The sequence below is a fragment of the Aedes albopictus genome, chromosome 2, assembly GCF_035046485.1.
Source record: "Aedes albopictus strain Foshan chromosome 2, AalbF5, whole genome shotgun sequence".
NCBI lineage: Eukaryota > Metazoa > Arthropoda > Insecta > Diptera > Culicidae > Aedes > Aedes albopictus.
The window spans coordinates 167,362,138-167,434,226 of record NC_085137.1 but is presented as its reverse complement, the minus strand read 5'-3'; the positions used below and the strand labels follow the sequence as shown (position 1 = coordinate 167,434,226).

At 38.2% G+C, this 72,089-nt stretch overlaps 1 protein-coding gene across 1 annotated transcript; it reads left to right on the top strand.

Annotated features, from left to right (window-relative positions):
• The first annotated feature begins 29,686 nt into the window (after positions 1–29,686).
• Positions 29,687–60,399, top strand: LOC115258668 (proton-coupled zinc antiporter SLC30A8). The gene is made up of 6 exons (XM_029858987.2): positions 29,687–30,417; positions 43,598–43,708; positions 51,242–51,404; positions 51,468–52,363; positions 59,876–60,116; positions 60,185–60,399. The coding sequence occupies exons 1-6, from the start codon at positions 30,304–30,306 to the stop codon at positions 60,289–60,291; spliced, it is 1,632 nt and encodes a 543-aa protein (XP_029714847.1). The 5' UTR covers positions 29,687–30,303; the 3' UTR covers positions 60,292–60,399.
• Positions 60,400–72,089: the final 11,690 nt, after the last annotated feature.

Genomic DNA, 72,089 nt, shown 5'->3' with positions numbered 1-72,089 from the left:
TTCGTTGTAGATATAGCTGCTACCTTCCCACCGACCGAGCAACTACCATGCCACGTTCAAAAATCTAACTTTAATTGCGAATTAAATATTCTAGCGATGAGACGTGATGTCTATCTAGCCACCCAAACAAGCAACGAGACTGCGGCTAGCATGCGCGGTGGATACGATTCATGTGGGAAAATGGGAAGAATCATTGTAAATATCATCTTGAAAGATCATCGTCACACTGATGCTTTCTCTCTGTATGATCTTGAAGCGGTGCCGGGCTGCGACCGGTCCTCTCTATTAAAAGTTTATACATAATTTCATAAGAATAATAGATTTGTTCTTTCATAAACGTTATTACGGTTGGTTTGAACCTAGCGAAAACTGTGTTGAAATGTGCCAGCGGATGGGCTTGGTAGATGGACGGAACGTGGACGGAACGAGAGCCGTGGATGCCGAACCGTGTCCGATAGGTGGCTTATGCTGGGCCACTCTTCATATGTTGACAGTGACTGGTTGGCTCGGAGCCAAATACTCATTAGTGCATTTTCCTGCGGGATGAATTCCATGAAAATGTCACCGTCTCACAGCACTAGCACTAGTGGAGGTACCGTGCCGGGGCTTGTAAAAACAAATTCTTACAAGACGAGCGATTGTTCACGTTCGAGTTCGTCGCTATTTCGGGAACCCGTGTGATAAATCCAATTCCGATGCGACTCATTATGTATGTATCATATAATGGGCGGGGTGCCACACTAGTCGAGGTTGCGTGCAGTCCGAGATAAGCTTCCAAGTACCTAACAATGCTCATTACAATTACAGCTAGCGATTGTGTGTGGTCCATTCGATTACAGGTGGTTCCCTCGATGTCTTTCACGATTTTCTTCTGTAACTTGATTATTTTAGTTATTCCATTTGAATTAAACCAACAGGTAGGAGGTAACTTGCTAGGCAGTCCAGTCGCAACTCGGAAATGTCCGACCATGCCCCGGATCGGATCTCCGCACAATCCGGGTTGAGCCCATTTGCGTTTGCGTGATGGTATAATTACGGCAGCAGCGTGATGGGCGTCTTTGGATCTATGCATAATTTCTGCTGCTGCTGCTGCTGCTGCTCTAGCCAATCGTTAATCGTGCGTGGTTGAGTCTGAGGGCGGTTAGACTGGCTTATACGATGCAAATGCGATCATGCTTTACATGCATTTTATCTGAAGTTTAGTTATTCATTTCCAAGGGTGGGTCAGCCTTTTACTGAGTCCGTGCACTGGATCATCAAGTGCAACTGAAGGAGTCTTTTTGCATGTGTGTCATTATGATCGTTTTCAGAACTGTTACTGTTGTGATAGAATGTGATTAGCTCGTTGAAACTGGCGAGCTATTCAGAATCAATATTATGCATAGGAAAATGTAATGACGGTAACTATGGCATCGGTGGCTAAAGGGCGTTTACAGGGGGAAAGCAAAGGGAGGTTACAGGGGCTTTTTAAGGAGATCCCAATTAGTTTCAGGAGAGGGTACCAGGGTATTTTTGAGGTGTTTCAGATGGTCATAGTGGGTTTCAGAGGGGTATATATAAAAAATGCTCTGAGCTATCAGAGTTTATAAAAAAAAACAATTTTATTTCACTTAATTGATAGATTACAATAAATATCACTCACTTCACACTCAGAACTGACTCAAAACTTCTACCGCTAAACCTTTTATTATCTAAACCTATCGACTCAGCAAAACGGTCCCGGCCAAAGTCTGCGTCGATGTCTTCCGATCCGTCGTCGTCCACGTTGGTTGGGCGCGCGTTGCCACCTCGATTGGATAATTGGCTAGGTCATCACTTCCACGTTGCATCGATCGATGGGCCGATCGATGGTGTCTTCTGATTGGCTGGCATGTGGGCAAGTCTGTTCCTAACGCCTCCCCCCTCAAGTATCAAGCGTCCTCGTTTGATGTTTCAGGAGCTCGAATCTTGGCTCTGGGATGAGTTTCAGCCGCTTCTTCTCAGGATCCTTTCTTCTGTTTGGGTATTGGAACCACTGGTTGCTTCTACTTCTCCTAGATTCTTTGCTCTAAGTAGCAGAGCGTCGACGTGGTTCTCCTTGGTATCCTTGTTGTGGGTTTTCTTGTAAAGAAAAGCAATGACGAAACAAAGAAATGTTAAAACCAGGAGGGCTAGGCCTCCAAATGTTACCCTCTTGTGTGTGCTGTTAAGAGAAAGTTGAATCTCGCTGAGTTCTTCCAAGTTTTGAATTCGCAGCATGAAGTTTTCTTCTTCGTTGTACGTGTAGTTTACCTTCTGAAGAGGTTTGCTGTAAATTGGGATCAAGTAGTTTTCTTGGCTTATGACATCAATTTTACCGGAGAATGTGAAATTGCGTGCTCTGATTGTACAATTCCCGATCTCTATTATAGTTGGTTCGGTAATTATTCTTGAATCCCCGCATGAATCATTCACCTCGATGTTTTCCGCAGTGTCAATAAGGATTACGCCGTCTATGACCTCTTTGACTTGGAATCTTTGTTTTGTACTTACGAGTGGGCACTTTGGTGTTTGATGTGTTAAGATATTGTAGATGCACTCGTCTTCAATAAGCTTGTTACCTTCGCAAATATCGCATTTTGTCGTTTGAGCGTAGATCAGATTGCCGTGTTTTGCCACCAGGTTTATGTCGGTTTCTATCCTCGAATCGTTGACCTTTAACGTGTGAAGCTCCAGCAGGTCGTAGTGGTGTTCGTCTAGTACTGGGGTCTTCACGAGTACCATCGCTTGTCCGCCGCTGATACCGATAGTTGCTGAGCAATACTGAAAGATTTCGTCAAAATAGTTAAGGGGGATGTTTTGCTTCCTAAGTTTCCCTGCGATAGCCTGCTTGTCATGTAACGAAAGAATATTCTTGTTTATGAGGCCTAATCTGGAGAACTCGATTTGTTCTTCTATGGATTCCAATATATGAATTATTTTGTCTGCATTCCAAATGAGATTAATGAACTCTAAGTCGGATCTAAGGTTTTGTACTGTGTTAAATTCTCTAGAGATTGTCGTACTAATTTTCCTTAATGAATCTGCAATGTTATTAAGTTTGCTTTTGTAAAGCTCGTTAATTTGGATTTGCTTGATTTGGTTTTGTACTAACTTATTCTCCTGATCCTGCAATATTCCTAATCCTTCGTGTATGATCTCCAGATCCTCGTTATCGGGATTACCCGCAATAAATTTAATTGCTGTTCCAAGGACATTCATCAGTGCTCTCTTTGTTCTACGTGGGATTAAACTAGAAAGTTTTTCCTTAGCTATCGTTAACTTCTCCTGAAGGGTTTGCTCTAAATGTTCAACGGTTTTATATGAGTGTGTGATCTTTTCTATGTATTTGATGTTATCTTCAAGGGATACCAAATTAATCTTGTGTAGCGTCCTTTCATATCCTGTCCTTATCCGCACTGTTTTTATTTTTATGGCGACCATGCCATTATTGTTCGATATTTCCTTGTATGTGGTCGCATTTACCAGGTGGATGAGAATTAGTCTGGAAAGGAATATTTTTTTTTTATTTGTTTAATGTTTTATAATGTTATGGTTTTTAAGATTTTATGTTTTTATTTTTTGATCCGGTTTTTGTGTATTTTAATGTCGTTACTATCTATGTATGTAAGCTCATTATTAGTTTTAACTGTTGAAATTTTATACGGGTCTTGATCTTTATTTAGTCTTTGACCGTTTTTAATAAATAGTTTATCATTTTGGTTTAGAGGTTTGGGGCTTTCATTATCCGAAAACTTTTTCTCGTGATTTATTTTTCTCTTATTAAGCTCGACTTTGACGGCCGATTGAATTTTATGAAAATGTTCTGCTATTTCTTCTTGGTTGGTAGAATTAGATGAATTGAAAACTACTTCCCGTGGTTTTTGATTAATTGCAGAATGAAAAGTATTATTGTAAATGTCCACCAAAACGTTCATTATTTCATTAATGCTTAGATCTTTGAATTTTGAATGAAGAGTCCGATAGAGTTCGATCAATGTAGAATGAAATCTCTCTACGATTCCATTAGAGCAAGAATTACTCGCGTGGTGGATCTCGATGTTTAAATTGTTAAGAAAACCGATAAAATCGATGGATTTAAAGGAAGGTTCTTGATCACAAACTATAGTTTTCGGTCTACCGAATTGCCTGATGTGTTCTGTAATTGCGTGCTTCATATCGACTATGGTCCTCGTTTGAAGCGCAATAATGTTTGCGAATTTTGAAAATGAATCAACTATAGTAAGCCATTTTTGTCCCTTCATGAAAAATACATCAATATGGATTCTATCGAAAACAGTGTCGCCAAAAGTACTTTTTTGTATTAGTTGTGGGGGCTTGCGATCGTATTTACTACGTTTGCAAGTGTCACAAGCGTTTATAAAAATTTTGAGCTTTCTGTCGAGCTCTGGAAAAAAGTATTTTTGGAGAATCTGTCGTTTATTTTCTTTCAATCCTCGATGACCATACTCGTGGGTCTTTGCGATTAAATCATCCTGGTCGTTGCCCCATCTGACGTCTTCTAAAAGTGTCTCTGAAATGAAAACTTTGAATATTCTATTAGCAGAGAAATGATTTTTGTAAGTTTCCTGTATAAGTTGTAAGAGAGAAACAGGGGCTTTGATACAATTGATTCCTTTGGGATTTAGGCATCTTTTAAATACGTTTACTATGTCGACTTCGGTATATTCTGGTTGAGTTATGAGGTATCTGTTATATTTTGGGAAAACAGCTTCGTGCGAATCGATGGTAATGTTGTCTATTCTGAATATTAACTGGGTTTTAAAGAAATTTATTGGCCTTTCTGTGCAATTAATGAAATAATCATCGCTAGTATCAGCAGAATGAATAGTCTCCAAATCCTCATCGTCATCAGCTGTATTAACATTTAATTCGTCCTTTGCTTGTATCCTCGATAAAGCGTCCGCTACGACATTTTGCTTTCCGGGTTTATAGACGATCTCGTAGTCGAATTCGCTCAACTCCAACTTCCATCTAACGATTTTATCGTTAGAGTTAGTTAGTGAATAAATCAAAGGTTTATGGTCTGTTACAAGTTTAAATCTTCGACCATATAGATAGGATTTAAAATGTTTCACTGCCCAAACTATCGCTAAGAGTTCTTTCTCCGTGGTGCTATATCTTTCTTCTGTTACATTTAGCGTTCTTGATGCGAATGCTACTGGCCGATCTTTGCCTGGTGTACCTTGAGAAAGTACCGCTCCAATGGCGTAATCGCTCGCATCGGTCGTTAAAATAAACTCTTTTTCATAATCTGGGTAGATGAGTATCGGATCTCTTACGAGTATCTCCTTACATTTTTTGAAACATTCCTCCATTTCTGGAGTGATTTCAAATTCAACGTCTTTTCGGAGTAATTTTGTTAAAGGTTTCACTAGTTTAGCGAAATCTTTGATAAATCTCCTATAGTAGCCTAAGGTTCCAAGAAACTGTCTGATTTCTTTAACATTCTTAGGTACTGGCCATGCCCTTATAATCTTGATCTTGTCTTCATTTGGTAACACTCCGTCTTTGGTGACAGTGTGACCTAAAAATTGTACTTCATTTCTAAAGAATTCGCACTTATCAAGCTGAATCTTTAGTCCGGCTTCCTTTAACCGTTTCATAATCAAGTCAAGATGCATTTGATGTTCCTGTAGAGAAGTGGAAAATATAATAATATCGTCCATATAGACGAAACAGCAGACTCCGATTAAATCTCTGAGCATACAATCCATTACGCGTTGGAATGTTGCCGGAGCGTTCTTTAGTCCGAAAGGCATTCTGGTGAATTCGTATTTGCCTGAATTCACAGAAAATGCGGTTTTTTCAGTGTCTTCTTCGCAAAGTTGTATCTGATGGAAACCAGATACCAGATCAATTGTGGAGAAATAACGGGCTCTACCTAATTTGTCCAATATATCGGTTATATCGGGTATTGGGTATTTATCATTAATGGTTTTTTCGTTTAGTTTTCTGTAATCGATAACCAATCGAAATTTCTTTTTTCCGGAGGCGTCTGCCTTTTTCGGTACAACCCATACGGGTGCGGTGTATGGAGAAATTGATTCTTTGATTATACCATCGTTCAACATTTTTTTCACTTGTTTTTGAATTTCCTGTTCAAAAATTTGTGGATATCTGTAAGATTTTACGTGGATCGGCAAATTATCGGTAGTTCTAATTTTGTGTTTTATTTTGTGCGTAAACGTAAGTTTTTCGTTTTCGTCGTAAAGAATTTCTAGGTTTTTACGGATTACCTGTTCGAGAGCTTTTTTCTCTTCGTCGTTCATATGCTCATTCCTAAGGCGGTAATCGATGTGCTTCTGAGAAAACTCGATGTTCGGTTTCTCTGCAATTTCACATTTATCCGGCCTGATATCAATTTGGTTCATATTTATCTCAAGAGGTATTTTTGAGTGGTTTTGAATTGCTACCGTCGCCTTTCCATTTAAACTTCTGTAGATTCCCGGTAAAATTGAAAATTTACCGAAATTCCTTTCATCTGTGATTGTAAAATCTCCATCCTTTGAAGTTTTTAAAGTCAAATATTGAAATTCTTGTTCTGTTGTATTGATCTTTAGGTCGTTGAGGAATTTTTGTTTCAATTTAAATTCCTTTCTTCCGACTTTCAAGGTGTTTTTTGAAATATTCAGTTGAGCCTTTAGGTCTCTCAAGGATTCATATCCAATCAGACCATCGAAAAATTCATGGAATTTAAAAACGTAAAACTTCAGTTTCTTTTTAATCTGGAATGGATCAAATGAAACCGAATGTGTAATTTCATGAGCCCCTTTAATATTTGCCACCTTTACGCCTTTAACGACGTCGCAGTACTCTAGATTTACGCGGTCAGCAGAAATGTAATTCTTATTCGCGCCAGTGTCGATTAGGAATTTCAACTCGCCTTTAGTGGTGACGAAGGTAATGTACGGCAGGAAGTTGTTGTTATTTATTTGTTTGGATCGTCGCTTAGACCCTGGAGAAAATTTAGCTCCTCACCAATGAAGTAATCGTCCTCATCGGATTCCAAAGTGGTGTCGACGACCGGTGGGGTATCAAATTCTGGTTCGTCTGACTCTGGTTTACTGTCGTTAGTATGTGTTAGTGCCGTTAGTATGTGCGTTGATTTGCATTTTTGAACGGGACGTTCTCATTGAGACGTCGTTGTCGATCAGCTGTTTTGATGTATGATTTTTAAATTGTCCAGAGTGACTGGAGGCTTGGTTGCTGTTTGGATTATTAGATTGTGGTTTATTATATTGATTCGGATAGCCTGAAGGGCGTTTGGAAAAATGTTGTGGGGTATTAGGTTTTTGTTCCATTTTCTGTCTATAAGCAGCGTTGGAATATTGCATGGTTATGTTATAGGCTTCTTCCAAAGATTCGGGCCGATAACTTCTGACGTGCATGGATAACTTTTCCCCTAGACCGTCAATGAATCTCGTGAGAGTCATGAGGCCGATTAATTTATTTATCGCTTTCGTACTGGATTTATAGTCTTCCATTACCGAAGCGGTTGATTTAATTGCCGTATCTATGCTTTTGATTGTGTTATAGTATTCCGTTATCGTTTTGTTCCCCTGGCTGATGTAAAATAATGATTGGAAATGTAAGGCCAGATCTCTTCTGTCCCCGTAAGCATTCAATAACACATCTTTTATGTCCTCCCAAGTGTTTGGGTTACCCGCTGCTATTAGGATTTCCTTTGCATTGCCGATAATTTTGGATTTGATTGCACGAATTATCTGGGAATACGTAGGAGTATTTTTATGTTTTTCAAAAAGATTTAACGTGTCTTCCACGTCCTCAAGCCATGCTTGGGTTTCTTTTTTGTTGCCACTAAATGGGCTTAAAATTTTTATTGGATCAGGCGTTTGGTATGCCAAAAATGGATCCTCTGCTTTCGTTTGCAATCTCGCTATGGTGTCGAATAGCGATTGCTGGTTGTCCGTAAGCTGTTGAATGTGAGCGATAAGCTCCTCTTTCGTAAGCTCGTTGGCCATTGTTATGTTTCTATTCACGTTGAATAGCACGGCTCGTTTAGATTTCGCGTGTGTGTTAATTTTTGTAGTGGGTAATGAGATTTGAGCTCGATATTCGCTCTCGCTGCAAATATGATTTCAATACACCTTGTGAGCAGTTGGTTGCTCAAATAGAGAACACTAGAGCAGAAATTATTTGAGTTCGATATTCGCTCTTACTTCAAACAAATTCCGTTAATGCACTTTTTTTCTTAATGCACATCAAAATAAAAATTATTTGGGTTCAATATTCGCTCTCCCCACAAATAGAATTTTCACTAATGCACTTTTTGTTTCACTTTGTAATAGTAGTAGTTAAATTGGTACTTACAAGATGATTCGTTTCATCAGGGAGTCCGAGTTAAGTTGGGATACGGGTTCCAAATGGCGGGAACAATCCTCCTATAGCCTCGAATCCTGGATATCCGCTCCACGATAGCTAATGCTGGACTACAGGTGCCCTCGGTTGTGCGTAGAACTGCTCCTCTTTAGAAACTTGATGGGCCGATCGATGGTGTCTTCTGATTGGCTGGCATGTGGGCAAGTCTGTTCCTAACGTATATATATAGTTCTCTGGGCCGTTTGAGGGGGTATTCAGAGGCCTGCAAGGAGGTCCGATGGGTTTTCAGGTGCGTTTCAGGAGGTCTCACAAAGGCTTCCAAGTAGCCTTAGGGGACCTTCAAGGGTCTCGGGGGGTTCCATGGGAGATCCAGAGGGTCTTAAGGCGCTCCAAGAGTGTCCCAGGGGGTTTCAGAGGTACGAGGAGGTCTCAGGAGCCTTTAAGGTGGTCTCAGGGTCCTATCAGGCAATTTCAGGCTATTCAGGTTTTCAGGGGGCTTCATGGGGATTCTGGGGGACCTCAGGAATACTTCAACGGATCCCTGGGGATTTCAAGGGACTTCCGAGGCCTCAAGGGGCGTTTCAAAGGGCTCAGGGGCATTTCGGAGGGTTTCGGGAGATCCAGGAGTTCTTAGAGGCGTTTCAAGGGGGGTTCGGGGATTTCACATGGTACCAGAAAATCTCAGGGGCGTTTGCAGGGGGAGGGGCTACGAGAATGTCCCAAAGGCGTTTAAGGGAGTCTCGGGGGGTTTCATCCAAGGTTTCATCTCAGGGGCACTTCAGGAGGCCTCAAGAGCGTTTCAGAGGTTCTTAGGGAGTTCCACACAGCAAAAAGATTATTTTGCTATCACATCATTTTCGCTGCACATTAGTCGCGTCGTAAAAGTGACACACTAATTACATCCTTTCCACGCTGCAAATCAGCCGCTGCGGCTTGAAAGTGGGTCTAGCAATCGCTAGAACCGAACCAGCAGACAAGTCATATAAATGTAAAATGTTGGAACAAGTTCGTACACTGATTCTTTGATTGTGAGGTCTGCTTTTTATCTTTTGGATATTTTACCGAGTTAGGAGGCAGATGATTAATATCATACTGCTTCTACGTATCTGCTGGAACGAGTTTGTTGACACTTTCAGATGACAACCAGAGTGTACATGGTGAGTGTGATACTTATTGGAAAACGATGCACAGTGGTCCACGAACCAGATTTAAGAAAAAAGATGCATCCAACGCCTTCAAATGAGTTTTTATACAAATATGGTCTTCTACAAAGTTGTCTCTAATGTGCATGAAAATTAGGGTGGTTGATATTTTCAAAAAGAAATTGGAAACCAAACTTTTTTATTTGCAACAATAACTGTATACATTCTTCGGGAAAGTTGTAGATCTATCAATTTTGAGCAAGTTGGCTGAAGACACTTTTTATGTAGCTTTAAAATTGACCGATCTAGAGGTATTTTTTCTGAATAAGCTCAGGGTGGTTCAAGAAAAACCGGTTTTCTGGCGTTAACTTTTTTAGTTTCGATTTTTCATCAAAGTCGCCCTAGAAACACTTTGTAGAGCATTTGAAGACGCGTCGCTTCGTGCGCTGAAATGGTCGTTTTTGCTTAAAAAATCATAGTTTTTTGAAAAGGTGTTATGACGGGTTGGGGCAAATATAAAAAAATATCTTTTGCCCGCATTCAAAAAAAGAAATGTTGTTATAAAACATATAAAAAATAAGAGGGGTGTTATTTTTGTAACTCATGTGAAAAATACTTGAAAAGTGCCGATTTTTTTCTAGAAAATCATCAATATCTTTTGAACGTTCGCAATCTGGCCAAGTTCGCAGGGGTTGACGGTATTAAAGTGAAGGAGTTTCATTTTGATTATTGTAATGTAGTGTTCTTTAGTGAAACATATCACCTTTTTAACACTTTAATGCGCCTCCAACGGTTCATCACGAACCGGCTGCTGCAGATGGAGTATGGTTGATCATATGCATCAGACATGCTCGATAAACACGGAAGAACCGCCAGGGCTCAGTAGAGTCTATTCCCAAGCAATAGTTCCAAGTCGTTGGATTTGAGAAGGTTTTGATGATCGTTACAAATCCTAATAAAAGTATTATAGGATTTGTGACAGGTTTTGGAACCTTTTACAGTCAGCTGATTTTAAAATGTTGTTTGGGCTCTATTTCCCACGTTTCTCGGTTGATTTTGATTCGTAAATTATTAATGTCATAGTCACCTTTTCAAATTTTTACAATGGCAGTTGGTCATATTTTCTTTAAATAAAGCAATTAAAATCGACCGAAGAATTAATAGTGGGAAGGAGATTTGCAGCACTTAATTGTGCTGATAGATTCGAAGCTAACGTGCGAACACTTAAACGCATTGTTGACGTCAATGCGTTCGACGTGACATTTTGGAAAAAAAACTGACTTCTTTTTATTAACTGAACAACGTTACTTGTGTATGACTAGGTTGACATTTCTAGGCTACGCTTAAAAAATGACATGGTTTATGTAGGGCCGATAGGACAATTGGACAAATTTGAATATTTTTCATAGTATTTGTAGGAGGATGAATACATAATAGTTGACATGCAATCTTTACTATTTTAAAATTTTATTTAAATCAACTGACCAACTTGACGTATTTTTGTTTATCTCTTAGATGGTATTATGACACAAACAGAAAAATATCAGAAGTTCAGTTACATGTTACATGGATCCACTATAGTTTAACATACAGGGTTCGATTAATTCGATGAAAAAAACACACGACAACTGACTTAACGAGAAGAAAAACATATTGAACCATACCACAAAATCAAACAAGAAGACAAACACGAACAGAGTGACCATAACACTATACAGGCAAATCCTGACTGACTGACCAATTGAAAACTTTCCAACCTTCTACCGTAACTTTCTGAGTCAGTAGGCAACAGAGTCTTAATGGATATCATTTTCCGCGTACGGCTGGCAAACTGCTTCTGAAAGATTACGTTCTCTTTTCTATTTTCGGGTCTAGTGTAGAGGTTTCAACTCTATTTAGAGTGCAGCTAGAAACCTAGCAAAAATATATATATATATATATATATATATATATATATATATATATCTTTTGAACGTAATGACGTAGCAACATTCTTTTTGGAAGCTGTAAAAGTGGTTCTTAGGCGACTTTGACGAGAAATTTAAAACAAAAAAGATGAAGCAATAAAACGATTTGTTCTAGTGTCACCCTATGAAAACTATGGGAAAATGCTCCAAATTTGGTCAAAACTGTTTAAACGCTTTATCTTGTTTGCTTCAAATTTCTCATCAAAGTTGTCTAAGAACCATTTTTAGAGCTCAAAAAAACGTACATTTTCGTGCGCTGAGAATGTTACTACGTCGTTCCGTTCAAAAGATATTGATGATTTTCTTGAAAAAATAGGAACTTTTTAAGTATTTTTTGCTTGAGTCATAAAAATAACACCCCTCCAATTTTTTATATGTTTTATAACAACATTTCTTCTTTGGAATGCGAGCAAAAGATATTTTTTATTTTTGCCCCAATCGGTCATATCGCCTTTTTAAAAAATTAAGATTTTTCAGGGAAAACACCTGTAACTATTGAACCAAAAGAAATAAAGACCATTTCAGCGCACGAAACGACGCGTCTTCGAATGCTCTACAAGTGTTTCTTGGGCGATTTTGATAAAAAATCGAAACTGAAAAGTTAACGCCAGAAAACCGGTTTTTCTTGAACCACCCTAACCTTATTCAGAAAAATACCTCTACATCGGTCAATTTTAAAGTTACATAAAAAGTGTCTTCAGACAACTTGCTCAAAATTAATATATCTTTAAATTTCCCGAAGAATGTATCCAGTTATTCTTGCAAATAAAAAAGTTTGGTTTCCAATTTCTATGAAAATATGGACCACCCCAATTTTCATGTATATTGAAAGCAGGGCCTTATTTTTAGGAACAATTTTGTAGAAGACCATATTAATCTAAAAATCATTTGAAGACGCTGAATGCATCTTTCCTCGTAAATCAGGCCAAACATTTCAATAGGTCCTATCTGCATTTGAGAGGCTCTCTTTGTTCACTTTCTCTTTCAATTATTGCAATGTAATGTTAACTTTTCAACTATTTGTGCAGTAAAAATCAAAAGACGATTGTTTTGACCATCATTCACTGCAAGGAGACAATCACAATACAAATAAAGAGCTGAGATATTAACGAAAGAGAGGGAAACCAAAGAGAGCCTCTCTTCTGCAGATACGACCTTTAGACATGTTTGACCTGAAATCTGTTTCGTGGACCATTGTGCGAAGTAATCAAGAGAATTTACGTTCGAAAAATAATACTTCGCCAGAAATTACGCGCCTGGATATTACAAAATTATTTTCTGTGCAAGGAACTACCAGAGGGTCTCAGGAGCGTTTTAAAGATTCTCAGAGGCGTTTCAGAGGGTTTCAGGCGAATAAGTGATTCCAGGGGTGTTTCAAAGGGGTTTCATGGGGTTTTAATGGGCACCATGGGGTCCCAGGGATGTTTCAGTTAGTTTTAGAGACTACCAGGAGATCTTTGGGGCGCTTCAAGGGAGTCCCAGAGGGTTTCATCGGGTACCATGAGGGCGTTCAAGGTGATCTCAGGGTCATCTACGTCGAAACTACGTGGGGAAACGCGAGCAACAACGGAAGAAAGAACGATAGACGTCGAAACCGAAAACGAACCTAACTGAATGGGTGTCGAATAGGATGTAAGATCAATTGGGTGGTCTGGGAAAAAAATTAAGTATATTTGTGATAGACCAAGCTGACCAAGGTCACATTCAGCATCAGCACGTTTTGAGTGTATTATGTAAATGTTTCATATGTGTAAACCTAACTAAGAAAATTGTTTCAATAAATGTTTTAGGCGCCTCCTGAATGCTGAAAAGATGTAGGCCGAATCGCGTAACGCGGTTTATGCTGTTTTATTGCGTCACCGAAAAGAGCCAATCCACTGAAAGCAGTAAAACCATGAGGACTCAGTGCGTTTAAAGGGTCTCAGGGAACACCAGGAAATCTCAGGGGCGTTTTAGGGTATCTCTGGATGGGGGGGCTCCTGAGGGCCTCAGGAACGCTTCAAAGGCAATCTAAGCACGGTTTGTTTTTAAAATTAGTTTCTGAATAAAATCGCGTTAAATATACTTTTCATAGATTTGCTTTATTTAGTTCTTATTTTTACTCGAAATTTTAACCTAAGGGTAACTTTTAAATTGGTTGATTCAAATCTTTTAGCATGCTTTTGTAAATATTTTTGTCATCTGAAGATGTTGTGAATATCGCTTTAAAAAATTTCTCGAAAATGTTATACACTCGATTCTCGGTTAGTACGTTTTTTTTTTTGTACAGCCACAATTATTTTGCCAAACTCTTATTTTCGCACGATTTGTTGGCAACCAAACTTTAATATTTTTGATTAATATTTAGGACTGTTCTCTATATCTCAAAATATATTTAAGTGTCTTCACATTTTTGAAAAATCATTGAAAATCAGTTAAAAATTGAAAAACAAACAAAATAAATTATAAAAGTAATGGCATCTTTTTGTTTCACTTGCAGATGCAATAATAAGGTGTTTAGGACACCTTTAAATCTCATTTTTTAGTCTCCAACTTAGAGGTTTCTCTAGATCACAAAGAACATACAAATTCAAATTTGAAACAACTTTTGACCCGCACCCTAATATCAATGTTTTGATTTCCTTCATTATTAATTGGTAATTACTGAGGATCGTTGATACAATCATAATATGTCATCAACTATAAATTGGTTTCACGTGTTCCGACGAACGAAGGATATCAAGTCAATGGCACCAGCCAACGGTTGAATTCAAACGAATATGATGCATTTATTATTAGGAAAACAAAATACAATGCGCCTCCATCGAATAAAGCTCAAAGCTTAGTCCCTGAAACGAATGAATGAATGAATAAACGAAAAGATAAAGCGGGCGAAAAGCGTGTACAGAGCTTTGCGCTTCCACTGTGCTGCCATCTACCTATTCAACCGAAGAGCGTAACATACCGTTACGCGTTATCTTGATGGCGTTATGCAATGTAACACGTGAAAATATTTTCAATCAAAATGGAGTAACATATACCTACTACTCTTTATGGTGTAGTGTGATGAATCGGCAAAGTTAAATAAACGTCCACGCGGATGTTTATATGTCTCAGGTTTATATCATAACAATCAAACAGGCTATGCACTTTGTGTGGCCTGCTTAATCGTGCAACTAAGCACAACAGAATAAACCATACGCCACCGAGCGTTGGTCGGTTGCCACGAAAAGCAAATTGAATAAATCATTCTGGTTCCGAGCCCAACAACTAACGGGTGTACACTTTACTCTGAAGAGAACTCCAAATTAGTACATGGCTACCTAAGACAGGTTTTGCCTTCTCCGCAGCAAAAGTGTGAAAGTGATACAGTTCGGTAAAGTGTATTCCAATCACATTTGAACAAATGGGTTGGTTTTCAAGTGACGAGATCGTCACTACGAATCAAATGGGACCCAGTGAAGAACACCATCAAACACAAGCGGTTGCGCTTTGCATTTTAACAGTTATCGCGGGTGCGTACGTGCTAATAAAACTACTACTGAAGTTGCACAAATCACACACGGAACGGCTGGCAGAAAGAGCCGCTCGACGAGCCGCTGCCCATCCAATCTAACAGTTATAAGGAAGTGTCGAACTTTACTGTACTGTGTGGAGTAGTTGAAATAAATAATAACATTTTTATTGGAAACATTAAGTGCAAGTGACTAAGTAACTATACAATGACGGAACACAAGATAAACAGTTTAGTGTTCACATTGTGTTACACACAAATGTACGAAGTGAAAACCAAGCTCGAAGCTAGAGCGTACCGAGGATTTTCAAAGGAAGAGCAACAAGCAACGCCCTATTCCAAGTAGCAGCAGCAGCAGCGATCTCCAACGGAATGCAAACGAACACCAGGAGTTCGATTGTGGAACTTCGAGATGACATAGTGGATGTGGAATTCCGAATGCTGCTAGCAGGGAAAATGCCGTGCCAAATGTCGCACGTCTGCTGCGTCCGACCGACGATGGAAGAAAGAGGACGAGTCATGGCCAACCATGCGTTGGTCGGCCGCGAGCTGACAGTTGGGCGTTAGGCGTTACTAGAAGGTGTGGCGCGCTGTCCGTTAGTAGATCGAGGCATAGTTCTGAGCACGTGTATCACATACCACACAGTGGACATACTCATGTGGAAAATCGAACACTACTAGTGGCAGTGCAGACGAAGAAACAACATAACAAACGGGTCATCCGGCAACATGGAGCCGACCCCAACAAGGGCGCAACATGGAGCGACCCCAACGTAGCTTCGTCGTTGCTGCTGAGACTTGCAGATGATATACTAGCGTGAGTGATGATTTAATTTAATAGTTAAAAATAAATAAGTACCGAAACAATTTAGTTAAAATGGTGTATTCAAGTGGTGTTTGACATTGTAATATTCAAAAATGTGTGACTTACTGAAAGATCTTGTTTGAAAGTAAATTACCAAATCTCATAAATCCTGTACGAGAATTAATTATCCGGAAGCCTAACAGTGACCTCATCCGATTTTGAAAAGAAGAGAGTTAAATGGAAAAAAATGTTGTCAAAAATATAGAACAACTTGCACTTACTTTGAGAAATCTGAGGAAGGCACCAAACAGGAAATTTTTGAGGAAAACACTAGTAGACAAGTTAGTAAAGGCTCGTAATCTTTATGAAGCAAATTTATACCTCTTAGACGAATTCGAATGTTCTAATCAAAAAATCCTCTTAAGAAAATCCAGAGATATTTTTAGTGAAATTAAAATTTTTATCGACGTGCGACTTGATAAGGCCAAACATCTCATACGTTTTAAAACAATTGTAAAACTTATCATTATTGTCGAAAAATTATACCGCAATAACAAGATGACAACTCCGAAGGTGGACCTTAAACTTGGAACCGCAGTGGTCCAAGTTTATGATGGAAGCCAAGAAGGCCTGAGTCCATTTATTGACTCAGTTGGCTTATTCGTAGACACGGTCAATTTGTAACGGCAACAGCAGCTCAAAAAACAGCCGCAGATGTTACCGTTAAAAAATTCGTGATGACCAGACTAATTGGAAAAGCGAGATCGGCCGTAGGCGAGAACCCGGCAGATCTCGATGAAATATTAAACCACTTAAAAAATAGATGCGGTCTGGCAACGTCTTCAGACGTATATGTTTCGAAATTAGGAGCATTGAAACAATCTGGTGATGTCAACAAATTCACCACGGAGGTCGAAAATTTGACCTTCCTTTTAGAAAAGGCTTACATCACGGAGCAAATTCCGGTTGATGTGGCGAACAAAATGGCAATAAAGCAAGGAGTGAAGGCTCTTAGTACCGGCGTTCGTAACCCCGATACGAGGCTCATTCTAAAAGCCGGACAATTTGCAACATTGTCCGCAGCAATAGAGAAAACACTGAGCAACGAGGCTACAACAGCAACACCTAATACTAACGCGATAATGTTCGCTTCACGCCGCGGACATAACAATCGCGGCAGAAATAATTTCAATATGAATCACTACGGACAACGCCACAACGATTATCGTGGAGGCAGAGGAGGATTCCATAGTGGTCGTGGAAGACGACCCTATGGATCTCCATCTCAGCGTGGAAGAGCATCTCACAGAGGCTTCCACCGCGGAAATATGCAACCACGCATATTTTACGCAGATGTTGGACACATGGTTCCACCTCAACAACAAAACTTGACAAACTCAGGACGCATATGTCCTAACCAACAGCAAATGCAACCACAGTACCAACCACAGGTACAGCAACCGCAACAGCCGCAGCAACATTTTTTAGGCCAACTACACAACTTTTAACCATCAACGCGTCAGCATCGAATTTCATAAAGGCACATGTCGAAATGACAAATTCGGTGTGTACCTTTATGATAGATTCAGGAGCTGACGTATCGGTGTTCAAAGCTAACAAAATTCTTGGAAGTCACCAAATCGATGTAAATAGAAAATGCAGTATCTCCGGAATTTCCGGTGAAAAAATTGAAACACTGGCAACAACAGTTACGGCATTGACATTTTCAAATACCCTCACATTGCATCACGAATTCCATTTAGTAGGAGACGAATTCCCAATATTCACTGATGGAATATTGGGAAGAGACTTTCTATCCTTGTATAAATGCACAATAAACTACGAATATTGGATTTTAAGTTTTAATTTTAACAATGCAGAAGTAAATGTAATGATTGAAGACAATTTCAATGAAGGTATAATAGTTCCGGAAAGACGCGAAGTAATTCGCAGAATTCCGAATGTACAGGTAGCCGAGGACTCTGTAGTGTGTTCACAGGAAATCCAAAATGGAGTTTTCTGTGGGAACACTTTAGTATCACCTAATGCTACATACGTTAAATTTATTAACACAACGAGTAAACCTGTGTTAATCCATAATTTTAAACCAGTAATTAAACCCCTCAATCAGTTTATAATAGCCAGCATCCAAAAAGGGGAAAACGACACAAATAAACGTATTGATAAGATTAAAAATAAAATTAAAATATCTGAAATTCCTTCATTTGTCAGGACCAAATTTGAAAAGGTCCTGGAGGAATTTAATGACATATTTGCACTAGATACAGACAACCTCACAACTAACAATTTCTACGAACAAAGCATCAACCTAACCGATAACGTGCCTGTGTATACTCCTAACTACAGAAGCATACACGCACAGAACGATGAAATTGAATCACAAGTTAAAAAACTTTTGGAAAACAATATAATCGAAAACTCTGTGTCGGCGTATAACTCACCAATATTATTGGTGCCGAAAAAGTCAAACACATCAGATAAGAAGTGGAGACTTGTAGTGGATTTCAGACAGTTAAACAAAAAGATTCTAGCTGACAGATTTCCATTACCCAGAATAGACACGATTCTAGACCAATTAGGCAGGGCCAAATATTTTAGTACATTGGATTTGATGGCAGGTTTCCATCAAATTCCTTTGAGCCCAGAGTCCCGCAAGTATACAGCGTTCTCTACACCTTCAGGGCACTATGCCTTCACCCGTTTACCATTTGGACTTAATGTGAGTCCAAATAGTTTTCAACGGATGATGACAATTGCTATGGCAGGTTTAACACCTGAGTGCGCGTTCGTGTACATTAGGGCAGTTCAGACTTTAAACATGTCAAAAATTGAAAGCTCCCATATGTTCATTACTATCCTTGGTGCAAAACTAGAGTCCTGTCAAATTTTCAGCCATTTCGGTGGTGATTTAATGGTGGCCCAAAAGCAAGATAGGTTTATATGGGAATTACTATGGAGAATTTTCAAAAAAGGTTCTCCACGCTGTAGAGCATTATTACATGGATGAAGTCATAAGGTCAAAGCCGAATTGAATTATTCAGATTTCAATTATGAATGTTGCCGAAGACCGAAACTTATTTCGACAATCGGTGAAAAGGTATTTAACAAATTCTCACTCGCATGCGCATCTTCATACACGATGCCCTTCAAGGTGTGCAAGAAGGTAACACGCATACTATGATGGCGTGTCAAGCGTGTCGATCGAGCTGTGGACTTCTGTTCAAGCACGCATGGACGATTATTGATTAATAACTTCTGTCTCGTGAGTCGAAACGAGTTGCGGTCTTCGGCAACATTCATCATTGAGGTCTGAAGAATTCAATTCGGCTTTGACCCTATGACTTCATGCATGTATTGATGCTCTACAGCGTGGAGAACCTTTTTTGAAAATTCTCCATAGTAATTCCCATATAAACCTATCTTGCTTTTGGGCCACCATTAAATCACCACCGAAATGGCTAAAAATTTGACAGGACTCTAGTTTTGCACCAAGGATTGTAATGAACATATGGGAGCTTTCAATTTTTGACATGTTTAAAGTCTGAACTGCCCTAGGTACATAGACGATATTGTCGTAATAGGATGTTCAGCAGAGCATCACATCAAAAATTTGATAAATGTCTTTAAAAGATTGAGGCATTACAATCTAAAATTAAACCCCGAAAAATGTCAATTCTTCAAAACAGAAGTAACATATTTAGGACACAAAATTACAGATCAGGGAATTCTTCCTGATGACACAAAATTCGAAGTAATCAAAAACTACCCAATACCAACAAACGCGGATGAAACTCGCCGCTTCGTCGCGTTTTGTAACTATTACCGTAAGTTCGTACCGGATTTTGCTAGATTAGCCAAACCGTTAAATGACTTACTTAAAAAAAATCAACTTTTGAATGGACAGATAACTGTCAATCAGCTTTCGAACAACTCCGTAATCACCTACTCTCACCACCTATATTAAGTTACCCTGACTTTTCGAAGAAATTCTATCTAACCACAGACGCCTCAAACGTAGGCTGTGGTGCAATACTATCACAAGTAATTGATGGACAAGACCTACCAATAGCTTACGCAAGTAAAGCTTTTAACTCGGCAGATTCCAAAAAACCTACGATTATGCAGGAAATGATCGCTATCCATTGGGCTATCGATTATTTCAAGCCATATTTGTATGGACGGAAGTTTATAGTACGAACAGATCACAGACCACTGGTGTTCCTTTTTGGTATGAAAGAGCCAACCAAAAAACTAACACAAATGCGTCTGGATCTCGAAGACTATGACTTTGAAATAGAACATATTAAAGGAACAAATAACGTAGGCGCCGATGCATTATCTAGATTAATGTCATCTGACGACCTAAAAAATAGAACAATACTCATGGTTAACACCAGATCCATGACTAAAAAGAAATCAGCTAAAGCCAAGGATGACTTTTCCACATACACGAAGCCTGATCAACTTCTAGTTAGCGAAGCTGTCATTTTAAAGGAAGCTCGAAATTCTTCTAAATTAACAACAAATCTCAGTAACAATATAATGGAATTCCAAATAAAAAGCGAGAATTATAAAAAGACGCATGCAGCAATACAATTCAATTACAAAAATGAAAGTCAGACACTCGAGTCTGCTCTTTCAAAATTGAATGAAGTTATGACAAATTTAAAGATAAAACAAATCGCCTTATCATTGAGCGATCCATTATTCTCGCAAATCACAGTAGAACAATTTAAATCAATTGCTACAAAAATTATAAATAGTTTTGAAATTTTACTCTTCAAACCTCCAAGACAAATAGAGTCAAAAATGGAAGTCGAAAAAATATTGCATGATTTTCATAATAGCTCAACTGGAGGCCACATAGGACAGCATAGATTGTACCTAAAACTACGAGATCTATTCCAATGGAGAGGAATGAAAGGTTCTATCGCAAAATTCATAAAGGCCTGTGAATTTTGCAGAAAGAACAAAGTCAGTAAAAGAACAAAAGAAGCATCTATTATCACATCTACACCTCAGAAACCATTCGATGTGATCTCTATCGATACGGTCGGACCGTTACCCAAAACAAGCAGGAATAATCGTTACTGTATCACTTTACAATGTGACTTATCGAAATTCGTTATAATAGTCCCTATACAGAATAAAGAATCTAATACTATTGCTCGTGCATTAGTAGAAGATTTTATCCTTAATTATGGTAACTTCTTGGAGCTAAGATCTGATAGAGGAACCGAATATTGCAACGAAGTTCTTCAGCAGATCAGCAAAATTTTAAATTTCAAACAAACCTTTTCAGCCGCCTATCATCCAGAGACGATCGGTGCATTGGAGAGAAATCACAGATGCCTAAACGAGTATCTGCGATCATTCTCAAATGAACACCATGACGACTGGGATGATTGGGTTGGTTTCTACACTTTTGTATACAATACAACCCCGCATACAGATTCTAATCTTACACCGTTCGAATTAGTCTATGAAAGGAAACCAAATTTACCGCAAGATCTGATGAACAACAGAACTATAGAACCAGTTTATAATATTGAGCAATACATGAATGAATTGAAATTTAAATTACAAAAAAGTCAAACTATAGCAAGGGAACATATCGTCGGTTTCCTGCAATAGGGGCACAACTCAAAATTTGTCATTTTTGAGATTTTGAAGGCAAATGATGAAAAACTATGTTAACTTTCATCTCACAAAGACCCGTTTCGAAATTCGTTGAGAAACAAGAGTTTTTCTCATTTTCACAAATTTTCCGCATTAAAGGCACAACTCAAAATCAGTCAACTTTTTCAATAGTCGATGATAAATAGTAATCCAAAATTCATGAAACAGATAGTCCTTCAGTCCCTTTCCTTGATACAATAATCAAAATTCGTTTACTTCTGCCAAATGATGAGAGAAATAAGTGAACATGCAGAAGGTGCTTCAACATTGCCAATTTTGAAACGCTTATTCTGAAAATTCTCATTTTTTGAGTTGTGCCCCTATTGCAGGAAACCGACGATATGATCAAAGAGAAAATTCAAAGAACTGCTGACCTAAATATCAATCTAAACCCAATCGACGTCTCATTAGGAGATTTAGTCTACATAACCAAGGAAAACAGGAAAAAAATAGACTCGTTTTATACAGGACCATATAAAGTTATAGAAACTAAAAATAGCAACTGCGTCATAGAAGATCTTGCAAAAACAAAAAAAAATAGAAGTTCATAAAAATAGATTAATAAAGACGTAAAAAAAAAAAAAAAAAAAAAAAAAAAAAAAAAAAAAAAAAAAAAAAAAAAAAAAAATGGGAAGGCAGCCAACTTATATTATAATTGTTTAAATAATTCCAGTACATCAAATATAAAATAACAGAACATTGTCAAACTATAAATTAATCATATTTTGTCAATTCAATTATAGTCATACGACGAAATTCATTGTAACCAATAATCTAAGCAAGCAACCGAACAACGCTCAAGGTCATGAAAATTCCAAATCCATTTTTTCCAAATTAATACGAGTGTCTGAATCCTCACGCCACTCTTTTCCAAAAGGGGGAAGGTGTAGTGTGATGAATCGGCAAAGTTAAATAAACGTCCACGCGGATGTTTATATCATAACAATCAAACAGGCTATGCACTTTGTGTGGCCTGCTTAATCGTGCAACTAAGCACAACAGAATAAACCATACGCCACCGAGCGTTGGTCGGTTGCCACGAAAAGCAAATTGAATAAATCATTCTGGTTCCGAGCCCAACAACTAACGGGTGTACACTTTACTCTGAAGAGAACTCCAAAATTTAGTACAATGGTACAAAATAGATCTCGGATATCATGACTGAAAAACTAATATTCAATTATATATGTAGACAGCCACAACGGTAAACGCAAAGTATACAACAAGGACAAGCTTAGGGTGACGGGTTCGATTTCCGGTCGGACCAGGAACTTCTTATAATGGAAATTTTCTCGACTAGCTTGGGCATACAGTATTTTCTCGTCTGCCACACGCTATACACATGCAATAGTTAGTTATTGGCAAAGAAAGCTCACCTGCATAGCTAAAAGTAGACTTAGTCCCAGTAAGGCCATTACGCCATGGAGATGAGACAGATTTGGACAGATATAGATGCGAATATTGGTAAATGTGCAAATCATAGGAGCAAGAATCTATCGCGAATCATATACGGTCCAGTTAATCAAACTTATATCCTCATATACTTGACTTCCTTTAAATAAGTTTATGAATACGGTGTTAGACAGCTAAATGTGGGCGGACAGCTCTAACAGATACGAACAACTGTCCATAATTTGTTTGTCAATCTACCGGATGTGCTAATCAATTCAACTTCGCATTTAAGAACACGTTCTTGAGAACTCACTCATCAATACATATCAAACAAATAATGGCCTAAAATAACTCTGGTTACTTTGTGCAAATCATCTAGTGACACATAGGAATTGCACACAATTTATGCTAACAATTATTATCAATAGGTGTTTAATCAGAATACCTACACAACTTGTTTCTCTTGGGACAAAAATAAAACGGCCGAATAATATACAGGATTGGTTGGGCAAACAATCGATCATCATTGAACTTTCCGGTGATGGCGATGATGGAATGAGATGCTAATTGACGCTGCACAATTTCACTCGTCCCTGTACTGCGTCTTTGTTGGTACTTCCGTTCCGATCGGATTGAGCTAGTGCAAAATTGGCCAATCAGATGAAATTTTCCAGCTGACAAGGCTTGAATATTAAGAAAAACACAAAATAATTCAAACTTAAAATAATTATTTATGCGGGAAGTCAGGAAAATGGTTTTGGTTGTACAATAATGATCCGATTTTATCACCCCCCCCCCCACCCTTTCAAAAATGTTGTTATATGTTACTTACCTTACCGATCAGGCTAAGGCCTGGGTGGCCTCTGCTGTACATAGTAGACGTCTCCATTCCACTCGGTCCATGGCTGTTTGCAGGGCCGGATCTAAGGGGGGCCAGGGCTCCGGGCCCCCACATTTTAGGGGCCCCCACATAAAACAATTTTGGTTCAAACACTGCTCAAAAACAAAGAAAAACTGTATTGCTCATCGCATTTGTCCGAGGGGCCTTCACAACCGCTCGGGCCCCGGGCCCCCACAATCCTTAATCCGGGCCTGGCTGTTTGTCTCCAGTTCCGTACTCTGTGAAGGATCCGCAAATCGTCCTTCACTTGGTCGACCCACCTAGCTCGCTGCGCTCCACGTCTTCTTGTACCGGTCGGATGACTCTCGAGAACCATTTTAGTCGGGTTGCTATCCGACATCCTGATGACGTGACCCGCCCACCGTAGCCTCCCGATTTTCGCGGTATGGACGATGGTTGGCTCTCTCAGCAGCTGATGCAGCTCGTGGTTCATTCGCCTTCTCCAAGTCCCGTCTTCCATCTGCACTCCGCCGTAGATGGTACACAACACCTTCCGTTCGAAAACTCCAAGGGCGCGTTGGTCCTCTGCACGTAGGGTCCTTGTTTCGTGCCCATAGAGGACGACCGGTCGAACCAGCATTTTGTAGATAGTTAAGTTCATGTGACGGCGAACTTTGTTCGATCGTAGAATTGCGCGGAGTCCAAAGTAAGCTCGATTTCCTGAAAAAAAAGGCGGGCCAGAATTTCTCTGGTGATGTCATTGTCGGCGGTCACCAGTGAGCCCAAGTACACGAATTCTTCAACCGCATCGATTTAATCACCATTGATATAAATTCGAGGTGGCGATCGCGGTGATTCCTCCCTGGAGCCCTTTGCCATCATTTGCTCTGTCTTCGACACATTAATGACTAATCCGATTCGCCTGGCTTCACTCTTTAGTCGGATATACGTTTCCGCCATCGTCTCAAATTTGCGAGCAATAATATCAATATCATCAGCGAAACCAAGCAGCTGAACGGACTTCGTAAAAATCGTCCCACTCGTGTTTATCCCCGCTCTCCTTATTACACCTTCTAACGCAATGTTGAACAGCAAGCACGAAAGACCATCACCTTGCCGTAACCCTCTGCGAGATTCAAAGGGACTCGAGAGTGTCCCTGATACTCGAACTACGCACATCACTCGATCCATCATCGCCTTGATTAATCGTATCAGTTTATCCGGGAATCCGTATTCGTGCATAATCTGCTATAGCTGTCCTTGTTTTATTTTTTTTTTATTTTTTTTTTTCAAAAATTCAACTAGTTATTAATTCTCGTGAAATGCACCAACAGTTCTCAAATGTTCACTGTTAGTTGATCTACTTGTTGTATATCAATGGTTCAAAGGAGAATGAGCACATTCGGTCCATCCAATGTACACTAATGGCGCATACTTTATTTGAAAGGTTTTATCAAACAAGAAAAAGTCTCCATGTAACGAAAATTATAATGGCCATTCCATAGAAAAACGATGCAGTGCAACTCCGAATGTCGTGAAACTTAATGGGTTTGTAGTTTAACGAAAACTATTAGACCCGTACTGTTTTATTTCGTCATTAGGGTGACCAATTCTCAGACAGGGTGGTTTAAAAAGTCAAAGTTATTGAAAACTAAAAATTTTCAAAAAAAAAATAACTTTTGAACCAGTTGACCGATTTCAAACTTCTTTTGAAATGTGTTTGAATGCAAAAAAAAAAAATGCGATTATTTTAGTTTTTTTTTTACGTCTTCATGGTCTCGAGACCAAAGGGGTACCCTGGTTTTCTATTTTTATTAGAAAAATCGGAAGATTTGGCGTAACATATCAAACAATCTGAAATGTATGTTTTAAGTTGTTGAGATATGATTTTTTGAATATAGAGTCATATATTTTAGTACTAGCTGCTCTAAATTGCCTGATATTTTAAATCATATTACTATGCCTTGTATTGCTTTTTTGAGTGAGTCCTGATGTTTTTGGTATCCATAGTTTTATAAGAGATCAAAATAAAATCACATTGAAAAAATGCTTTGTATGTGAAAGTTTGGCCTTTTATTTTCAAAAAAATCATATCTCATAAATAAAAGGTACGAAACTGTAAGTGAGTGTAATCTCATTCGAACATATCTCAAAAACTAAAAAACTAAAATCAGAAATGTTTTCTGATATGTTTCGCCAAATTTCCTGAATTTTCTGATAAAAATATAAAACCAGTGTACCCCATTTGGCCCCGAGACCATAGAAACGTGGAAAAAAAAACTAAAATAATTGCATATTTTTTGCATCTAAACAAGATTGGCATTTTCATCGTATTTTTCATTGAAATTACAACTCAATAGCTTTCGAACAAAAAAAATAAGTTTGAAATCGGTCAACTGGTTCAAAAGTTATGATTTTATGAAAAATTTTAGTTTTTAAACACCTTGATTTTTAGGACCACCATATCTGAAAATTGGTCACTCTAATGACGAAATAAAAAAATACGGGTCTCATTATTTTCAATGAACAACCACCGAGTTTCTCGGAAATCGGAGTTGCACTATTAGGTTTTTCTATGAAATGGCTGACATACAGGGTGTTAGGTTCCTGAGTGCAAACTTTTTAAAGGGTGATAGAGGACCAAATGGTGAAAAAAGTGTTCTACGCATATGGTCAAATCTCAACCATTACGTAGTTATTGAACTTCCCATCTTTTGGACTCTTATTGCCTTAACTGGCTATAACTTGAAAATAGTCAAACTCATCGGATTTTTTTACCCTTATTCGAAAGATTAATGAATTTACTTTCAATTGGCATCTTTGAATCGATTGGTTAAGTTGAATAACTTCGATTTCTGGAGCAAATAGCTCAAAAGTAGTGTGTTTTAATTTGTTTTTGTCAATTATCTTTGAAAAATGCGTAATAAATTTAAAATTATTTCTTAGACAAAGTTGTGACCCCTATTACACTCTACAATTCGTTCCTTGGCACCAAACTTCTATCTCTTATAGTTTTCTTGCCATTACGATTTTAACATCGCATTTCAGATCATAAATTTGCAACTGTCAAGGTAAGCACTTTTTTGCGCACTGTGCCGCACATTTAAATCAAAATTGCAAGAAAACGATAAGAGCTAGAAGTTTGGTATCAAAAAACGAACTGTAGAATGGAACAGTAGCCACAACTTTGCCAGAAAAGAAATTTTAATTAATTACGCATGTTTCAAAGATAATTGACAAAAACAAATTAAAACACACTACTTTCGAGCTATTTGCTCTAGAAAACTTAGTTATTCAACTTAACACATCGATGCAAAGATGCCATTTGGAAGAAAACTCAATAATCTTTCGAATAAGGGTAAAAAAACTGCGATAAGTTTGACCATTTTCAAGTTATTGCCAGTTAAGGCAATAAGAGTCCAAAAGATGGGAAGTTCAATAACTACGTAACGATTGAGATTTGACCATATGCGTAGAACATTTTTTTTCCATTTATGGTCATCTATCACCCTTCAAAAAGTTTGCACTCATGAACCTAACACCCTGTATATAATTTTTGCCACAAGCTTTCTGAAAATTTCATGGGCCATTCTTTTGGAAATTTCCCAGCCAATCCCATCACGAATTTTTTCCATAACTTCTCTGCGCATTGCCAGGAAATTTTGGAATAATTTCTTTGGAAATTATTGAATTCCCAATCAAAATTGATCAAGAAATTTTGCATGGTACACAGTTAGAAAAAATCACCGACTTCGGTAATGTTTTACCGAAAGCTCAACCGTTGAGTTTGGTTTACAGGAGAAAATCGGTGAATATAGTAACTTTTACCGAACTTCGTTAGAGTTTGACAGATAAACGATTACATTTTACCGAAATTTGGTATTTGTTTTACAGAATTTCGTTAAAAACCCGTTACTGAACGCTCGGCAGTTGAGTTTTCGGTAAAAAATACCGAACGCGACAAGCTGTGTACAACAAAAAGCATTGTCGAGTCGCTGAATCAATATCGAAAAAAAAAAAAAAAAAAAAAAAGAGACGAACCAGCCAAGGGCTGAAAGTCTCTCTAATAAAGACAAATCAATCAATCAATCAATCGAAAAAAAATGCCGATGGAATCCTCCAAAGAATTCCCTAAAACTGCTTGTAAAAAAATGCAAAGGAATTTTTGAAGAAACTTTCGAACAAATTGTCAAAAGAAATCCTGAATAAAATACGAAAGAGTGTAAATTAACAGCTAATCACGTACGGTATTTTTTAATGTTATCTCAACTGCTGTGCGTTCGGTTATGGATTTTTACCGAAATTTAGTAAAAAAATTTAAATTTTTAGTAAAATGGTATCGTTTATCCGTCAAAGTTTGGTAAATTTTGCCAGCTTTACCGGTTTTTTCCTTGTTTCCTACTTAGCGGTTGAGATTTCGATAGAATATTACCGAAGTCGGTGTTTGTGTGCTCAAACAAATTTGCAAAAGAAGATTCCAAAGGAATTTTTGAAAAAAAGTAAAACAATTACTGAGGGAATTTAAAAAATGCCAGGAGAGGTTCTAAAGCATTACAAAAGCAATGCTGAACACAGCTAATCGCGTTCGGTAATTTTTACCGAAATCTCAACCGCTGAGCGTTCGGTAATGGATTTTTAACGAAATTCTGTAAAAAATAACAAGTTTCGGTAAAATGTTATCGTTTATCTGCCAAACTCTAACGAACTTCGGTAAAAGTTGTTACTACCTTTACCGAATTTCTCCTGTAAAATAAACTTAACGGTTGAGATTTTGGTAAAACATTACCGATGTCGGTGATTTTTTCTAACTGTGAACAATTCACGAACAAATTGTTTTAAGAATTTTCATAAGAATTACAAAGGGAATTTCCAAAAAAAAACGAAAAAGGGGATTCCGAAGGAATTCCCAAAAAAATGATTAAGAAATTTCCGAAGCAATTTAAAAATTAGGAGAAGAGCCTCTTGGCCATGCGGTAAGTGTCACCTAGCGTATAACCCTACCATGCCATCGGGTAAGGGTTCGATTCCCACTCCGAGTGATGAAACTTTTCGCAAGAAATGTTTCTTCCTCGTATCCACTGGTGGTCGTAATGTGTGTCGTGTCCGTTGTCTAGTGTCAAGTTTCGTACAGCCTCTGGCTGAAGACGGTATCCGTGTCTTTTTTTAATCTGAAGAAATTGATCAACGAATCAAAAAAAAACTCATGCAATTCCAAAGGTCAATAGATTTCTTGAAGGAATTTACAAAGCAATTCACATTCATGCTAAGAATGGATGAGGAATTGCCTTAAAACGACTTTTTGTTCGCTTTATTGCTTTATTGCTTTATTGCTTTATTGCCTTATTGCTTTATTGCTTTATTGCTTTATTGCTTTATTGCTTTATTGCTTTATTGCTTTATTGCTTTATTGCTTTATTGCTTTATTGCTTTATTGCTTTATTGCTTTATTGCTTTATTGCTCTATTGCTTTATTGCTTTATTGCTTTATTGCTTTATTGCTTTATTGCTTTATTGCTGTATTGCTTTATTGCTTTATTGCTTTATTGCTTTATTTCTTTATTTCTTTATTGCTTTATTGCTTTATTGTATTATTTTGTCTTTTGTTTTTGTGGCTTTTTATTATTTAATTGACAACTGGCACGGTTTTATGTTTTAGTATATTATTTTAAGTTTACTGCAGTTTAATTTCAACCAGAATCAATCCAAGCATTACTTGGTGCACTACAACCCTTCCATAGCAAGTTGTTCACTTGCCACTTTCCTATATCTGGCTTTGATCTAGTCCATCCAGTCCAGTCAGTTCGTACTAAACTGTAAACAACAACCGCCCAAGTTGGTATTGGTTACACCACTTGTCGATGGGTATTTTATCAATTTGAGCTTTCCATCATCCAGTATCCAAACAATACCACGCTGCTGCTATGAAGTCCGTGATAGCGAGATAGATGTGTGTCGAGCGTGCTGCTCGCATAAACCACCACCCGCTGAACGGGTAAAAGTTCGCTCAGTATCATTCCTACGCCGGTTGAGTCGAGTCGGCCGCGATCGATCGCTTGCGGTTGTAGGAAGCTCGCGCAGTTCGCTCGCTGAAAAGGCGCCAGCCGTTTTACTTACTCTACAGTCAGTCCTCTAGTGTGTCTTGTTGTTATTCGATCAAAGTGATAATTTGTGTGCACTCAAATCACTCTATAGGCAGAGTCCGAGGCAGGCTGATAACATCGAGTTTCATCACCCGCCCTCTTGTGGTTCTTGTGCTACGTGAGCGATCGCCTCTGTCGCGCCGGTTTTTTTTTTATGCGAAATACGTTTGTATCTCAAAGACGGATGGATGAAAGATGCAAACAAAATAAATGTGTGATCCAACAGTGTTGATCGATGTAATTAGTGCAATCCGTTAGTGAGGCCGATTGGAAATTTGATTTCGTGGCTTCATTGCGAGCGATCGATCGAGCGAGCGGTTTAAGTTGGATAAGGAAATTTTAGTGAATTGTAACGGAGTGACGCACAACCCGCAAACAACGCAAGCACTACCAATCAGCTCTAGAGAAGAGAGAGTAATAACACCCAGTGCAGCCTAACTGCAACGTTCGACGACACCAATCATGCCCGTGTATCTGGAAGTCAGCACCAACTGCGACGATGAACAGTACGATAGCAACGGAAACAACAACGTGACTAGTCAACAGAATCTGCTGTCATTACAGAGCATATCTAGTGTAAGTTCGTACATGTAATTATTTTATGTGGAGTGGAGGCACAACACAATCTCTGCGTGGGCTCTGATGGTTGGTTTGGGAAAGTAAAGCATAACATAATGGGAGCAAAGAAAGTCACAACATTATTGTGGTTGATGCACATTGCGCGGTCCATGAACTGGCGGTGGCGCATTAGGTTCGCATGGAATATTAGGGAAAGCCAAAGTGATTTGGCAGGGAGAAAAAACTTGCTTTTGGGTTTTGATAAGCCCGTAGCAGTAAGATTTTTGCATAGGTCTCTGCATCACAAAATTTACAACACAATTTTTTTATTCATAAAAATTTTAGTTTTAAGAAAATCATACTAATTTTAAATTCTCCGGACTAGCAACAATGCTAAAAAAATAATGCTTATTGATGACCAGTAGATTCTATGTTTGGATTTTAATGGCCTAACCGTTTAGAAGTATTCCCGATCAGCCTAGATAGCTGTGTAGTGTCGGTAGCGATTGTTTCAATTGACTAAGAATAACACTACGGACCCCTGTTCCGGAGGAAAAAGTCCACTAAACAGGGAACCCCAATCCAAGGTGTCAGGCAACCTGTGCTGATGGATGAATGGTTGAGGGGGTTTAAAATATGCTCGATCTTTAACGGAGCCCGTTACGTAGGTAGATCGCCTTTATGTGTTGCGTTACGGTTAAAGATCTACCAAACCGAACCCTAGTGACATCCGGTTTGTCAAGTTGGGGTAATGTTTTGATAATAAGGATTCATGGTACAAAGTACTTGTTACTGGTGTTCAGTTTCTAAAATTGCATTTATTCTGCCTTGCTGATAGTTAAAGAATCGGACTTTGCCCACCAGAGACTTCACTTGATGTTAGGAAAACAAACATGCTTTACGTATCCAACTGCGCACTAACCTATCAAGTACTGTTAAGTTCTGATAATTCAAGGACTCACGTGCATTCTTATTGTAGAACACATTCTCTAATTTGACAGAGTTTTGCAACTAGCCTAAAGTCCCGGGTTTTTCTTTGTTGTTCTGGGACTAAACTAGAAGCAAGACATGGATGGGGCTAGAGTTCTGATGCATGGATAAATATCAGTACCACCGTTTTGCTTTTCTCAGAATTCAAATAGATTATGTTTGATTAGGGGCGCTCTTTCACTGGGATTTAAATCTCTATGATAACACTAGTTTACAGCATTTTTGAACTCGGTAAGCTGATGATCATTTTTGGTGTAGAATCATGCCCTGAGTTCGAAAACGCGAAGGAAAAAAATTACAGTAGAGCGAAAATTTTTTCGACTTTCCATACAAGGTTGATGATTTGAAATCGATTTTTGTTCTATTTTTAAGCAAAGTCGCTCACTTCACACATCTCATTCTCCGTAATCAATGCTACGATTGAGCTGAATTTTTTACTGTAACTCGCCTACATATGATATGTCAAATAAACGTTCAGAAAGAATTTTTAGATTGTTTTTTTCTTATTGAAAAAAATACATTTCTTCATATATTTTTGGAAATTTGGCTAAAATTTAAGGAGATCGTCCCTTAAACTCGCCAATACCTTGAATTTCATCAATCTGACGCAAAACCTGCATTCAGATGATCTAATGGTGTTGTATTCAGCTCTTAATTTATGGAAAAAGATTTGAAATTGGTTGAACAAAACGCAAGATATTTGAATTTTAGTAAATTCCATATTTTTAAAAGTTGTAAAACTCGATTTTGAGCTAAAACTCAAAAAGTGCTCTACTTAAAAATTTTTGAAGCACGGTTTCGAAATCAGTACTAAATTGTGCTTCAAAAATTCTAGTCGTTGACAGAAGTTCACGACTTTCGTTTTATTTTGTAAACTAGTGTAACGGGACCTTTTCATCGCAATCGATTTCTTGCACCTCTGGGATAACGAAACAGGAACTGTACAGAAATCGATGCTTCATTGCCTCTCTATGACAATGGAGTAGTACGACATGCACTAAATACTAAGGATACGGGTAATGCCACAAAAGATCTAAATACTGGTCACAGTGGCTCACCCGAACAGAAAAAATAAATGTTTGGATTTTTACAACTGATTAGAAGAACCCATAATTTATAATAATTATTTTTTCAACTATTCAACACCAAACATTATTTGAAACTTATTACATATTTTAGAAATTTCGCTTCCCTTGTGATAGCGTTAACGCATTTTACACCTACGTGAATACCACGATTATTCGAACAAATTTCTATGGATCCAAATGATAGTTTGCAGTATTTTCGCAAACCTCGTTTATCCTTTTACAATTCAACCTATGGAGTGCCCCAGCAGCTGCATAGCTATTGTTTGAGCTAGCAAATGACGTACTGATATATTCATTCATTACGGCGTCTCCATCCTCCATGTCTAATTTCTTCATTTCATTTAAGTTTTCGTCAAAGTGTTGCTTCCATCTTTCTAGAATGCTCTTGTCATTTTCTGTGTAGCGGAATATTTTAAGCATCTGACAGAACTTCCGTATTTCTTTTAGAACAGTAGTTACGTTAATTAGAGGCGGCCATCAGTACTGTACATAGTTAAGAACAACGAGTAATAAATGCGGTTAAATCATCAATAAGAAATAATTAAAGACAATGATGTAATTCTTGGTGAGAGACGTCTTTGACAATATGAAATGACACATCTCAAGCGATGCGTAACGTGTTACACATTCGTCTCCAATTGTGATCTTTCAATATAACGATAAGCGAGGGTGTTCTACAACAGCTTGTAATGGGCTTTATTTAGATATTTCTTTTTTAATTCCTATAAATCTACTTCCCATAGGGCCCACATAGCCGAGGCGGTAAACGCACGGGTATTCAGCATGACCATGCTGAGAGTGACGGGTTCCCGGTCGGTTCAGGATCTTTTCGTAAAGGAAATTTCCTTGACATCCTTGGGCATAGAGTATCTTCGTGCCTGCCACACGATATACACATGCAAAATGGTCATTGGCAGAGGAAGCTCTCAGTTAATAACTGTGGAAGTGCTCATAGAACACTAAGCTGAGAAGTAGGCTTTGTCCCAATGAGGACGTTACGCCAAGAAGAGAGAGAGAGAGAAATCGACTTCAAACAGCACTAGCGAATTCTTAAAGGAATCGATTATTGAAGCAAAGCTTTCAGCAACTCACCGCATCGCAAGAAAAGTGCCACCGTATATGAACTGGCACAGTGGCACAGTGACAGCAGTCAAATTACGTCAAACAGATAAGGTTACGATGGCGCTGACTATTCATCTCATAGAGCTTTTTATTTGCTACTATTTTCTTACAATTATCCAGGAGTTTGTTTAGATTTTTATTTTAATAATTATCAAAAAAAAATTAAACATCCAATGAAAAAAATAAAAGTAATTGAACCGAACTAAAACAGGAATCCATGCAACATTTTTAGAAGCTATCCGTGCAAAACTTTCTTAAGGAGCTCTAAGAGTGATTTCTGAAGAATATTCTAAAGTCTAAAGGAATTCTTAGAAAATTTTGTGAAAGAATTTCTTTAGAATTTCCTTTACGATAAAGTAATTCAACGAGGATTTTTCAAAGGAGTCCCTGAAAGAATGTCTTTAAGAATTCCTGGAACATTTTTTCAGAAACTCGTTAGAGATTTTTCAAATTATTCCTAAAATGGATTTCAGCAAGGGTTCATGAAAGAATTATCGAAGAATCAGTGGAAGTTTTTTCAACGTAATCCTTGGAGAAATTTGTAAATAAATCATTGGAGGAAAATCTGGAGATATTTCTGAATAAATTATTAGTCGAATTTATAATACAAGCCATGGGAGATTTTCTGAAAGAATCCCTCGAAAAATTTGCGAAGGAACCCCTAGGGCAGTTGCTATAGGAGTCTTTGTAGAAAACTCCCACTTGAACCTATTTTTTTTTAAAGAGTCCCTGGAGAAATTTTTAAAGAAATTCTAGGAGGATTTTTTGACAGAAAAACCGTTTTTCCAAATAAATCCTTGGCAGATCATTTGAGAGAATGCCTAAAGGAATTTGCGAAAGATTTTTCGGAAAAAAAATAGAAAGTGTCGAAAAAATAGGGTAAATCTCGGCAGGATTTTCTAAAGAAATCCCTGGAGGAATTTCTTCAGAAACTCATATACATCTTTCTTATACAACTCTTTGTTAAACTTCGGGAGGACTTCCTAGCAGAATTTCTGGAAAATTTGGAAGTTGCTATGGGAATTTCTGGTGGAATTCTTGTAAGAAATTCAAAGTAACCCCAGTACATTTTTTTATGGAACTTTTGAAACAGTTTCTGAAAAAACTCTGAAATAGTTTCTGAAGGCATTGCTGAAAGTTTTATTGAAGGAATCTCTGAATAAATTCCTAAATAAATTTCTAAAGAAATTTTGAAAGGAATTTTTGAACAAATTTTTAAATGAAGCCCTTGAGGAATTTCTGCTCAAACTCATGAATATTTTTTTGAAGAATTTCAGAAATAAGTCATGCAAGATGATAGATCCTTTGGAAAAATTCTTTATGTGGTTTTGTAGAATAAATGGAATTTTAAACAAATCCCTGAAAAAAATTCAGAAAGAATTCTTTAAAGATTTTTTGAAAGACACCGTGAGGGAATTTTTTGTCCGAATACTCGGTTAAATTTCCTAACGATTTTAAGATAGATATTTATAAGAATTTCTGGAGATTTTTTTGGTAAATTTTCTAAGTGAATTTTCAATAAACTCTCCAAACGCATGCCTAGAGAAATTTTTGAATAAATGTCTGGAGAGATTTCAAACAATCTCTGAAATGATTTGTGGAAATCATGGAGAAATTGACTTCTTTAGCGGTGTAGAGATGTTTCGATATTCTAAATCTGCATGACAAACTGAGTCGGAATCCAAATTTTTATGAATTTTAGAGCCCGGGAAAATATTTAAAAATCATTTGAATTTTGTATGGGAGAGATTTGTCAAATCACCCCTCGTCGCATTTTGTACTGAGTGGAGCTGTCAAACAGTAGCCCAGCTGTTAAAAGGGGGTTTCCAAAAATCTATTTGAAATTTACAAAGTTCTAAAAATCTTAAAAATTAATGCCTCAGAAAAGGTGCTCTTCCATAAAAAAAATCACATTTTTTAAATTTTGAACCCAATTGGGAAAGCCATTCATTCCACATTTCGTAAAAGAATTCTTTGTTACATTTCTGGAGAAACAAGCAATTTCTGATGATTTTACGAAAAAAGTCTGTAGCATGATGAATTGATATGGAGAATTTTCTTCGAAGACCGTTGTAATAAAGTTGAAAGTTCTGGGTTCACTTACATTTATTTAACACCACAGAATTGCAGCAAAAGGCGACCGTGCATTAAGCAGTATAAACCTACACTACTAGTACAGAAAAATCGTTCGGTATTTACAGCACAACCAGTGATCACGCTCTATCAAGTGCTTGTCACGAATCTCTAAATTTCCGAAGGGAAGGAACCCCTTAAGCAATTTCAGAAAGGATCCCTGTAGGAATTTCTCCAGCAATTCGTAAAGGAAAATTTTGGAAGCATTTCGTATAGGAATATAAACCCTCGGAGGCATTTTCAAAGGAATCCTTGAATCAACTTCTGGCCTTTTTGATTTTTTGGGATATTTATGCAATTAGACATACACAATGGCCGTAGCTCAAAATATTGTCTTTTGAATCAATCATACATATTTTTGGAGACAAAAGATTTCGATGGTAACAAGCTAGCAAGATAATGGTTTATTCGTCATTTAGCAAGACTTACTAATATATGCCAATGTCAAAAACTCCGAGCCTTTTATCAAAAACTCAGTTTTCATGCAGTTTTTAAATAAAAATAAAATAAATCAAATTACTTCGACTTTAGAGTGACTGAGGGTATCGGCAGGTTCGTCAAGGGGGATTTTTTGTAGGCCAAATGGCTTAAAACTTCGTTGTACAATTCAGCTTGGTTGGAAAAGATTGGACACCAGCTTTGAGTTGAATAGGTTTCAAAAAACCTCCCATAACGAAGAGAACAAAACTGCCGAGAATACGTCAGTTCCTCTATGTAAAGTTCAATTTTATAGGCATTTCGAAAATTGAAATGCCCAGTAAATCGAGGTATACCTATACATGTGTTACGTACAAAAGGCTGAATCACGAAAGGCTGAAATAACAAATGGCTGAAACACGAAAGGCTGCAATTACAAACGAATTCATCAAAAGGCTGAAATAGTTATTCGACTAATTTTCAAACGGCTTCAGCCTCAAGGAATAACACTAACGGACCACCTCAACATTAACAACTCAGACAAACAGACTCTAATTATTTTCATTATACACTGATTTTACGGTCTATTTGATCATTTGCTTGTTGATCGATTACCAAGCCATGGGCCTCGCATTGGTTTTGCTTGAGCTTGACGTTTGATGCACACTACCCTCCCCTAGCTCTTGGTTGACCAAACTAAGTCATTTTGGGGGAACATGCTTCAGTTACTGTGTTCTGAATGGGAAAGTTTTATGGCTGCTCACAATGCTATGCATTGTATTTCTCAAAAGAAATGCATATATGTCAAAGATAGGGTTACGTACAAAAGGCTGAATTACGAAATGCTGAAATAACAATGCTATGGATTATTGAACGCTTATATTACTGAGACAGTATTCTATTGTATGCTATTCAAAAGAATAGAATACATTTCAAAGAAGCGAAAATCTTTGATGATATTGTAAATAGCCGTTGGCGGACGAACGACAAGCTAAAACCATATTGAGCAGAGAATTAAGAAGGAGCTTTGTGGAAGACCGGGCATTCGTTGGCTTTTTTTGCAGTTGAGGACAACCTAAGGAAGCAGTCTTATCAGCCACTATCCTACACGCAGAAAAATGACGCTTGTTTAAAACAATAAAACGCATGGTTGATTTTCAAACTGAGAACTTACTTATTACAAAGTTATATTTAATTGTTTTCATTTAGAGTTAATCGATAAAAATAACCGATCACCATCATTTCATATAATGTCAAAAATTTCATTTGTTTCAACAAAATAAAATCATAAACATGGTCCGAAAGCACTCACACATCTATAAAATGCTTACCCCAACATCGCCACAACGAAGAAGGTGTAGCAAATCCATCACGCCAATTTCCAAGTGCAGCTTTGGCCGTGGTGGACAACGCGCAGGTACTCACGACAGCATCCACAAAAAGTTGATCGGTTTCGCCTTTTTTGTCTTTTTTTTTAGTCGGTCTCCTCCCCATCCGCTTACCGACGGTCTAAAAATAGATTTCCGAGCTGCCGCAGTTGCTGCCGTCACCAACACAATCACATTCCGGGTTTATTAGTAACAAAAGTCCAGTCGTTTGATTCAATCCATTATTTCATGTTCAAAATACCATATCTCTGTTTGTTTTAACAAACTGTCAAAAATTTCGACAAATGAAAATATTTGTATTTGTAAATCAGTTTGTCGCTATAGTAAACTGAAAAATCGGTTGATTTTAACTAGAATTTAATTGTGTTTACAATTTATTTTTCTGCGTGTATCACAAAAAATCACATAATCTGCAATTTCCTTTTTCCTCCGTAAAAGCTACACCCGATCGTCACTATGTCACTAACAAACACAGTCGCAACTAACGCAATAATGGGAACTCCCACCACGCACTTTCTTTGCAAATCTCTGGATTCATCCGGATGCGATGCAAAGGATTGTCATCCTGTAGGGCCGGGATGAAGGTCAATTAGTTAACCCTCTACTTCCCATGGTTGCTCTAGAGCACCATCTATTTTAGACGAACTAAAATAGAAGAATATGATGCAATAGTTTTAAGGAGATGATTGTAAACTCATGAGATAAACCCATCTACCAGCTGCTTGTTACAATAGTGAAACTATTGATAAGCAATCAATCACTTTTGATTTGCAGCTTGAACTTTTTTCGTTGATTTTGAAAAAAATGGTTTATTTACATTAATTTTTGTTCAAGTATTTTTTTTTTTTTTCGGAAACGCTTTTTTGGCATAGAAATAGTTGTTCAAAGTCGTGGGAAGGAAAGGGTTTAGTAGTATTGCATGGTACAATAAACACAAACGTCACGCACGTAGCACTCCATATGAACATGTAAGGCGTTGCACTAAAATGCACGCAGTCAATGCTTAGTGTTTCATCGTGTGGTTCAAGAAGAAGTAACCTTTGCTGCTGTTGGGTATTATTCATTCTATCCCGAAAGAGGAAGTTGTAGATCTATCAATTTTAAGTAAGTTTGCTGAAGAAAGTTTTTATGTAGATTTAAAAATGACCAATCTAGAGATATTTTGCTGAATTTGCTAAGGGTGGTTCAAGAAAAAACGAGTTTCTGGTTGTAACTTTTTCAGTTTCAAATTCTCATCAAAGTAGCCCAAGAAACACTTGTAGAACTTTTGAAAACGCGTCGTTTCGCAGAGATGGTCGTTAACTCTTTTGGTCCAATAGTAACAAGGGTGTGAACCATTTCGCTTATTCGTTTAACTTTTAGTTAAAATTTGACACTTTGGTGGTTATTTTTCATCGGATGGTTAAAAAATAACTACGAGGGTGGCCCATTTGAAAGGTGACAGACGAGTAGTTATTTGGAACAAAATACAGTACGCAGCCAAATCATTACGAACAAAAAATAACTATCGAACTGTCAAAACTAACCCTGGTCGGGAGTAGGGTTAGTTTTAATCGGACGCAAAATAACTATCGAAGTGTCAAATTTTAACTAAAAATTAACCGAAAAAGCGAAACGGTTCACAGCCTTAAAAAGTCATAGTTTATTAAAAAGATATGAAAACTATGGCAAAAGGTCCAAATTTGGTCAAACTGTTTAAACACTCTATATCTTTTGTTTAAAATTTTTCATCAAAGTCGTCAGAGAACCACTTTTAGAGCTTCCAAAAACGCACATTTTCGTGCACGGAGAATGTTGCTACGTCATTCCGTTCAAAAGATATTCATAATTATCTAAAACAAATAGGTACTTTTCTACTATTTTTTCCTTGAGTAACAAAAATAACACCCTCTAATTTTTTTATATGTTTTATAACAATATTTCTTCTTTTAAATGCTGAAAAAAAAAACATTTTTTATGATTGCTCCAACCCTAAATATAACCTTTTCAATAAAAACGCTTGAAAATATTGAACCAAAAGTGATATCGTTATCACTTTTGGTTCAATAGTTTCAAGCGTAAAGTAGCCCAAGAAACACTTGTAGAGCATTTGAAGAATCGTCGTTTCTCCGACCATTTCCGCGCACGAAACGACGCTTCTTCAAATGCTCTGCAAATGTTTCTTGGTCTACTTTGATAAGACATTGAAACTGAAAAAGTTAAAGCCAGAAAACTGGTTTTTCTTGAGCCAGCCTTAGCTAATTCAGCAAAATAATCTCTAGATCGGTCATTTGAAACAAACTGTCTTCAGCAAACTTGCTCAAAATAGATAGATCTACAACTTTCCCGAAAAATGCATATAGTTATTCTTGCAAAAATAAAGTTGGTTCCTAAATTCTTTGAAAATATGGACCACCCTTATTTTTATGTACATTGGAAAGAGGACCTTATAGTTAGGAACAACTTTGTAGAAGATCATATTTGTCTAAAAAATTAGTTCAAAGCGCTGAATGCATCTTTCTTCGTAAATCTGGTTCGTGGACCACTGTGCATTGGCAAGAAGCCTGCTTATCAACAGGGTTCTAAGAGCACTTCCACAATTATTAACTGATAGCTTCCTTTGCAAATGACCATTATGCATGTGTACATCATATGGCAGGCACGAAGATACTCCATGCCCAAGGCAGTCAAAGGAATTTCTGTTACGAATTAGAAATTGAATTCTAATATGAGACCTTTGGATTGGCATAAGGTACACCGGGGCAAGTTGAAACGGGTGGGGCAAGATGAAACGCGAAGTTATGAAATAGATTTCAATACAATTTGGAAATTTATCCTTCGCTAAAAGATTGTTTGAATCAAAAACTATGTGTTATGGCAATAAAATTGTTTATCATCATTAGACAACATTATGATAACCCGCTGTTTCATCTTGCCCCGACCGTTTCAACTTGCCCCGGTGTACCTTAAGTACGTTTGTCAAGCTATCATCTTTGTTGAGTTGGCCACCTTAAAACAACCGTTCAAAGTTACAATGAATGGTTCAATTACTTTTGTGATCAATGGACAGTGTTATCAACCCATAAAACCACTTAATTTGTCTCAACTGCATACCCCTTTCAAGCTTGCGGCTAATATCTAATTGAAATTTTCCCATTATGTTATCAACGTTAGTCGCGTCGCCGCCGGCCGTTGCCTTCTTATCATCTAAAACCCCACAATCTCAAAAGTCATACCAACCAACACTCCAATTCATCATTATTGCATTCAACGAGGCGGCGGGCGGCCGGTTGTGGACTAGAGTGTAACGCATGTTTGTAGCACATCGGTGGGGAAGCATTCACAATTTTTCTAATCGACTACAAAGCGGTTTTTCACACACTCACACTCCCCTTTTGGTATCTTGATACTTTCGTGGCTCGGAGTGGCCCACAATTCAAAGCACTCAACAGGTCGGTTCACGAGCGAGCAGTAGTGGTTACCCCTTGTGAAGTGTTAGAATTTTTGTATTGTTTCGATAAGCGCAAACTTATAGCGCGCATTCCGGTCATCAACAATGCTATTGTTATGAATTGCCTTCAAGTTACTCGGCGTTTCTACGTACAATGTGTCGGAGTAATTAGAAAATTGGTTAGGTTGATCGCTGGGTGGGACTAATTTGTCCTGCACAAACCAAATTAGGTACAGACAACTCTTCACAACTCGTTTATCTATAACAAAGCGCGTTCGAAGTACAAATCTACTATGAACAAACCTCATAATTTTCAAAAGTTGCTGCCATCCAAAAGAGGGGAAATTAAAATTAACCCTAAAAGGGATACCTGGGGTCCATTGGACCCCAGGCGCCTTTCAGAGTTCGTCTTTGATGGAACACACTCAGCGAGGTGACGAAACTAAGGCCATGAAGGTATCCCTTTTAGGGTTAACACTATAAGATAATAGCATGAAACGAGCTCACCCATGTATGTTCATCCATCTATCTCCCCATTGCTGCAGTTGGTCGTGCTTCCGGCCAGTCAGTGATCAAAGCGCCACAAGGATCGCCAATCCGGAGATGGTGCATTCGATTCCCGTTCAGGTTGCGAAAATTTTCTCTCATTGTGCTTGCCTCACAATATACACATTCATGCAATGGCAGACAAAAAAGCCTTTCAATTAAAAACTGTGGAAGTGCTCAAAGAACACTAAGTTGAAGAGAAGCAGGCCAAGTTCCAATGGGAACGTAGAATCATAAAGAAGAAGAAAATAACTGAGAGAGTAGCATCCCGGAATCAAAATCAGTTTTCAATTTTCTCTTATCCTCTGGTCGGGATAATAATAAAAATCTTTCTCTTCAAGTGCACTATGGGAAAAGAGGTGGCAAAAAACAGTAAATAATTTCCTGTTTTTTTTTTTTTAATTTGAGCTCAGTAGTTTCTCGAGTATCGGTTCTACATGAAACAATCTTCTTCTTCTTCTTTCTGGCTCTACGTCCGCACTGGGAATTGGCCTGCCTCGCTTCAACTTAGTGTTCTTTGAGCACTTCCACAGTTATTAATTGAAGGGCTTTCTTTGCCTGCCATTGCATGAATTTGTCTATTGTGAGGCAAGCACAATGATACTCTATGCCCAGGGAGTTGAGAAAATTTTCCCAACCGGAACGGGAATTGAACCCGCCGTCTCCGGATTGGCGATCCTTAGCCTTAACCACTAGGCTAACTGGAGACCCCTACATGAAACAATGTAACTCCTATATAACAAAATTTAGTCATCTAATCTAGCTCACGTAGAACGTGTGTGTTACTCGGAAAACTTAGAAGTGTTCATGACCAAAAAACAGGTTTTCCTGCATTGACGATTTGAAAAAAGTGATACAAAAACATTTCGGAATTGCAGGCAATTACTTTTTTTTAGCCTCCTACTGGTATGGAGCTACCGCACCATGCAGCAGATCCGATTCCCAATCGTGCGTTGCAAGTTAGCACGTTCTGCTTATCTTATCCATCAGAGCTGACCAATGACCAGAATACTGATCCAGTATTATTGTGTACTTCTTTGTGTGTGTCATATGTGCGACTTTGATAGGTAATCATTGCTTGTTTTATATGTTTCTTTAATTATAGCTCTAACAAAACAGGTGCATTTGTTATAAGCAAGCTGTTATTGTCTTAAGAAATGTATACTCCATCATATCATTTCTATTTGGGGCTACGTTGAATTTCATCGGAAACATAGAAGTCTTAGGTAACTTCTCAGGCTAACTGGAGTATGGAGTACAGTACTCCACCAGGCTGGTTAGCAACACATTGATAAACACATAATATTCAACACGTTCACTCTGTAGGAGATGCTGTAAATGTTTAGGCAAACATCGCAGAATCAACGACAGAGATAAATGTAAAGCGAAATATAACGCAAATTTTGTTGATCATTGCCAAACATTGTGAAATGAGGTATCTTTTGGGATCTACTACTATGATCCAGATTAAGCCCGTTTCGAATCACTGGGGAATTCCATCATAAACACGTTCATTGTGCGTAGATACGAAAAAGAAGATATCGTGACTATCCAGATTTTGCCATATTTGGTAATTGGCGGATGAGGATCAGAGAGCATAATCCCTATGTACGATTGATTTAATTTCAGATTATGTTCAGATTACCAAAAGATTAGTAAAATATATCGATAATTCATGAGAGTAGGAAAGGGATTGTTTTTTTTTGTTATTAATCAAATTTAAATGAATTAGCTTAAATTGAATTGATATGGTGTTTTACTTATCCACAAAGCGAGTCACGCTGTGAAGTGGACCGCCTAGTGTGATGGTTAGAGCACATGACTATCACACCGAGGACCTGGGATCAAATCCCACTCTCGACAAACATACTTCGGACGGGAAGTGACTGAGTGGGTCCCAAGATGAACTAGCACCGGGTTTAAAATCTAGTTCATAAACACAAATAAAAGAGTCACGCTAAGAAGGAGAGGGGGGCCATCAATTTGTGTCAGGCCAATTGACATATCTAGACAAATAAGCACACACTCTTGTGGGTTGACTATCATTCCGCAAATCTAAATTTTTGTTTTTCTTCTTCTTGCAGCTTTCACATCCTAACTGTATATTCAACCCTAGTCCTAAGAACGATGAACCATACGGAAAGACTGAAAAGCGAAAGCTTATGTGGGCGATTGGCTTCACGTTAGTTTTTATGGTACGTATACTTGGGGTTCTAATATTTAGTAGTTATTTTACAACAGGTGTTCATAGGCTTAGCTAGAGGAAGCAGGGGGCGTGACACGTATTCGAAAAAACAAGCAATAAAATCTCACCCTTTCCCATTAAAATATTCAGACGTTGATACAAACAATTATATTAATGTGTAAAACAGTAGTAGTTGAAGTTTTTGTGAGAGTTGCAATAACAGATTGCTTAAGATTTAAAAATGTATAATAAATTCCGGAAATCATCCACAGGTATTTTTTAAGAGTCACAGAGTTTCAAGAATTCCTACAAGTTTTTTTTGTCCAATTGAGATAAACCAGCCTTGGGCTGAAATTATAGCCATAAAAAATGTTTTTAAGTTAAGTTTCTTTCATCATTTAAAAACTTTAACCATTTAAAGGCAAAGTACAGTTAATTGACAAATTGGGAGATAAATTCATGAAATAACTACCACTTGTTTTTGGTGGGTCTGGAACCCACGACTCCGTATCGCTAGTCCGGCGCTTTAACCCACTAAGCCACAAAACGAGTTACGATTCTACGGAATAGAAAATCAAACTTGCCTGTTTTTCATAACTTAATTTCTTTTATCGGCTTTAGACCTCAATCTTTCGCTTTTTCGGGCCCGTATGAAGTTGATCACCAATATTAACTTCTTTTCCCGATCAGCCTAGATAGCTGTGTAGTGTCGGTAGCGGTTAGTTTAACTGGCTAAGAATAGCACTACGGGACCGCCTGTTCCAGTGGTAGGAATCCACTAATCAGGTGACCCCTAATTCATGGTGTTATGCGGCTTTACGCTTACCGTGCCTAGGAATTAATGGTTAGGGGGGTCTTATACAAACCTAATCGCAAACGGAGCCTGTGGAGTACCTGAGCACTCTCCACAGTATGTAGCCCTTACTGCGCTAACCGGAGCAATGGTGCAGTGGACCTTGTGTTTCTCCGAGACAATCAGCTGCCCTTCTTTAGTCTCACTTGAGGCTAAATAAGGGCGGGATTATGAAGATGGTGTTAATTAGTTTAAATTTTCACCTATATGGTTTCGCATTATGCGATTTACACAGTGTATTCTGTGTATCCTCGCCTTTGGCGTTTTCCAATCGATACCGATTTGGTTTTATTGTTGCTGTTCTTTGTTGTGCTGTTTTTGCGAAGAGTTTAATCTTACCTAGTTTGGGTAGTGGCTACGGTTAAGATAGCTCAGATCAATCTTCAGCATAAAAGAACAGCAACGATCAATCTTTGCAGACTTATGCAAAATGGTACAGCCCAAGTGGCCTTGGTACAAGAACCTTACTTTCGTAAGGGTAATTTCTATCTAGGAAACCTTGTGAACCCGGTGTTTGCCACTTTCAGTAAACATGAAATGGCAAACTCGCGTGTCATGCCTCGAGCCTGTGTGCTTGTCAACAACGCAATAGTTGCTACACTCATCTCAGAACTAACCACCAGAGATGTATGTGCTATCACAATTGATGTATCTGTTGGAAACCTCAACAGGAAATCAATGATGCAAATTATCACCTCTCTAGTGCTCATCACAACTCATCAACTGTATATTTATCGCATGCGATTGAACTGTGCACTGATCAGCGATGACCAGCAGCAAAGAGGTGGCAAAACGAACATGATGTAAATCACAAACGATTTTGCACACATCTGACTGTGCCGCCACACGCTCGCCCGAACAGCCGAACCATACCGAATAGGTTGGTTTGCGAAGCTACGGCACGAACGCTCGACACGCACACAGAAGCAACATTCGCATGTACCGATACCATACTAATAAAGCTTCCAGCCAACGATGCTTCGCGATAAGCTGTCGAAAAGCATCGAAAGCGATGAAAAGAGATGCTTGGCCAGAACGCAACGGCTCAACGGCGAAAAGGAAGAGTCAACTATGCTGATCAGTGTTGAGTCCGGTCGTGTGCTTCGCGTATGGGAGGTTGATTGAATAAAGCGAGGATGGGTGAAAACGTATTCGTTGTCGAAAGCGAATCGCATCATTTCGCGAATGTTTTCATCAAATAGCAAGCTTGCAGGAAATACGTCTATTGTTCTGTGTATTTACCGCATGATGAATCATCCCCTACGGATGCTTTCAAACAAGTCATCGCATACTGCATTTCAAAAGGCCTTCCGCTAATTGTTGGCAGTGATGCTAATGCTCACCATATCATCTGGGGCAGCTCAGACATTAACTTGAGAGGCTCCAGTTTGATGGAGTACTTAAGTAGTACAGATCTTGCATTACTTAACATAGGCAACCGCCCAACCTTCATGGTATCTGCTAGAGAGGAAGTGTTAGATATAACGCTTTGCTCTAGCAGAATTAGTCACGAGCTGACCAATTGGCATGTGTCAGATGAAGAATCTGACCATCGCTACATCTTTTTTGAACATTTAAATGTTACTTCGCAAACATTGCGTTTCAGGAATCCTCGGTCAACAAACTGGGATCTTTATACTGATTTGGTTGCAGTCAAATTTCATGGATACTCACCATCCATTGACACTTCAAGTGATTTAGATGATGCCGTTGATACTACAACGACCTTCATCATGGAAGCTTTTGAAGAAGCATGCCCTCTACGGTCTGTGAAGATCACAAGAGGAACCCCTTGGTGGAACTCTGATCTGGCGAAACTCAGAAAACAATGTAGAAAGAGTCGGAACAGACGACGTTCGGCTGGTTCGGAGGCTTTCAGGTCGGCTCGCAAGGCCTACAGGAAAGCTCTCCGGTCTGCTGAACGATCTGGCTGGAAAAAACCAAAAGCAATCTTGTTTGGGTGTTTTCTTAGATATCGAGGGTGCCTTTGACAACGTGCCTTTCGATGCCATATTGGAAGCCGCACGGAGTCATGGTATATCTCCAATGATTTCCAATTGGATTCATCAAATGCTCAAAAACCGATATCTCTTCTCGACATTGCGTCTAGCAGGGATTAGGAAATTGAGTGTTTGTGGATGCCCCCAAGGGGGAGTCTTATCACCGCTTTTGTGGAATCTCGTAGCAGATACGCTATTGAGGCAACTTACGGTTTCCTACTTATGGTTTTGCCGACGACTATCTAACATTGTTAGTTGGTATGTGCATCAGCACCCTTTTCGACCTGATGCAAAACGCCCTTCAGGTAGTTGAGGGTTGGTGTCGCCAATATGGCTTTTCGGTTAATCCGAGTAAAACATCTATTGTTCTTTTCAAGGAAAGGCGAAACCGTAATGGCGTTCGAACTTTGGGTCTCTTTGATATAATTAAATTAATTAATTATCGATTTTTGCGGCTTAACCAGCCGAATGGAAGTTTTACTTTATTCCAAAAGCTAGACTTTACATATACTGGCGTGAGTGAGAAATGGACAAATTGAGGTGAAATTTGCGAAAAAGTTACTCGTCCTCTCGGTGAGACTCGAACTCACGACTCCTACTCACTAGACAGGCGCGTTGCCGCTACGCCACGAGAAGACTCGAAGACGTAGCTGCTAACCTGAATTCAAGTTCAACACAAAATTCCGAGGTTATCTTTTCCACAGATTGCACCCCTTTCGGATGGAATGAGATGTACTTTTCTCACTCACGCCAGTATATGTAAAGTCTAGCTTTTGGAATAAAGTCTCTTTGATTCTGAAATCGATGTGACTGAACAGGTAAAGTACGTTGGAGTCATTCTTGATTCCAAGCTTTCCTGAACACCTCACATTGAGTTCAGAATTAAGAAAGCTTGTATGGCCTTCTGGCAATGCCGGCGTACTTTTGGTACAACTTGGGGTCTAAAACCCAAGTATATCAAATGGATTTACACAACTGTGGTTCGGCCAATATTGGCTTATGGATGTCTTGTGTGGTGGCAAAAGGGTGAAGTGAGAACGGTCCAATCAAAATTAGGCCATCTCCAAAGGATGTGCTTAATGGCGATGTCTGGAGCGTTCTCTTCAACTCCTACGGCAGCGCTAGAAGTTCTCTTTGACGTTGCCCACTACAGATTCATCTAAAACAAGAAGCCCTTTCTTGCACTTACCGGTTACGGGTACTCGGTCTACTAGAGGAAACTCCTGTGAACCGCACATCAACACACACCTCGTTGTTTCCACTTTTAGTGAATTGGGACAAAATTGTCCTTGCTCCAAGTGATCTTACAATTGCTTGTAATTTTCCATATAGGACATTTTCCACGAAATTCCCTTCCCGGGAAGAGTGGACATCTGATTATCTGGAAAGAAGTATTTCAGACGGCATCATATGTTACACTGATGACTCCCTTCTCGAAGGTCGAGCAGGTGATGGTGTTTATTCTCGTGAGCTAAGGCTGTATCAGTCTTACTCACTTGGTAGATACTGCACCGTTTTTCAGGCCGAAATCTTTGCTCTTATGTGCGGAGTGCAATCAGCACTTCAGCAGCACGTAATGGGCAAAGTAATATACTTCTGTTCAGATAGCCAGGCTGCTATTAAAGCACTTGCTTCGGCCAACTCCAGGTCGAAGACAGTTATCGCTTGTCGAACTCAAATCGAGGAGCTGAATTCAGCAAACGCTGTTCACCTTCTATGGGTACCTGGTCATACTTCCATCGCTGGAAATGAATTGGCTGATGAGTTAGCTCGCTCTGGAGCATCACATGGCTCACATTGGCCCTGAGCCAGCTATTCCGATATCTAAGTGTTGGATTAAGCTTCAGATTCACACCTGGGCTGTCACTCAACACAGACAATATTGGAATAGTTTGGAGTCATGTCGTTAAACCAAATTGTATAGTGCTGAGCCATCTCTACGGGTGGCGAAGTATCTAACTAATCTGTCTAAGCAGAATTGCAGCATGCTGGTCAAAGCATTGACTGGCCACTGCCGACTCAGCTATCACATGGCGAATATTCAGCAAGCTGATTCATTTGCCTGTGATAGCTGTGAATCCGATTATGGAACTTCGTATCATTTGATATGTAACTGTCCAGTTTTCGCGCAACTGCGTTTCCGCGTATACGGTAAACACTTATTAAGTGAAACTGACTTCAGAAACCTGAATCTTCAGTATTCTTAACCCGCTGTGGTAAAGAGCTATAGGCTCTCTTTCACTTTATGCGTTATTACAGTGCCCTTTTCAGGGCGCTGTTTGAACCCATTGTGGTACGCTTGTGCGTTAGTACCCTCTTCCAGGGTATTTTTCCTATTTCCCTACCTGTCCCTATCCCCATCCAAATCCTTTTTCCTTCCTCTTCCCTCAGGAAGATGATGAAATAGGCTGTTATTTTGGCGATGGCACAAATGTCCCAAATGGAGGATAACGTGCCTTGGAGCCGGCCTTCTGATACCTGATAGAGTATATTAATTTAACCTCTTACGAACTCAACTTTCCGGAAGAAATTGCCGATGGAATTCCAAAATTAATTCAAAGGCTGTAAAGATGGAAAACTGATTAAATGCTATTTTGGGCACTTTTACGCTGTAATTTTTCCCTCATCTGTAGAGCCTTTTAACCACTGTGTCCATTATCTAGGGATATCGTGGTATGACCCATGTTTAATTGGGTGCTAGTCAAATATCTTGTCACAATTGAGCTGTGATGGACTATGGTTAATGTAACACCTGATCCCAACTAGGCGCAACTCGTTTTATACAATTTATTACCCTGTTGGGATTACTTCGCCAAATGTCCAAGGGCTCAAGAAATCCTTTACCAAATACCGCCAATCTGTAATAAGATAGTATTCTACAGCTGCAGAGTAAATGTTCAGCTGTTTCGTTTTCCGTTTGACAGAAATGACAATCGGAGGATTGGATTATTCCAACCTTACTTAAATGATATTTTCTCGGGCACTGCCCAAGTAACAATTTCATTGCTGATTAGTTTTGTTTGATTTTAATTAATGTTTTATTACAGCAATAATTAAAACTCACATTTTTATGACTGCTTTTATGAAAACCACTGATAAAATGTTTTATAGTATACTTGAAGATATCCATAAAGACAGATTTTAAGAGTAAACAAAACTTTTCGATTTGTAAACCTTCTGGCAATCATTATTACCAAAATAAAACTGTTAAAACTCTCAACAGATGGCGATCCGTTCAATTAGTAACGACATCTGTTGGTGGAAAAGCAGAACTACGACATTTCTAGGTTTATTGCGGTCATCATAAAAGTAAACTTGTTTTCGTTTTATTTTCGCTGATTATGGTTGTCACCATATTGAAGAATTAGCTAACGTGAATGGAAAAAAGTTAATTTTGCTCAAATTAGCAATGAATTGATAGTTTGCCACCATTTCCATAACATGCTCACATAAATGAACTCTCTCTGCTGAGTTTTCTTGTGATTCGAGATAGTTTTACTAAATAAAAAAATAATTTATTTCATTCCAAGATGATAATATTCACTATTTTTGAAGCGCATTAATTTTATGATTCTGTCAATATCCACGATAAAATTGAATGCGCATAAACCTACCAACACAATAACAACTGAAATATTACTTTGAAATGACCGCTTCTATTGACGAATGATGTATCGTCCTGAACTTTACGTGCCATCGAAGAAGCTTCTCTGCATCTTGAGCTGTCATAGTTTTTGTTGAAAAGAAAAACAACAACAATCGAGAATGGGAAATTTTTCAACTAGGTTTTAGAACGGTTTTATTGCTACTCTTAATGCGGTTTGCAAAACCTCTCCGAGAGTGGTCCACTTAGCCGGAAGATGCTCTTAAAGAGGTTATGAAGAGGTTTTGATGTATAAATCAGTTTTATTGCGAGTTTTATAAAATTGGTCATGAAGATCTCTTGTAGAGCCGAACAAAACTTAAAATGTTACTTGGGTGGCCAGTCATCAGACCAGTAATTACCCTAAGATCTCTTTCGTAACTCACTCGCTGTAACTAACTCTGTTTTGAACCATCACAAACTCAACTTGCTCCCATAAACCCCATTTAATTCTCTCTCTAGTCTAGTCTAGTCTAGTCTAGCCTACACATACACAGCCATTCATTGAAAGAATCCTGGAAAATGATAGAATCGACTACTTCGATCATTTTTCTTGTCATTATTAATGCTTGCAGCACATCGGAGATGTAGTACAAGAATTGAAGCGGTCAGGCCTACTATGCAGCGTCTTGATGTGAATATTGATGCCACAATAAACTATTAAACGGGGACATCTCGTACCAACGCTCAGGGTAGTATGTAGTATGGATATTAAGTAAATTCGTTGGGAGTGACTTTGCTAAGAAGGTTAACGTCACTCCGTCGGTGCTCTTCTTACTTGGATGGGACATAGGAATTTAAGGCTCATGTCCAAGCTCGAAAGCCTAGGCTTAAGCGCCATTACTCTCTCATGCCTAAACTTCCTAATAAGTAGCTCTGTTTTCCTCCTCTCAAACCTCTAGTTGTATCCATCTTAGCTAGATTAAACTATTGCTGACATTCCTTTAACGTATTTCAAAATTCTTCTTTGAACTCCCAATTAAAATCCCCTTAAACCCTCTGACCCCGTCTTACTACTAATTTACTCAATATTTTCCTCCCCGATAGATAGCAGAATTCCTCGGCGGATACCTATCCGGTAGTTTAGCCATCATGACCGATGCCGCCCATCTGCTGTCCGACTGCATCAGCTTCCTGATTGCGGTTATCTCCATTTGGATATCCAACAAGCCTCCCGACGGGAAGATGTCCTTTGGCTATCGACGTGTAGGTAATGGCTTGCTTATTCAAATTGTAACTGAAAATAGAATGTTACTGTATAGATTTTTCGCAGAGGTTATCGGTGCCATCCTGTCCATCGTGGGTATTTGGGCACTGACGGCAGCCCTCGTGGTCATGTCCATCCAGCGGCTGATAGCCGAGGACTTCGAGATTGACGCCGACACCATGATCATCGTCGCCATACTGGGGGTCGTCATGAACATCGCGACGGCTTTCATTCTGCACGGATCGTGCAGTGTCGTACCACACATGCACCATGGCCACTCGCACGGTGGCCACTCTCATGGAGGTCACTCTCACGGTGGTCATTCACACGGACATTCCCACTCTCATGCACATTCCAATACCAATTCGCAAGCGAACTTGGTGGAAGTAGTAGCCACTCCACGATCCACACCTATCCAACGGTCCCGGTCTGGATCTCCAATCAAAAAGCCACGCCCCAAGCTGGAGAAGCTGAAAATCTGCGACGAGAAAAAGTGCGATCGAATGGAAGTCCTAACTATCCCGAATCTACCGCCCAGCCCTAGCGTAAGTCCCCATCCGTCCACTCCGAACACGCGACACAATTCGTTCGCGACTAACTCACCCATGCAGCGGCCCAACCTGGAAAACATTTTAGCCATGGCCAAGAAAAAACTTAACTCGGAAGCCCTGCGGCATCGAATGAGCTTCGATGCCACGCTTCACTCACCGGACATAATCAGCTCCAGCAGGTTCCTGTACAATAAAATTGGAACCGATGCCGATTCGGCACTGGTCGGCAGCCGGAGGGACAGCAACATCAGCAATGACACATCCCTGCACGACGAGCACTGTCCTGGGGCTGGTGGAGGCGATCAGCACGGAGATGAAAATCTCAACGTACGGGCAGCGATCATTCACGTGATTGGTGACTTCATTCAGAGCATTGGGGTGCTGTTGGCTGCGGTGGTGATCAAGTTTGCGGTATGTATTAACACCGAGCCCGATCGATCCAGTTTGGGCGGTGGGGATTTCTGTTTTTTTATTGCAATTATCGGACAGGGTTGGACCAACTGGTTATCAGTTGGTGTGGAATTTTGACTAAAGGTACAGATGAAAATTTGAATAACAGTGTCTACAAACATACCTTACATTTATTTATTAAGGTAATTGAACTTTATTGGCTTTTCTCGGTGAACTTAATATTTACTACTCAAAGAAGAAGGAAGTAACGAAATTATTGAAAGAAATGGTGGATAGAATCGCAAGTGTGTGACGGGAGAAATTGAATATAAGCTGAAAATTAACAGAGGGCCATAAGGGAACGTCCATAAATTACGTCACGCAAAAATTGCCAATTTTCAACCCCCCTCCCCCTACATGTATGTCACACTTTTTGTATGAAACCTTTAAAAATTTTGTATGGGTTGTTACATTTACTGAACCCTCCCCCCTCCCCCCTTAAAACGTGACGTAATTTATGAGCGTTCCCTATTTGAACAACACAATCACAAGGACGACCTCTTTGCCTAACGTCCTGGTTTTGAACGGCTAGATACTAGTTCGATGATGACTACTAGCCCTAGACAGGCAAGAAGATCGTGGTTGTGATCTGTAAAATGTTGTTCGGCTTTGCTTTCGGTTCTATCGATCGGTGACACTTGTTCAGAGATTCATATCGAGCATTAATTTCTGCAGGAATCTATGGTGTTTTTTTGCAGAAATCACTGTAACAAATCATGCAAGGATCTGTGGAAGTATATCTGCAGGAATTTGTTGAGAATCGCTGAAAAATCTGCTAGAGAGATTCATACGGGCATTTCCAATAGTTCCCATAGAAATTCCAAAACGGAATTCTTCGAATTCCTGAATGAGTTTGTGAATTCTGGAGAAATCTCTGAAAATATTTCTAAGTCTTCCAGTACTTTTTTTTTTGGAAGAATTATCGGAAAAATTTCTGAAGGAATTCCTGGAAAAACGGAAATTTCTGACACTTCGGATATTTGGTGGATTTTCTAAGACTTTCTAAAACATCCCTTAGAGAAATTTCTGAAAAGTTTCTTTAAAGAATACCTAAAAGACTCTCACAAGATTTTTAAGAACCTATGGAGGAATTTCAGAAAGTAACATTGCTAGATTTTATGAATAAATTGTTAATTTCTAAAAGAAGTCATAGTTCAGTTTTGAAAGAAATTACAAGAAGATTTTAAAAAGGTTATACTCGAAAAAAAATCTGTAGGAATCGCTAGAGGACTATTTTAATCCCTAAAGATTTGCCACAAGCAAGCCCTGAAAGAATTTTTAAAGAATTTTGAAAACTTTGCTTAGAATCCATGAAAGAATTTCCAAGAGAATCTCTAGATGAACCTCTTAAATAAATGCGTGGATATTGTTTCGAAAGATTTTCCGGAGCAATTACTATAAAAATCCATGGAAAAAATACAGAAAAGATATTCCTTGGGTAAATTTTTATGGGAATTTTTTAAAGGAAATCTTAAAAAAAAACTGTGCGATAGTTTTGATGAAAACTCTGGAGCAATTTCTAAAGAATCCCATATAAGATTTTCTGAAAGCAATTTCTGGAGGCGTTTTAATGATATCCATGAAACAATTCATGGAAGATTTTGCCAATGTAATTATTTAAGAAATGTATGGAAATATTTCTAGAGATATTTATAAAGGAATCCCAGAAGCAATTTTCATATAAATCTGGACGATTTTTTGAAAGAATCTCTGCAACATCTTGAATATTTGACCGAATCCTTGAGTGATTTTCTAAAGAAATCCACGGAAGACTTCCTAAACATCACAAGCAATTCCTGAAAGGAATTTTGAAAACTTTACTTGGAATTTATAGAAGAAATACCGAGTGAAACTTGGGAGGAATTTCTAATGGAATCATTGAAAGAATTTCCGCTTTTCTACATGAATCACTAGATGAATCTCTGAAGGAATCCCTGAATGATTTTTCGAAAGATTTCGTGAGATGATTTCTGAAAGAATCCATGAAGGAAATTCTAAAGAAATACATGAAAGATTTTCCTTGGTGAAATTTTTGGGAGAATCTTTTGGAAATTTTGGGAAAGTTTTGATAGAAACTCTGGAGGATTATTTGAAAAGAAAACCATAAAGAAATCTCTGAAGAAATCCATGGAAGAATTTTTGAAAGCGATTTCTGGGGGATTTTTCAATGGCATCCATAAAGCATTTCATGGAAGATTTTCTAATGTAGTTCTTTAAGAAATTTCTGGATATATTTCTAGAGGTATTTTGAAGGAGTCCGGAAAGCAAATTCCAAATAAATCTGTGAAAGAATTCCTGGAAAAACTTAAGTTTCTGACGGAGTCCTTGAGGGGTTTTCTAACCTTGGATAAATTTCTGACGAATTTCTTTAAAGAATGCCTAAAGGGATCCCAAAAGGATTTGTTTCAAGCATTTGATGTAGGAAAGTTTTCTAAATATCATGACAAGATATAATGAAGAAATTGCCAATTTCTAAAAGAAGTCATAGTCAAGTTTTGGAAGAAATCACAAGAAAATTTATAAAAAAGGAATTCTTGAATTAATTTCAAAAGGAATCGCCAGAGAAACATTTAAATGTATCCCTGGAAATTTTTCACAAGCAATCCCTGAAATAATTTATGATGATTTTGAAAACTTTGCATGGAATCTATAAAATAATGCACTGGAGAAACTTAGAACGAATGTTTAATGTTATTCTTGGAAGATTTCCCGGGGGAATTTCTGAAAGAATCCATGAAGAAACTTCTGAAGAAATACATGAAAGCTTTTTGTTGAGGAAATTTTTGAGAGAATATTTTGATGGAAATCCAAAGGAAACTCTGGGGAAAAATATCGATGAAAGTTCTGGACAAATTTCTAATTTTTTGACAGCAATTTATAGAGGATTTTCTAAAGGCATCCATGGAGCAATTTCGGAAGGAATTTATGGAAGATTTTGTGATGTAGTTCTAATGAAGTTCTTTTAGTACCAAATAAATTTCTAGAGGCATTTTTAACGGAATACCCAAAGCAATTTCCAAACAAATCTATACAAAATTTTCTGAAAGAATCTTTGAACAAATCCCTGGATAAACTTCTAAAGGAAACTTTGGAGAAATTCTTTGAATGGATTTGTAATTATGAAGAAATTCTCTAAAGAATTTTTGAGGGAATATCTGGAGGGTTTCTGAAGGAGTTCACTAAAAAAAGTCATTGAGGAAATCTAAGGTAGGATTTTTAAAGGAATCCTTTAGAAGAATTTTCGGAAGAATCTGTAGAGGAACTTTCGAAGAAATCCCAGGAAAAATTTCTTGAATAAGTTTATGGAGGAGTTTCATAAGGTATCTATGGGAGTTTGTTTTTTAAAGGAACCCTTAGAAAAAATTCCGATGAGAATCGCAGATGTGAATTTCTGAACAAATATTGGAATATGTTATGAAAGAATTTCTCAAATACTTCCTGCAGGATTCTCTGGATGAATTTGTCTTGGAAAGAATTTCTGAAAAAATAACTTTGGAAGCGTTTCTAAAGGATTCTTTGCAAGATTTGTAAAAAAAAAAATTCCAAAAATTTACCTAAGGAAAACTTTTCATGTATTTCTTTAGAAATTCCTTCATCTTGCAAAAGATAGAGAGAGAAAGTTTCAAAAAGTTTTCCAAAGAAATCATCAGAGGAGTTTCTGAACGAATCTTTTGGAAGATGAAGGAATTTCTAAAGAAATACATGAAAGATTTTCCTTAGGTAAATTTTTGGAAGAATCTTTTATAGAAAATCTAAAGGAAACTCTGTGAAACGTTTCGATAAAAACTCTGGAGGAAATTCTGGAAAAAAATGGAGAAATTAACTGAAGAATCCCAGCAAGAATTTCCCGAGAAACTCCTGGAGGATTTTCTAAATAAAATAACTGGAAGAATTTCTCAAGAAAATTTTGGTGCAAATTCTAAAAGAATCTACGGCATAATTTTCTGAAGTAATCCATGGAAGATTTCCTAAAAGAATGCCTCAAATGATTTCTGAATGAACCCCCAAGTGAATTCCTTCCAGGAATTCCTAAACAATTACCTGAAGATGAAAACTCTTGAGAAATTAAAAAAATACATTGAGAATTTCAAGAGACGAACCAGCCAAGGGCTGAAAGTCTCTCAAATAAAGATAAATCAATCAATCAATCAAATTGAGAATTTCTGAAGATATCCACGGAAGATTTTCGGAAGACAATTTCAGGGGGGATTTTTCATAGGGGAATTCATGGAGCAATTTCGCAAGGAATTCATGGAAGATTTTCTAATGTATTTTTTTTTTCAGAAATTCCTAGAGGAATTTTTGAAGAAGTCCCTAAAGTAATTGTAAGAATCCTTTAAGAAATTCCTTGAGCAAGCTTTGAAGGAATTCTTTGAATGGTTTTGTAAAGTAATCGCTTGAAGAATTTCTAAAATAAAATCAAAAAGAAATTTCTGAGAGCATATCTGGCAGGAAAGGAATTCATTTAAAAACCAATAAGGAAATGTTTGAAAGGTTTTCTAAAGGAATCCTTTGAAGAATTTTCTCAGGAAATCTGTAAAAAAATGTTCGAAGAAATTTCGAACAAATCTCTGGAGAAATTCTGAAAGAATCTATGGAATATTTTTCTGAAGTAATCCATGGAAGGTTTCCTAAAAAATGCCTCAAGTAACCTCTGATGGAACCCCTAAGTGAATTTCTGAAGGAATACTTCTTAGAGTTTCTGAAGAATTATCTGAAGATGGAAACTGTATAAGAATTAAAAAAAACATGGAATGTTTCTAAAGAAATCCATGAAAAATTTTGAGAAGGAAATTTCTGGAGGTTTTTCGTGAGTCATCAGCAATTCCTCAGTCATAGAGCAATTTGGCAAGGAATTCATGGAAGATTTTCTAATAAATTTCTGGAAGAATTTTTGAAGAAATCACTGAAGCAATTTCCAACAAAATCTATGAAAGGTTTTCTGAAAAAAAAATCACAGTGCAATTTCTGAGGGAATATCTGGAGGGTTTTCTAGAGGAATTCATTGAAAAATCAATAAGAAATCTTTGTTAGGTTTTCTAAAAAAATTCATTGGATAATTTTCAGAGGAAATCTGAAAAAGAATATTCGAAGAAATCCCCGGAAAATTTCAAAGAAATTTCTGGAGAAATTCTGAAATAATCTACGGAATATTTTTCTGATGCAATTCATGGAAGATTTCCTTAAAGAATGCCTCAAGAAACCTCTGAAGGAACCACTAAACGAATTTCTAAAGGAGTATTTCTAGAAATTTCTGAATAATTATTTGGAGATGAAAACTCTGGAGGAAATTAAAAACAAACATGGCTAATTTCTTAAGAAAAATATGAAAGATTTTCGGAAAGCAGTTTCCGAAAGATTTTCTAATGTAGTTCTTTTGTAAATTTCCGGATAAATTTCTAGAGGATTTTTTTAAGAAATCCAACTAAATCTTTGAAATATTTTCTGAAAGGATGCCAAGATGATTTTCTACAGGAATCTCTCGATGACTTTCTGGAGGAAACATTGGAGGAATTTATTAGATAAATTTGTAAAGTAACCGCTTGAAGAATTTCTGAAAAAAAGGAATTTTTGACAAAATCTATGGAAAGTTTTTCAAAGGAATCCTAAGAAGAATTTTCGGAGGAATCTGTAGAATAATTTTCAAGGAATTCTTAGAGAAATTCCTTGAATAAGTTCCTGGTGAAATTTTTAAAGGAATCCTTGGAGGAGTTTTTGAAGGTATCCATGGTAGACTTTTTAAATAAACACTTAGTGAAATTTCTAAAAAGAGATTCTCAGAGCAATATGTGAATTTCTGAACAAATCTTGAAAGATTTTCTGAACGTAAGTAGGAATTCTATGGGATATTTTCTGCATTCTGGATGAATTTGTCCTTGAAGAACAATCTGATTGATGGATGATTATTTTATTATCCTCTAAGATTTTTTAAAGAAATTTCTCAAGAATTTCTGAAAGAAACTTTGGAGGATTTTCCAAAAGATTCTTTGGAAAATTTTCTTAAGTCATTCTTGGAGAATTTTCTGAAGGATTTCTGAATTTCTAATTTTATTTAGGGAATCACTGGAGGATTTTTTCAACCCTCTTTTGGCATTGGGGTCATTTTTGACCCAAACCGTACACTATGTCAGCGAGATGTTCCCGGCGTGATGCAAAAGGAAGGTTAATCGGTGAAAGATTTTCTGAAGCAATCATCGGAGAACTTTCTGAAGGAATCTTTAGGTTGGCAATTTACTGGAGAATCCATGAAGGAAGAGGCTTTTTCACGGAAACTGTAGTGAAAATTCTAAAAGAATCTACGGAAGACTTTGAAAAATATTTTCTTGGAGAAATTTCTGAAGAATTTGTTTGAGAATTTTCTGAAGGAATCCATGAGGTAATTACTAAAAAAAATTATGAAGGATGTTCTTAAGAATTCCTTGGAAAAATTTCTGAAGTAATCCATGAAAGATTTTTTAAAAGAATGCCTCAAGTAATTTATTAAGGAATCCTTGGTGGAATTTCTGAAGAAATATTAAAAATAAAAAAAAATCCAACAATCTAAGAAGGAATTTCTTAGGCATCCATGGTAGATCTTCTATTGGACTTATAAGCGAAATCTTTGGAGGAATGCTTAGACTAATTACTAAAGAAATCTTTGGAAAACTTCCAGAAAGCCGCTCTGGATTTCTATAGAAACCCATGAAAGGTTTTCAAAATGAATGCTTCAAGAAGAAATTTCTTAAAGAAGCTGTTCAAGAATTTACTGAAGGAATCCTTAGTGGAACACCCAAAGAATTCTCTGATGGAATTCCTGCAACAATCCCTTGAAGATTTTTTTTAATAATGCTTTGTAAGATTTTTTTAAGAATCTCTCAGCGAGCTCCGTATTCCACGTAGCTATTATGGATTTGCCAATCAGGATTCCTGCTGCTGACCTGCCTTAGCTTTGATTGTTCTAGTTTAGTTAGTAGCTTGCAACTCTGAACTGTACTGTCATATGTTCTCGTAAAATCCGTGGAAGTATTGCTTGTGAAGTACGTAGTGTAATACTTGATGAAATCCTTGAAAAGTATCTAATAGTATTTTTGGCAAAATGTCTGATGGAATTCCTAAATTGGTGGGATTCGTACAAGTTTTACTGGGAGACTAGTTATTAGAGCATTTTTTTAAGTAGTAGTAATTTCTGAAGTAAATCTTGGAAGAATTCTGGACGATTTCTTTGAGAAATTCTTGATAAACTCTCTTCCCAATAGAATCCCTGGAAAATAATAGTAGAACCTTTAAACAGTATTTCCAGTTGGATAAACAAAATAGTTTTTGGAGAATACTTGAAAAGATTTCTTGTTCGAATTCCTTGCAAGAAATCCTGAAAAAGTCTTCGGAAATTTTGTTTTGGAAGTCATTTTGTCCGAGTTCATACATACAAACTCTTTCAATATGAAAAATAAAAATGTTCACAATAATATAATTTCATTTTCAAATTTATTCCAGCCCAATCTCAAGGTGTTCGATCCCATCTGCACGTTTCTGTTCTCAATCATCGTGCTCGTTACCACCGTGCGGATCTTCCGCGACTCGATGCGCATTCTGATGGATGCCGTTCCCGCCAGTATCTCGGTAGAAAAACTGCGCACCGAGCTGGGCTGCATTTCCGGAGTAAAATCCGTCCACGAGCTGAACGTGTGGAGCATATCCACCGGGCTGAATTTGATGACCGTCCATTTGACGGTTGGTGAGTATTTCGCGCGTGTGATTTTGTTCTATAAAGGAAATAATAGCATGTTTCTTGTTTCCACACAGATCCAATGGCCAACACGTCGGAAATTCTAATCGCTGCCAACAGTATTGCCCGGCAAGGATTTAACATCAAGAAGTGTACTGTACAAATAGAAAAGATATGCTTTTAAATTGATGTTAGTAGATGTCTGTGATGAGGTGCTTGTACTGTTAAGATAAGTCATCAGAAAAAAAAAGTTCAATAAAAATGTACATAATTATTTTAAATAGCAAAACGATTTACGTTGTTTTAATCATTACAGTTGTAACTCAGGAAGGCGTGCTACACGCCTCACGATCCTCCTTAGAGCGTGACCGACCAGCCCTTTTACCTTCCGATTTTCTGTCGCTATCGGCTTTTGATGACATCGACATCTTAAGGAGTATCTTTAAAAAACATTATCAAAAAAAAATCATTTCAAAACTGTTCTACGGGCTACCGCAGAAATTCCTCCTGAGATTCCTTAAAGGATTCAACAAGAAATTTCTTCAAGGATTGCTACATAAGTTCATGCTTGTATTTCTTCTTGCCTTCTTTCGACCATTTAAACGCTTTTTCAAAACAATTTCAGGAGATATTTTTCACAAAGATTCGGAGATTCTTTCATTAATTTCTGTAGGGCTTTTAAGGAATAGAAATTCAGAATATTTTCTAGCAACTGTTTAACTAATTATTGTTTGCATTTCTCCAAAGATTCCTTCAGGAGTTACTCCATTTATTCGGGGATTTCTTGGGCATTTATTTAGAAAATTAATTAAATTCTTAAGAGATTCTTCTGAAGGTTACTGGAAAAACTTGTAATTAGAAGGCACGAAATGTTGCTAATTGACAAATTCAGAGATGAAATTTGTGAAAAAAATCGTGTTCTGGTAGGATTCGAACCCACGACTCCGTATTCGCTAGACCGGCGCTTTAACCAACTAAGCCACAGAACAGGTAATGGTTCTGCGGAATAGAAAGCCAAACTGACTCCGAAGCCGCACCGTGAACACTCCTATTTCACAAACTCATCTCTCTTTTCGGCTTAGATGCCAATCCACAACACACTCCTGTTTGTGCCCACTAACGACAAGTGCGAGCGAATTATTTATATGAAGCCGAGACTTATTCTCGCACTCCACATAACTAGCCACCAGGCAGTTTGTTTTGCTGGTGTCTAATTAGTATGCGTCGAGAGCTCGGCACGGTCGGACGCTCGGACGACCGAACTGCGCCATGTGACGCAAGCAAGAGTACAATGATACATTCTGTAATAGGTAGTTACTTCAGGTGTTCTTTAAGACATTCCTTTGGATTCATTCACGTTACCTAAATGGAATTTGATTGTGTTCAGAGCAGTTAGAGTGCTCAAGATTACAGATAAAGTTGGTTTACGAAAAAAAAACTGAATCTACAAGCGCAATCAGTGATCTATTATAGGAGTAGTATGAATTATTTTTTTCCTTGCACAGCCTCATGCAACTACGTGCTGTCCAGTGGTGAGTTCGTTGTCAGTTTGATTATCTGCAAGAACTTCCTTGAGTATAGGCCATCGGATCTACTAACGTATTTGGTTGTCTCTAAGAGATTTACGACTAAGGTTCATACTCACACAACCTCAGGTAACTATGACCCATCCAGTATTGAGTTCGAAGTATCTTTAAGAGTCTCCAAGAACTCCCTTGAGTATAGGTCATCGACTCTACGAAGTGGTCCTCGTAGTTATATCTAAGAGCATTGAGAATGAGGTTTATACTGACACAGCCCCAGGCATCTATGTTCTATCTAGTGGTGAGTACCATGATTGCATAGGTGTATCAGAAAACTTCCTGGAGTTAAGGCCATCTGATCTACAATCTATAATCAGTGATCTATTGGAGCATTATGAATGAAATTTATGCTTGCACAGCCTCATGTAGCTATGTGGTATCAAGTGGTGTGTTCATTGTCAAGTTGAGGATCTCGAAGAACTTCCTTGAGTATAGGTCATAGGATCTACTAACATATTTGGTTGTCTGTAAGAGATTTACGACTAAGGTTCATACCCACACAACCTCAGGTAACTATGACCTATCAAGTTTTGAGTTCAAAGAATCTTTAAGGGTCCCCAAGAACTCCCTTGAGTAAAGGTCTTCGAATCTACGAAGGCTACTAGTTGTATCTAAGACCATTAAGAATGAGCTTTATACTCACAAAGCCCCAGGCATCTATGTTCTATCAAGTGGTGGGTTCTATGATTGTATATTCGAGAACTCCCTGGAGTTAAAGCCATTTGATCAACAAGTGTAATCAGTGATCTATTAGAGCATTATGGATGAAATTTATGACAGCCTTATTCAGCTATGTGCTATCAAGTGGTGAGTTCATTGTCAGTTTGCGGATCTCGAAGAACTTCCTTGAGTATAGGTCATAGGATCTACTAACGAATTTGGTTGTCTCTAAGATATTTATGCAATAGAGAAAAAGTTAAATGGGCTTCTATATTCCTCTGAAACCACTCTGAAGACCGATGATATGCCTTGATACGCTTTGAAACGCCTCTAGAACCCCCCCATAAAATCCTCATGAAATTTATCTGAAAGCCTCTGAACCCCCTGAAACCACTCTGAAACCTCCTGAAACGCCCCAAAACGCATTTAAACGCCTTGAAACGATTTCAAATGCCTTCAAAACCGCCTTGAAACCTCATGAGCCTCTGAGGCCCCCTTAACCCTCTTTAAAGGCTTTGAAACGCCTTGAAATGCTTTGAAACGCTTTGCAACGCCTTCAAACGCTTTGAAACCCTTATGAAACATGCGAGAAAATCACCTGCGAGCCTCTGAAGCCCCTCAAAAAAACCTCCTGGGACGCCTTCCAATGCATTGAAACCCTTGAAATGTCTTAAAACGCTTTGAAGCACCTCTAAAACCCCTACAAAACCTCCTTGAAATTCACCAGAGAGCTCTAAACCCCTTTAAAACCTGCGTGAAAATCACCTGAGAGCCTCTGAAACCCTCTAAAGCCCCTTTGAAACCTCCTGAAATGCATTGCAACGCTCTGAAACGCCCTGAAATGCCTTGATTCGCTTGAAACGCTTTGAAATGTCTCTAAAGCCTCTTTAAAGTCTTCGTGAAATTCAACTCTGAAGCCCCATAAAACTCCTGTGAATCCTCCTGAAACTCCCTAAAATGCATTGAAACGCATTGAAATGACTTGAAACGCTTTGAAACGCTTCTGAAATCCTTATAAAACCTCTGTGAAATTTACCTGAGATCCACTGAAGCCCCCTAAAACCCCTGTGAAACCCCTGAAACGCATTGAAACGCCTAGAAACGCTTCTGAAGCCGCCCTTAAATCTCCTGAACCACCCTGAAACGCATTAAAACGCCATGGACCGCCTTTAAACGCCTCTAAAACCCCTATCAAACCACCGTCAAATTCACCTGTGACCCTCTGAAGCAGGGTCGTGCAATTTCGAAACGACGTACGACGTACGACGACTGTACTGCCCATAACTGCATAATTGTAACATTTGCAGTTTTTGCCAATATTGAGTTAATACCGGGGATCATCTACTAATCATCAGTATTTTCATCCACCCAAATGAACTTTATAAGTTTGTTCTGCAAAATATGAATCAAACACCAAGTCGTTTTGTCTCATTAGCTAATATTCATGAATGTAACCGCATAACAGTCACACTGGAAATACACACTGGCCTCATAGCGTACCATCTATCATATTTTGGTCTGATAATTTTTTAACTATTCGTTCAGCATACAAGAAGAGCTGTAGAAAATTTCATTGCAAAAGGATGAATTTTAAATTATTGTCAATTTTTTGAAAATTTGTTTCGTCTTCATACTAGCGCATGTTGCAAACTTGAAGCTCCATTTTCTACAATGCCTACTTTTGTCGAATGTGACTGTTATGCAGTTATGGGCAGTGTAGCAAATCGTTTCCCATGCGAACGGACTGCTGTGATGCTTCATCTCTCACCCAGCAACACACTCGTTCGTTGCTGCTACAGAAACAAGTGTGTATGAAACATGGGATGATACACTTGGATTTTCGTTTCATTTATGAGTCATTGAAATACTTCAACATGCTAAAAACACTATTTAAACCACATTTTTAAATAGTGGTGCACGCCAATAGAATGATAATTATGTTTTATGAAAGAGGATAACAAATTCGACCACTTAGCCATGAAACGCCCTGAAACCTATTCTACCAAGGTTATGGTAGCCTGCCGAAAAGCGCCACTAAAAGCAACGAGCAAATAATGGCATTCATCGAGTCACAGAATGACTTGGACACGGATTCCTGGAGAATTCTGCAAAGATCTTCCCCTAACGGGAATGATGTTGAGCTGGTTCTCACAGTGAACGAGGACTCAATGCAGAAATTGACAAGATGGGTATTTCAAATCAACTACTTGTATCACACTGCAAATATACGTTGGGTCAAGAAAAGCAGCATCGACAAGCAGGACAGTAACACTGACTGTATAGAGGTTCAGGATATGGCAATGGAAAAGGAAATCGCCAGTATGATACAGGGCAAAGACCTAGGGAACACGCTGCCGGGCCCTCAAGCGGACCAGCAGCAACAAATTCCTGGGCCAAGTCCGGTAAATACTACTGGTGATGAATGTGAAAGTTCGTCTAAAACTGAATCCCAAGAAGGAACTGCTAAAACGAATCCGAAAAAGGATAACAACCGTGGTGAGAACAACAGTAGTTCACTGGGAATGCAAAAGAATGTCCCAGAAATCTCCAAAGCGCCACCACAAAAGGCACAAAAACTAAGCCGACGATCCGCCAGTTACGAAAAAGCGGATCGTCAACGCAATGACCAACATAAAATTGGTTCAGGCAAACCTACAGCATGCAAGAGGGGCATCAGGCGTACTTTTGCAAAGGTTTGCCAAAGAAGACCTCGACCTGGCGTTAGTACAGGAACCGTGGGTCAACAGTCATAGGGTGATGGGCCTTACTATACCAAAATGTAAGTTACTCTATGATGATAGCCATCCTTCTCCAAGGACAGCTATCTTAGTAAATGGAAGGATTAATTTTACTCCCATTACAGAATTTATCAAACGAGACATCGTAGCCATCAGGATGGAGGTTCCAACAGCCAGGGGTAAGTCTATCGTTAATATAGCATCAGCTTACTTTCCTGGTGATGAAGAAGAAGCTCCGACGTCCTCAATCTGCGAATTTGTCACCAGCTGCAGACAACAAAACCAGCAATTTATTATCTGCTGCGATGCCAACGCTCACCACACTGTATAGGGAAGCAGTGACATCAACAAACGAGGTGACGAGGTGAGTCCCTTTTAGAATATATTTCTACTAATAACATTGATATATGTAACAGAGGGGACAAACCAACATATGTTAACTCAAGGCGACATGAAGTACAGTAATCCCACAGTTCGGCACCAACATTTCAAAAGGGCGTAACTGCTTTTTGAAACAGTGCCTTCTCTCAAAGCTGTGGATCGTATGTTTAATCTTTTGGACAATCTATAAGCACTAAAAGAAAGCTAAAATCCCCCTCTTTCTGATAGTGGGGATGGATTTCATGGGAAATATGACATACGATCCACAGCTTCAAAAAAAGGCACTGTTTTGAAATGCAGTTATGGATAGCCCACAGATATGGATCAACTTTCACTTTAAATTGCTACTGTAGTACAATTTTATTATAAATTTCATCAAATTTATTTTTCCCGTGTAGAACGGTTATCAGTGCATCAACATAACTATCACTGCGCATATTAAATGCAATTTATGAAGCAAAAAACGACAAAGTTGCGGCACGGCCCTAAGAGCTACTTGTTTTGTTTACTTTTTGCGTTCGCAAGTAGGGAGAGTGCTCGCGTTCATAAGGTGTTTTCCGTCGAATTAACAAGAAAATATCCCCAACTGCTGATTTTTTCATGAATTGAAGGTATTTTTTATCATAAAAAAGTGCAATATTAGTGATTTTTCAAGAAAAACACTATATTTTCAAGAGGTCTAGAGTTGATTCATATTTGTGGGTGAAAATGACATTGTCCACAATTATGAATCAAGCCATGTATGAATGGCAAGTTGATCTACATTTATACCATTCCAGAAAAATGGATCGCATCGTCAAAATCCAGAAGCAGTACGACGTACGACACACAAACTCTCGAAGACGTCGTCGTAGGAGGACAAAAACATCCGAGGTACATCCAAAGAGTTCAAGATTCCTTTCACAACGCTTTTCCGGCGAGTGAAAGATGAGAAAAGGAAAGCAAAACCTGGACCAGATCCAAGGGGTCATACACAAATTATGTCACGCAAAAATCGATCATTTTCAACCCCCTCCCCCCTATGTCACACTTTTTGTATGAGACCTCAATATTTTTGTATGGGTCGTCACGTTCTGCATTGGTTAAATGATGACAAATATTGTAGGCAAAAACTGTAGCCAGCGATTTTTGAGGCGTCATCCGGATATCAAGAAAAAGTTGGTAAACAATCTCTTAAAGGCAGGTGCAAAAGTTACCGAGGCTCAGTTGCGCAATTGATTCCAGGAGGTGGAAGAGCTGCTGCGAAAGGATGGCTTTGATATGGAAGTTTTCAACAATCCAGAGCGAATTCGGAACTTCGATGAATCTGGATTCCAACTTGTTCCAAAGCGTTACAAAGCATTGTGTTCGGACCAGGAAAACTCTTACTTCATTGTTACAATGAAATGAATTTGAACTGATGTAATCAGGTCTACTTTCCGTAGCTATAAGCAGCAGAATCCTGTAATATGAAGAATAACCTGGTAAACGTGAGAGAAATATAAAGCAAATAAAGTGCAAAAACGTTCAAATATTGAATAAGGAACTATTCATAGATTATGGTATTTTTTGTCATTTTAAAGCCACCATCCCTCCCTTGCATGATGTTTTTTCTCCATACAAATTACTTTTTTGCGTATGGAGCGTGCAATTTGTATGATTCTCCTGATCCATATTCTCTTACATAATTTGTGTGAGGCCCCAAATAGTAAAAATAATATTTTTATGTTAAGAAAAACCCCGAAACGATGCTAGGGTTCATTTGCATATTTTGTAATGCAGAGAGAGAAGCGAGTCTCTTGAGGTGTTACGATCCATACATGAAATTAAGACCTTCCAGACAAAATTTGTTTACGTGGGGGATGAAGGGGGTAAAATTACAATTTTTGCGTTACGTAATGTGTAAACGAACTCCCAAACTTCCAAGATTTCGTTTAAATTACTTTGCTAAATTATTTTAGAATTATTTATGATGAGTAGTTGTCGTTGATCCATAATATGAGCCGAAATGATCCATAACTGTGACTGAGAATTCTGGTGATCCATAACTGTGGGACGACCGACGTTAAATAATCTGTTTTTTTTTATAGATATTTTTGATCAATAACCAACAGGTTTTATATTTTTTCCTGAAAATTTACAATATTTTGCTTCTATTTCGCCTATCAATAACCTGAGGACATGTTTTATTATATTTGTTATTCATCAATAGACTGCGAAGTATGCCTTAGCCTATTCATAACAGATAGAATTACCTCTTGGGAAGTATCTCTCTCAGATCATAAGCATATCACCTTCTCAATAGAGAGGGGAGAGACCGTGAGGGAATTCTATCGAGACCCCAGCAACCTCTGCTGGACGAAAAAATAAGAACAGCAGAGCAACTAGAAGAAGCTTCTAGGATGGTCACTAACAAAATTATACAATCATACTACGAAAGTTGTCCACAAAGGGAAAGGAGTTCAAACAGGAAAGTCCCTTGGTGGAACAACGCTCTACAAAAAATGAGGAGGAAAGTAAGGAAACTCTTCAACAGAGCAAAAGCAACTTCGGATTGGGGCCAATATAGAAAGGCCCTAACCGAATATAGCACTGAATTAAGGAAAAGCAAACGAAGACATTGGAGATTCATGTGTGAAAACATCCAATACACTTCAGAAGCGGCCAGGCTTCAAAAAGTCCTTTCTAAGGAATACTCAAATGGCCTAGGATACGTTAAGAAGGATAATGGCACATTCACCAGAATTCCTTCAGAAACATTGGAAGTACTGATGGAAAAACATTTTCCAGGCTCATTTGCTGTTGATGAAAATTCATCGGGACAATTGAGGACAAATTCTGGACGCAATATAAACAGAAAAGATGCACTTATGGAATCCCGAAAAAATTTCACAGTGGCAATGGTGGACTGGGCAATAAATTCCTTCGACTCTTTCAAATCTGCTGGAGAAGACGGCATTTTTCCGGCGCTAATACAGCACGGTAGGGACATAATCATCCCTGCTTTAGTTGAGATGTTTGTTAGTAGCATGACACTGTGCTACATTCCCAGTTGGTGGAATAAGGTAAGAGTGATATTCATACCAAAAAACGGCAAACGGGACAAAACACAACCTAAAGCATACAGGCCAATAAGCCTAACCTCAATTATACTCAAAATAATGGAGAAGATTCTGGATGAGCATATCAAAGGCTCGTTTTTTTAAAGCTCACAAGCTAAATAAATTACAGTTTGCCTATTGCAAAGGCAAGTCGACGGTAACAGCCCTTCACACGTTGACACAAAAAATAGAAAAAAGCATCAAATACAAGGAAGTAGCGTACTGTGCATTTCTTGATATTGAAGGTGCGTTTGATAACGCTTCACAAGCTTCAATCAGATCAGCTATGAATAAACGGGGCTCACTCGAGAATTTCTCCCGGAATCCCTCTAGGACTTCCTTTACGAATACTTCCGGGAATTTCTCCAAGAATTCCTCCGAGAATGTCTCCGGGAATTTCTCCAGAAAAACCTCCAGGAATTGTTTTGGGAATTTCTTCTGGAAATCTTCCTCAAAATCCTCCAGGAATTCTCTCAGGAATTCCTCCGGGACTCCTCTGAAATTCCTCCGGGTTTTTTTATAGGAAATCTTCGGGATTTTCTCAGGAAATCCTCTGGGAGTTTCACCAAGTGTTCCTCTGAGAATCTCTCTAGGATTTCCTCCAGGAATTCCTCAGGAAATTTCTCTAAGAATTCCTCCGGTAATTTCTCCAGCAATTCCTCTGGAAAATTCTTTAGGGAATCGTCCTTCCTGGGGGTTCCCCGAAGGAAATTCCAGGAAGAATCTCTGGAGGAATCCCCGGGAGAATTCCTGGAGAAATACCCGAAACAATTCCTAGAAATAATCCCGGAAACAGTCCTGGAGAAATTATTGAAGGAAACAATGGAGGAATTGCTGATGGGAGTCTTAGAAGAATTCCCGGAGAAGTTCCTTGAGGGAATCGTAAAGAAATTCCTAGTGGAATTCCAGGAAAAAATTGGAAGGGTTTCCTGGAGAAATTCCAGGGAGAATTTCCACAGACATTCTCGGAGGAACTCCCGGAGAAATTCCCGGCGAAATTCCTGGAGAAAACAAAGGAGGAATTCCTAGGGATATTCTCAGTGGAATTCCTGGAGAAATTCTCAGAGGGTTTTCTGAAAAAAAAAAGTCACGGAAGACTTCCTGAAGGAAGACTTCCTGGAGAAATTTCCATTGGATTTTGGAAGATTTTTGACCCTGGCGCCACCTAGCGGACGATTCTCGAACCAAAGACGCCATTGCCAGATATATCTTACCCTGTTGAACAACTTTGCTGAAAACGGCATGCTTGTACAGTGGTTTTTCGATTTTGTCACGGTTCTATTTAATCACGCTCCATTATATCACTCTCGATTCTAGCACGATATTTTTTTCAATTATATCACATTATGATAATCCACAGAAATATTGCTCAGAATGTACGCCAAACTAAACAGCACATATAAGTTTTCCTAGAAATGATATTCTGTAGATCAGTGTATCGTTCTGTGTATCACAATTGAATCAGAGGCTGTACGCCGTACTCGATTATCTAGAATTACGTATTAAAACGTCTCAATTATTTATGTAACAAATGCAGTGATGTATAAAGCTATAGTTTTAACTAAGTACTCTTCAAAGTGGGTTTGACAAAATGTTTGGTAAGTTTTAGAAGTCGCTCTGGGTCGAGTATGGTCTGCATTTGATTTGTATTAACAGGAATGTTATGGCCTCAGCTTAGTCTAGAAAGCCCAATATGTGAAAAGGACGGACCCTCCTATGCGATTTTCAATTTACTCCGTTATCAGATAGAGGGGAGACTGCTCTATCTGTTACTGGTAAGAGATTATACGAATAACTGGAAATACGCCTAAGAGGAACGGGAGAAGCAGAAATTCGCAAAGGCTGTTACGTCCGTTTCACATGTTGGTCTTGAACAAATCCAAAGAAAAGCCTTACACCCAACCTCATGAAACGGCTGTCATCCACATACAACTGGATTGAAGCCAAAAATATGGTGCTAGACGTGGTGCTGATTTGAATCGGCAGTTGCATAAGGCTGAAAACACAGTGATTTTTTCTGTTGGAGCAGGTGCGACATTCAAATTTAATTGACCTAAGTGTTGTTTTAAATGGGCTAAATGTATTTTCATACTTGTGCGTCTTGTAAATTTAACAAAGAAACTAAACCCATTGAAGAATATGTGAAAATCATCGTTTTTCGATCACGAATTTATCTTCGCACGACAAAATTCGCTTCCGCACGTAGCAGATTGGTCAGCAGACTGAAATTTCGTAAACAAACCTGTGGCGCCCCACCAAATGCGGCGGCTTCAAGAACTAACGCTTTCTTCAGGGGGTTGCTTACACCGCCCTATGATGCACCAGAAAAAGAAGTTCAGAATGATTTCTAGATCTTTGTTCAAGACAATAATGAAAAATTTATATGTAATTAAGACGAGTCAGATTTATTTTAAATGCTGCATAGGGTATTTTTTCCAAACTTTACTTTCACGACTCCCCAATTTATTGTCACCTCGCTCCATGTAGAACAATGAAACCGTGCCAGCAAGTGTTTGGGGGTCGCCAATCTATACCCAATATTGAAAATATAAGGATTTTATCTTTCCATCAATACTGGTACAAATCCGGTACATTGCTTGAAAAAGACTAAATTTGGTCCGCAGCCTCAAGGGAAGGTAGGGTCTGGAACCATTTGGGCAGGGGCACCTATTTTGGGCACTTGCTGCACTCAGCCGATTTCAAACCGATTGACTTGAATTTTTGAACGTGGCTAGATACTATGCCTATCTGATCGTGTCTCAAAAATCAAGTCAACCGGTTCAAAATTGGCTGAGTTATGGCAGCAAGTGCCCAAAATAGGTGCTTCTGCCCAAATAGTCCCAAACCCTACTTTTCTCAAAACCAGTAACATCCTCTTAAAATGTTAATGCCTTTCTGTTCAGTTTTTGTAAGGTTTTTTTGTGCGTCAGTGTATTCTGGTCAATAAATGCACTCTAAAGAAAAAGTTTCAATTTTATCACGCTCCAGTATATCACGCGATTTTATTTTTTATTCGTGATATAATCGAAAAAGTACTGTACCTCATTAGGGTATCGAGATATACGTGTTAGAAATTTTCTGACACAATGCGCCACCTAGCGGATGAATCCCAAACCAAAGACCTTACTATCAGATAGTTCTGAGCTTGATGAAGAATTTTGCCGAAGACAGCATCATTCTATCTTATAGACTGTTTCAGAAATTATAAATACACTTTGTTTATTCAATTAAATGAACTGTGTTAATGATTTTTACCAACTTGTTCCAGAGTATAGCATATTGTACTCCATATTTTAATATTTCCTTTCAATTGTTTTGATATTTTAAAGAACAGTCGAGTTCTCTAACAAATAACTTAATTTTTCAAATTTGCATTTGCACAAAGGTGTTTTTTAATGATTTCAACATTATTTATCACTAAATACAAAAAATTATCTAAATTTTTATCACATTCGCTTTCTCAACAAGTTATCTAAGTAATGCCTTGATCAAAATTTGGGAAAAATCGATAAAGGCATTCCCACAACATTTTTTCGGAGA

Excerpts from the sequence above, each read along its gene's own strand:
- LOC115258668 (XM_029858987.2), top strand. The coding sequence starts at position 30,304 with ATGCCCGTGTATCTGGAAGTCAGCACCAACTGCGACGATGAACAGTAC. Across the intron at positions 43,709-51,241 it reads GCTTCACGTTAGTTTTTATG|ATAGCAGAATTCCTCGGCGG; the intron begins GTACGTATACTT and ends CCTCCCCGATAG. Across the intron at positions 51,405-51,467 it reads CTTTGGCTATCGACGTGTAG|AGGTTATCGGTGCCATCCTG; the intron begins GTAATGGCTTGC and ends GATTTTTCGCAG.